The 72,089-nt window shown below is 42.7% G+C and overlaps 3 protein-coding genes across 3 annotated transcripts; all 3 read right to left on the bottom strand.

The window, feature by feature from the left end:
• Positions 1 to 39,261: 39,261 nt before the first annotated feature.
• Positions 39,262 to 54,135, bottom strand: LOC131230487 (MDIS1-interacting receptor like kinase 2-like). The gene is made up of 4 exons (XM_058226407.1): positions 53,964 to 54,135; positions 51,519 to 51,871; positions 39,433 to 39,552; positions 39,262 to 39,360 (listed from the first exon to the last, which is right to left on the bottom strand). The coding sequence occupies exons 1-4, from the start codon at positions 54,133 to 54,135 to the stop codon at positions 39,262 to 39,264; spliced, it is 744 nt and encodes a 247-aa protein (XP_058082390.1).
• Positions 53,922 to 55,897, bottom strand: LOC131231294 (MDIS1-interacting receptor like kinase 2-like). The gene has a single exon (XM_058227437.1). It carries the CDS (start codon positions 55,799 to 55,801, stop codon positions 54,413 to 54,415), a length of 1,389 nt encoding a protein of 462 aa, XP_058083420.1. The 5' UTR covers positions 55,802 to 55,897; the 3' UTR covers positions 53,922 to 54,412.
• A 119-nt stretch (positions 55,898 to 56,016) lies between these two features.
• Positions 56,017 to 57,982, bottom strand: LOC131230486 (probable leucine-rich repeat receptor-like protein kinase At1g35710). Its single transcript, XM_058226406.1, has 4 exons — positions 57,199 to 57,982; positions 56,710 to 57,054; positions 56,090 to 56,622; positions 56,017 to 56,025 (listed from the first exon to the last, which is right to left on the bottom strand). The coding sequence occupies exons 1-4, from the start codon at positions 57,980 to 57,982 to the stop codon at positions 56,017 to 56,019; spliced, it is 1,671 nt and encodes a 556-aa protein (XP_058082389.1).
• Positions 57,983 to 72,089: the final 14,107 nt, after the last annotated feature.

Raw genomic sequence — 72,089 nt, 5'->3', positions numbered from 1 at the left:
GATAAGGGTCACCTGAGATTTGGATCTGCTTCATTTATTCCTCATGCCCTGCAATGATATGAAAAAATGAATGAAAGATATAGAATAAATACATAAAAGTGGGCCCTACGGTAAGGCGGCACTGTCTTGAGTGAGGCTTGCTACTCCTAAATATCCGTTCCCGTTGCTTGCTGTGGTGCGCATCATGTAAGAAAATGGGCAGTTTCTACCTGTTCTGTGGCCCTTCACTATGATGTATTTGTTAGATCCACACAGTCCAAAATTGAGGCAGATCAATAGCTTAAGTGGTCCACTGCACAGAGGAAAGAGTGGAAATTAGATGCTTACCATTGAAAACTGCTTATGGCCACGGAAGGCTTGGATTAATCTAAGATTTGTGTTTTCGCTTGATCCAGGTCTATGTGACCTTGTGAACAGGTTAGATGGCAAAAAAAGTGTCATGGTGCTTCTAAGGAAGATTTCAACAATAAGCATTCAATTCCCACTATTTCCTGTAGTGCGGTCTACAAGAGATTTGAATCTGCCTCTTTTTTGGTATCATTCACTAGAATGATCTGAAAAAAATGGATAGATGGTATTAATTTAACAAATACATTATGGTGGGCCCACAGAAGTTTCACACATAGAAACTACCATTGTTGTGGTGACTATTTCCCCGTAAAAAATGGGAGCTGATTAGGTGTGTCCCTTATGTGGAGCCTTACTTGATGTATGTATTTTGAGTGCGGATAGTCTGTCTTGTGGAAACAGTGAGAAGCTGATTCCATCTTTATGTTGTATTTTAAATTATTTTAAAATAATTTAATGTTTCAAAATATCCCTTGGGACGGACCATGGCTGTGGCCATAAGTCCGCATGTGCCCTACGGATGTGTCTTTTCATTGAAAGGTTATATCCTTTCAATTTTTGTTTTGAAAAGTTGTGTCTTTTAAAGCGTAAGGGTCGCACCACTTGGGTTTAAACCCAATAGTCACAACCCTTTATGGAAGGGTGTCTTCACAAATTTTATAAATAGACTTTCTCTCATCTGTTTTAAAAAAGTAAGAAAAAGTTTATTTTATATTAAAAGTACGGTTTAAGTGCTTTTTAGTTCGGGTTAAGACTATAAGGTGGTTTGAGCCCATGTACAGTGAGTGCACTGCTGGGACCGGGTCATAGTCGTTTTATCCTGGAGGTCAATTGCTCTGGAAACCTGTTGCACTTGGGACGTTGTCCAAGGCAAGCAAATTCGATTTCAAGCCGAGTGACTCATGTCACCCTCAACTTCTATAAATCAATAAGTTTTCTCTTTTTCTTAATTTAAATTTATTTTATTTAAATAGTTTTTTAAACTCTATATCCCAATAATCTTGAAATCGAATTTATTTGAAAAACTATTTAAGAATTATGGTTACATCTGTTTGGTTCGAATAGCCCAAAATGAAATCACACCAACCTGATTTGTGGGCCATGACTCATATAATTTAGAGTTGTCATATCTCACCTAATGGTCAAAATCTTATAGATACTTTTTATATAAGTTCTTTGGACCACATATACAAAAGTAAACGTATGCACCGACTGAGAATGGTTAGAGTACTTTAGATCTTGATTTCTATAAATAAGAATGGTTAAACTATGATCAAACATATAAGAGGCCTGGATTCCTGAACAATTGGTCGGGTTCGTTGTAACCCTCGTTAGCACAAAGTATGATCTTCAAGTTGTCAGATGGGTCAGGCTAAGGTTATCTTTGGTAATAGAGCTATGACATACATATGGTCTTTATGTCCCAAAGACATGTCATTCTATCACACACATGTAAAATCTAAGAAATCTATAGTGCCTACCTCTTGGATAATGGCAGGCCCTGTTCACTCATAAGAAAGCCTGTATTTAGTAAATTTTCTCAAAATCGTGATATGACATTAAGGAGCATTTCCTTTTAGATTTCAAAATTTACAATTTATTTTCTCATAGCTTGAGCCAACATAACCTTCATATGAAAATAAATCAAATTGTTGAACCATACTGAGTAGGATATATACTAATCTCAACATTCATGTACAATAAAGATCATCTCAAAATGCATTTCAAAATGAGATTTTATGTTGGGATTCCCATCATATCAGGAATTCTTCTTTCTAGACCACCATGCATGGTTAAAAAGAAAACCTTAGAAAGAAAAATTTAAAAGAAACATAAAAATATAATCTTCCAAAGTATCTTCTAAAATGGGCCTGATAGGTCGATGGTGTGGTCACTATCTCATAAGTCTGCTACTTGCTCACATGCGGATGAGTAATATTCATTGTACAGTCAACTGCTTGATGGATCTAAATCCGCCACGTACGTGCCATAAATAGAATTTTTGATATTGAGAAATGTAGTTGTTAATTATGTGCATTCTCATCATTTTCAAGTTGGTGTAACCCTTTTCTAACAAGGAATATCTGGTGGTTATAACCATTTTATCTGAACTTGACATGTTGCAAGAGAGTAAAAGCATTCCGATGACCCTTGATCTAGTCCACTGATCTGATGGACCTCACATGGGAACAAAATCGCCAAATATGGAAGGAGTTGAATATACTAATAATGAGATTTCTTGGACAATCTCATTAAATAAATAAATAAATAAATAAAAAGGTGGAGATGACTCAAATCCAAAAGGGTGTAAATGAATAAAAAAGTAATAATGAACCGATAATCTAACCACTTGTTTAGTGGGATTGAAGTGGACAATTAGAATCATCTATCTTAATTGCTCGTGGGTTTATTCTCTTGTGAGTTTGCTCTTTTAGGAAATCTTTAATACTTTAACAGAGCATCGTGGTTCATACACATGCAATCTATAATTTTATATGATACATGTCTTTGGATAATCTACTCCGGGCCCAATTTTGATGATCAACACTATTCAACTAATATGCTGAACCATGTATAATGTGTATCACCAAATTATTCTCCCATTAGACAATCTTACACGTTCAACTTATAGACTGCAAGTGGATGGTTTACTGTATACTTTATGATAGGAGATTTTGGGAAGATATTTGATGGCTACTGATGATGGGTAGCAGAAGAGTGCATGATCTGAATTGTGAAAAAATGGGGCCTACTATATCACTGGTGCTAGAACAAATATAACATATCATTTTGATCAAGTGCATGTTAAAGAGTGGATTTTTGTGTGATTGATGCGCATAGAATAAATATCTATATTAATGTTGATCTTTAGAAATACAGTAGAATGCATGATTTTACACTAAGGCATCACTGCACACATGTTTATAACATAAATAGTTCATTAGTGGGTTATTCTTTATATTTATAGTGATCTAAAAATTAAGTTATAATGTGAACCAACCATTGGTATGAATAACTTTTATAATAATGAGTGCACACAAGGAATAAATGAGTATGTTATATTGAACTTGATCAGATCAATGACCAAGTCTATCAAACCATGGGCTCACTTATCACTGTGTATATATAGACAATGCATATTATTCCTTTTGTATCATTGCATATATCTTGTAGTCTTTGATCCATCCTATGTGGATTTATGATTGATATGTTTGAATCTTGTATCCATGTGTCACATGTACAAAAAATAGTCTTCCTATTATAATATGAAACATTAAATAATGTATGAAACTTGATACATAGACACTCAAAAATTGTACATATTTGAAAAAGATCCCATTTATAAAGATTTTAAATTGCGGGGGTTATGTACTTAGATGCACTATAATGTTTCAAAGTTATAGATCCATACAGATGTTACATTGGCTCATGTGGGATGATTGGGCTAGTGTATTTTTAAAATATTACCTTTTACAGGCCCAATAGATGAAATGTCTAGATCTTGTATGTGTGTTACTTTTATGAATATTAAGTACTTAATAACTCACATTATATGAATGCTTGTATCTCTGGAGTTTTACTTACCATGAAGCAAAAAGGTGACTTGAGTTTCTCAATGGACTAATAGTGAATGTGTCTTAATTCAATGTTAATTCTGACGTACATTTTATTATGTAGAAAGTGATATTATAGAATATTGAGTCCAATAACAGAAGGACCGTTAGCACATATCACTTAACTGTTTGACACACTGACGAGTGCACATGCCTAATTTATTAGACAAGTTACATTCACTTTTGTCATCATTCATAATACTTTCTAAACAATATTACCTACTTAGAAAGGCGGAGGAAATGTTATTTTCGTCCGATTATATGCCAACTTAGAACACCTGTTAGATCCAGTCAATTCATAAGATAGTTCTTACGAAAGATTTTTCTTAACTCTTGGTTAATGGGTTTATCAGGTGGGCCATAGATATATCTATCGAGGCTAAATATCAAATTGTGGGGGTGCATTTGGATGCATTTAGATAAACCACTTAACTCATGGAATATAAGTTTTGTCAATAAGTATTTGATAAATGGGTTGACATATATAAAATTGAAGATTTGTACTAAGGAAACTGTATATTGAATGTTATAGATCAACATACACTGTTTTATGTTGACATATAGATCTTTGAGATAAGGTGTCTGGAATTAAACATATTGCATTTTTAATGATCAAATTGGTAGCCATCAAATAAATGGTAAAAAGGATATTGGTAACGATCTGAATTCATAAGATGATTATTAGATCAATGAGGTTTTTAGGCTATATTCTATTCTCATTGGAGGCTAGATTTGAACATTTGAGATTGATATTCATATGAGACTATAAGTTTATATAATGAACTGTGTTGTTTTACCATCAACAAATGTATCTAATGGGCAAACTTATGCACTTATGGAGCCTATTGTTCAATCCGTCGATCAATATACTTGATAATGAACTTGGACATTTCTCCTCCATATTCAGTTGCCAAATATCCTTTCATGTGATAGGGAACATGTGATAACATGATAATATTACAATATGATTACATGAAGGTTATACTCTATTTCAGTTGTCATATATATATGCATGATAGATTACTCCAGCCTCTTTGTACTACAGATACAATAAGTTTGATTGACTTTACAACCAGTTGGTTGACTGTTGGGCTAGTGAAGTTGGTTGAATGGTAAGAGTACATTCAAGGCTGAAAAAAAAGTTAGTTATATTCAGAGTCGGTGATACGATGACTATCATAATAAAAGTAATGCTTAGTATCTGTTGCTTGATGAAGTCATAATTGTTGACTCTGTGAGGTTAGAAATGAGTCTAGTATGCTTTGGCTTGAGATATGAATAATCAAAGAGGCTGCAACTGACTGCCAAAAACTTGATTGTGGAGCAAAAGGAGGAATCAGCCTAGGCAGAGGCTCATTTATGAGTAGCTAGTTGGTGAGGCAATAGCTTGTCAATACGATGATCCCTGGCTGATCTGAAAGGATGATTAGCCACAATAGGACTAAGACATGGCCAAACTCGTATGAGAAAAAAGCCAGACGGAGCAAAGATGGGTGGAAGTAAAAGGCCTACAAGTCATAAATTCTCTGACCAAGTAACTATTTAAAAGATTAGTCAATGATACATCGAAGGAAATGGGGCTGAGTCTAATATATGAGCTACCAGTGATGGCAACCCAACCTATACGAGTAGAGATCCTATTAGATATGTTTAATGGGTAAACAACAACACACGAGGTAGACGATTGCACTGATATAAATTAGCCCCTTATATGGTGTATAGTGCGAGTAGCAATGAAGAACGATGAGTTTTTGAACTCTTAATGAATCCATAGCCATATATTTGGTGGTGTACCCAATTATTGCGTACACTTGATGAAATTCACATATATGGGTGTGGAGATGGAGGCCGCTTCCTATGAGAATCTAGTCGAATTCTCTAGAGCACTCATGAAATCCAGGTAATGGTGTATGGCCGAAACACACAGAACCGCAGAACACTTGTAGTGGAAAAGTTGTGTGAATGACATGTACTTGCGATCTACATCAGAAGAAATTAGGTTCAAAACTATGGTGCCACCTGATTCCTATAGACCTGTCATGTTTACTCTGATGTCCATTCAAGTTATGGTGACACAGGCACCATTGCACAACTCTTCTATCTTAACTCGAAATGTCAAAAAGTTTAAAACTTGTGGGGGATTGTTGTATTTTAAATTATTTTAAAATAATTTAATATTTCAAAATATCCGTTAGGACGGACCATGGCTGTGGCCATAAGTCCGCATGGACCCTATGGATGTGTCTTTTCATTGAAAGGTTATATCCTTTCAATTTTTACTTTGAAAAGTTGTGTCTTTTAAAGCCTAAGGGTCGCACCACTTGGGTTTAAACCCAATAGTCACAACCCTTTATGAAATGGTGTCTTCACAAAGTCTATAAATAGACTTTCTCTCATTTGTTTTAAAAAAGTAAGAAAAAGTTTGTTTTATATTAAAAGTACGGTTTAAGTGTTTTCTAGTTCGGTTAAGACTACAAAGTGGTTCGAGCCCGTGTACAATGACTGCACCACTGGGACCGGGTCATAGTCATTGTATCCTGGAGGTCGATTGCTCTAAAAACCTGTTGCACTTGGGACGTTGTCCAAGGGGAGCAAATTCGATTTCAAGCCGAGTGACTCATGTCACACCTCGACTTCTATAAACCGATAAGTTTTCTCTTTTTCTCAATTTAAATTTATTTTATTTAAATAGCTTTTCAAACTCCATATCCCAACACTTTATTATTGGTCCACCTTAGTGTATTGACACATCATTAATTTTTTTAATATATTAAAAAATAATACATTTAATCCGAAATCTAACGAAACATTAGCTTTTAGCCTAGATAGAGTCAGTTTCCATTTGGGATAGCGGATTGCATACTGAGTAAATTCTGTCGGGCCACACGTTGATTTATGTATTTTTATCAACTCTGTCCATCACTTTTTAACAAATAATTTTAGTTATTTAGCCTAAAAATGAAACATATTGAAAGCTCAAGTGGAACACACCATAGGAAACAGTGTGAATTGAACATCTACCATTGAAAAATTATCGGGGGCCACAGAAGTTTCGAATCTACGTAATATTTGTGTTTTATATTCATCCATGTCTGTGTAATCTTGCAAAAAGGTTGGATAAAAAATAAACATCACTGTGTGCCCTAGAAAGGTTTCAACGGTGGAAATCATTGCTCCCACTATTTCCTTTGGGATGGTTCATTTGAGCTTTATATATGCTTCAATTTTGAGATCAACTCCTACAATGAGCTAGAAAAACAGATGGATGGCCTAGTTAAGCCACATATATTCATGGTGGGCGCAACATAGTTTACTCAATACTATAAGATCTTACTAAATCTGATTTCTCCATCTGGGGATTCGTATTTAGGACGCGGAATGCGTCCTACTAGCCACGAATGACAGTTCTTGGGTGGGCCCACTGTGATGTATCTATTTATCTAAGCCGTCCATCCCTTTTCTTGGATCATTGTAAGGAATTACCACAAAAATGAGGCAGTTCCAGCATTCAACTGGACCACAACACAGATGACTCTTGCATTTAATGCAACTGACATTTAAGCGTTTATGCATTTAATGCAACCAAGCTTATTATATGGTGTGGTTCACTTTAGCGTTGGATCTGCTTCATTTTTGTGGCATGAGAAAATGGATGGACAGCTTGGATAAATAGATAGATCACAGTTTGGATAAGCAGATAGATCGCAGTGGGCACACCCACGGAATTGCCCATTCGGAGATAGGGGCGAGGGTAGGATGAAATCTGCTTCCCTATTTGAGTGCAGATGGTCTGTTCTGGCACATGTCAATTTCTTTCTCCTGAAATTTAATTAGGCCAGGTCATATCACAGCAATTTTTATAAGATAAAAAAAATATTTACAAAATATGCTTAATTAGCATGGAATATTGAGAAATTGACCACTGTAAATGTCACCTTTTACCGAGTGTCTTTTTTGAACCCTCCAAAAGTCTTTTTTGAACCCTTATAAACTTACTTTGCCGAATCTAAACCAAAGTTGTACGGATAGAAAATTGAAGATGAAAATACCCCTTCGTTTCAAAGATGTACTAATCTATTGAAGCAATGGCTACGCTACATAAAGCTACGGTTATAATCCGTAGCCATAAATCTTTTTTTCTAGTATTGGACGATGCCACCGTGGACAAGACAGAGTTTCACGGTGGCACAGTGGATATCACGGTGCCACCGTGAATGCAAGGGTATTTTTGAGTATATATGACTACGAACTTATTAAAGTAATGGCTACGATTATAAATTGAGTGGAGCAAACTAGAAATTGAACGAGGCAAATTAGAAATTGAGCGGGAAAAATTAAAAATTGAGTGGGGCACACTGGAAATTGAGCGGGGCAAACTAAAAATTGAGTGGGGCAAACTAAAAATTGAGCAGGGAAAATTGGAAATTGAACGGGGAAAACTGAAAATTGAGCGCGGCAAACTAGAAATTGAGCGAGGCAAACTAGAAATTGAGCGGCGAGGCAAATTGAAAATTGAGCGGGGCAAACTGAAAATTGATTGAGCGGGGCAAACTAGAAATTGAGCGGGGCAAATTGAAAATTGAGCGGGACAAATTGAAAATTGAGCGGGGCAAACTGAATATTGAGCGGGACAAACTAGAAATTGAGCGAGGGAAACTGAGAATTGAGTAAGGCAAACTAGAAATTAAGTGGGGTAAACTGAAAATTGAGCGAGGCTATAACGTATTGGAAAAATCCGTACAAAGACCCGAGGACCATCTCAGGCAGAAATCACTAAGGACCAAATCCTTTAGAAATTAAACGAAGATTAATTAAGGGCTAAACAAAATCACCTGTCAAATTAGCTTGGACAACTTTCTATATGATCTATAAGACCCGAAACCAGTAGAATCACTAATGCTACATTACCTAAAAACTTAGGATCCATCTCAAAACCCAGTTGCTCTCGGGAGCATCATGAAACTCCGTATCGGACTTGAACCACGAGTCGAAAGTCTGATTAACGTGAAACTATACAGTTCTGACTGCCTTACTAGGCTTGACAACCATGCCAGAAATCAAGTCCTAATAGTATCCAAAAACGTACAACTTGAGCCCGGAGCGAAGTGTGTGAGAAACGCGAATATCTTTAGAAAATGAACTCAAATTTAAGTGAATTAGGTCGTTCGCTTGCAGGCCAAACTTAACATTTCAGACCGTCAAATTCTGACCTAATTATACCCTCAAATTAGGGAAAATTTTCAACACAGGTCAGCGTACTTGTGGCCCTGATCGAGTGTCGATGGCCGTTGAACTGAAACTGGTCCTCCGCGGTCGATCTGTAAATCTGATTGGACCGAAAACTTAACTGGACCTAGATCCAATGTCAGGGGACTTACTCCTTACCGTACGTAGAAAAGGGGCCTCCAGATGTACTCCGTTAGACCCAAACAGCCAACTTTTGGCTATAACCTAAGTATACCATGGCCCTGGGGCCGTTCTCATCAGTTCTGGGCCTATATAAGTGCCTTAACCCACCCCTCTCATTCTATACGAATTCTAAACCCTAAGAGAAAAAAGAGAACAAAAAGAGAAGGAAAGAGAGAAAAAGTGAGAGAGAGAGAGAGTGTGTGTGTGTGGGATTGTAGTAGGGATTCATCCCTACCACTCTACGTGTTGAATCACCTCATCCGCGTCGTTATACCGACGATTCCGATTCTGATTTTGGGTAAGAAATCCTAACCCTAATTTATTTTAGTGATCCAAATAGAATAGAAGGTGAAATAGCTAACCTATTTCAGTGACCAGGTAGTTGTTGTGCTGTAAATGGAGACGTAGGATTCAAACTGAGTTCGTTACTAGTCTACCAGCGAAAGGTGCGGACTATAAATGTTTAGGTTATGATTTTCAAGGCTTTCAATGTTAGCAATAATTTATGGCTGACTTGATTGTTATCACATATGCTTAGATACGATGTTTTTCGCGTATTACACACATATATATACTATGTTGATTATAATGCAATCCATGTGTTTGTTGAAATGTTTGAATGAATATGGAATTTGGATTTTTTCTTGCCATGATTATTAATTGTAAGTACATGATTGTTGTAGGTGTGACAACTCCTTTGTGAAAGGACTCGCTATAATATATGTTATAACCAATATATTACATGTATATTGATATGTGTAGTCTAAGTGTTTGATAAAATGCTTGAATGAGAACATGCTTGTTGAAATGTATTTGATGAGGGTGCTGAGATGGGATTCTCAATTCCCTTATCTATAGTTACAGTTTCCTTTATGTAACCTATCTTACTACTATGTGATTCATGAATAAAATGCCTATGTATGTTAACATGTACACTATGTGTTTGTTAAAATAATCAAATGAAAATTATATTTGGATTGGTTGTCACATGCCGTCTTTGACTACCACATGTGAATGCTATTGTGTTGGAGTGAGATTGGGGCTACGATGTATTTCAGGTAATCGGTAACGGTTTACGATCAGTGGTCGACTGTTTTAGCCACGTCGGATACGTTCGATGAATCCGAGTCACACGGTGATTATCGATAGTGGTTAAGCTATGAGAAGTGCTTACGTACTCCATGTCGTTTAACTCAATGTGTGTTTGTACCAGTCGAGCTTGTCGAGTGACTTAATTGGCCTAATGTATGTTCACCATGTATGGATGCTACTGCTTGAATCTAAGGTACCAACTTACCAATGTGAGCCCGTTTAACTTTGATACCTCAATCTGCTAAGACGCATGAGCCAGGCATGGTGGTATGGGAAACCGTAGTCGAGCTGTCAGTCTACGCTGGGGCGACGAGCCTCCCTGTAGTGACCAGTGAGCAAACCGAACTCGTGGGCCGAATACGGTGGTATGGGACACTGTATTCGAACTGTCGGCCTACGATCAGGTGACGAGCCTCTTGTAGTGACCTTGAGTATACACTATGACTACGCTAAGGTGATGAGCCTTTCCGTAGTGACCTCGAGTATAAACTAGGCCTATGCTGAGGTGACGAGCCTCTCCTTAGCAACTTGAAACTTGCCTATCGTATGTGACGAACTAGGATTGACGACCCTATATGGATCATCGTTTGGGTAAATGATATAAAGGGAGGTAACTTAACTTTCCAAATCTGCTGCATGAATAAACTTAATTAAATATTGGCTAACATGATCATGCACCGCATTGCATGTGGTTTTGCGAGGAAGCGCACGTTTAGGGAGTTTGCCATGGGCAACTGTGAGATGATATCGCTGAGGGAGTGCAGGCGAGGGCATGCATCATTACAGCATATCACTCCTGCATTAACAAGAGTACTTAGGACATGAATGTTGTACTGCTTTATCATTACTGCTTGACTGAATTGATAACATGTTAACCTTTGCCTTATAGCTCCATTGAGTTGATCACTCACTCCCACTCTGGGATGGTATTTTAAAACACCAACCAAACTTTGTTGTAGTTGCAGGTGATGTCAAGGCTTACGAGATGGAGCCTGACTTTTATGATGATGATGAGGAGTTATCCTATTGTAACTCTCGGGTGGGTCTATGTAGACCTAAAGTTGCACTACCGGGGCTACATGGATATGGACTAGATGGCATTACACTTGATCATTTTGTAAATTTTGGTATAGTACATGTAACTATTTGACCTGATATCATGTTCATACTCTGAGGACTTACAATCACTTATAAGCTTATATGTACTTATCATAGTCTTCCGCTTGCATAAATTAACTATCTCTGGAGCATGATATGTTGATTTGGTATAATCCCACTCATGTTTAATGCACTAATACAGACAATATTTAATCATCATTATCTATGTTGAATAAGTGATGTGTTGGAACTCGGGAGTTGGGCTCCTACTCGACCCCCAATTTTTAAAGCATTACAAGTTGGTATCAGAGTATGATTTGGATTAAACTATACCTGAGTTATGGACACACGATGCACACTGACGTACTTTAACCTAGGAGGGAGCAATAAAATGTAGAAATAGTCGTAAAATTTTTGATTTCACCGATAGGTGAAACTGACCGTTGAAATCGGACTCGTGGGCATCTGCGATCATGCGAGATGGCCTTGATCCTTTTCTAGACCGTCAATCGACAGGTTTTAACCATAATTTAGCCTATTCCACACTTAGACAAACCAAAAAGCGTGAATACACGCAAAAAGGGGTCTCGAAATGACTCAAACGATCAAGGAGGCCCAAACCCCGCAATCTGGGGAGACCCAGGGGGTCCCTCATACATGTTTGGCACCCCGCTGACCAGGGTAGCACCCCGCCTAGTCCAGAGGACCGGGGCACACCCCAGTCTAGCTCGCTCAGGCCTGTCGGGCTAGCATGGGCCAGTCAGGCCGGCTGTTGTGGAAGGCTGTGGGGCCCTTGAAACATGTGTGAGACCCTTATTTCTTTCCCTTTTGCTCCCTTTTCCTTCCTTACACACCTCCAAGCTTTCCTTTCTCTCAAAAAGTTCCATTTTCCCCTCTCAAATCACCCCTCCAATCTCATCTTTTTCCTTTTCCTTACACCACCTACACCACACTCTCAAACTCATCTTCTACAAACACCTATTTCTCTTAATCCCTCTCATTTAAGTGCATAATCCCCCCTTTATGTCTTAAAAACCTTAAACTTCAACAACCCCTTCAATCCTCCCATCTTATTTCGTTCAAATGGCTCTTTTCGAGCTTGTAGCGGCAATCTTCTCCATTTCCACACTTCTTTCTCTCATGGGGAAGAAGAGGGCTCTGACGGATGAAGCCGGGCCTTGCCGCCCTACCCGTCCAAGGAAAAAGGCGGGTGCCGAAGCTAGCATAAGCGCCACCCGAGAGCGAAGGTCGAAGCGGGATCTCGATCCCCAAATCCCAGTCGAGAGAGTTCTACCGATAGGCATCGAACACAGTCGATTTGGTGGGCATAGGGTTGTGCTGGAAGCTCATGTAAACGAAAAGCTATTTGGGCTGTATTCAATGATGGACTACCTGGCGGATGTTGGGTGGGGTCCCATATTCGAGGGCAAGTCTCACACATGTAAGAACACTGTTCAAGCCTTCTACGCCCATATGCGGGACCCATCGCTGGAGCCGCTGCAGTTCAAGATTTACGTGGGAGGGCGGGAAGCAACAGTCACTGTAGATTTTGTGGCCCGAATTATGGGAATTTTGCGTGGAGAGGTACACGTTAGCTTGGAAAATCTCAAGAACGCACGAGAAAGAGATCGCCACACGCGTTACTTATGTAGCCGATTAGCTCCCTAAAAGAGAGGCAGGTGCCTCCCGTCGATGGAGTTGACGAACGATTTTCGCCTGCTTCACCACATCTTCACATATAATGTGTACCCTAGTGGGGCAATCGTATCGAATGCACTCACTTAATGGTGGATTTCCTGTATAGAGCTGGGCAGGGAGACAAGTTGTGTCTACCTACATTCCCCCTGCTACAGATAATCCAGACTGCATGTTCTCTTAGGAATGATATCTCACTTCCATTTGGCCGACTTGTATGCAAGATTGCTCGAGAATTCGCATATAGACTTAACATGGATGACCTTGCGCCAATCCACTTCATTAATGAGACTACACTCAATAATATGAAGATTGGCCCTCGGCAACATCAAGCCCGACTTGACGAGTATAGGGATGAGACAGAAAGTGAAGAGGATGAAAGTAATGAGATAGAAGAAGAAGATGAATCAAAGGAAAGGGGTAAAGAAGGAGAGAGTGAGGAAGAAGAAGAGGAGGCCCAAGGCGCTGATGCGGGCTCTCCTCCCATTGCACAGAGGCGCGATGATTAGGCTGTTATAGAAGCCTGCTTGACGCAACTTGAGGAGGGCCTGGCTGCCCTGCGACAGGAGGTCGCAGCAACCCAAGCCAAGCTTGAAGAGAATCGAGCCTTCATGAAGCAAAAATTCAGTAAAGTATTTCGCACCCTGAGGGTTATCCTGTGTTGTCTACAGGATAAGGGTGCACCTCCACCATCGCCAGATTCGGACGACTAGTCAAACATGTAGTCATCTTTTAGTTTACTTTGCTGCTTGTTTTCTTATTTCTATATATAGCCTTGATAGGCTTAGTAATGTGGTAGTGGTTTGTGGGTTTTAGTGTGTAGAACCTTACTTAGATTAGCTCATATGCATCTTCTGTCATAATCCATGTAATATTGTATCTTATGTATTGTGACAATTTTGGTAGATGAAATGTATGAAGCTTCTTTGGATTTGAAATGCGAATGATGTATGGATCATGTATGATCTTATGCTAAATCTCACGGGTTGCACCCTATGTTGTATATAGAGGATGCCACCTAAGGCCACACGGAGTACGGCACGTCTCACACTTGGCGACTCGATTGACGGGGCTCCTCCCCTAAGTGATAGCCACATGGACCCCAGGCCCCACTAATAGGCCGACACCTGTTGCACCACCGGTTCCTGAGCAGAACCGTGCGTCTACTTCGATGCCACACGTGCCTCAGTCGGCTCCTCTTACTGATAGGTTGGAGCAGATGATGTTCTTGATGCAGCAGCAGTAACAGCAGCAGCAGCAGTTCTTGATCACCATCGCAGAGGCCCTCGCCCAGACCACGAGTGTGGTTCCACCTGCACCACTTGTGTAGCCTACTGGGAATATGAGTGCTAGTGGCTTATATGAACGATTCCAGCGCTTTCGAGCTCCTACTTTTGTGAGTACTCACAAGAGCAGGTGGTGCTGGTCACCTATATGTTCGAGAAGGAGGCCAGTCTCTGGTGGGACAGCATCCTCCAGACTATTGTTGTGGGATATGTATGGACATGGACGGGCTTTGAGACCTGCTTTCATGAGAAGTACTTTCCCCTCACGTATCGTCATGAGAAGGAGAGTGAGTTTCTTTGCCTCCATCAGGGAGGGATGACAGTGGCAGAGTATGAGAACAGGTTCATGGAGCTGGCCAGATATGTTCCCCTGATATTAGCAGACCAGTCGATGTGGATGCATCGATTTTCTGAGTGCCTACGACTCGAGATATGCTCGAAGACATGCTGTGCTAACATATCCACCTATGCTGAGCTAATGGGCATGTCTTTACAAGCTGAGCAGCATGGGGACAGATTATCCCATACTCGTGTGCCTATGGTTTGTAGGCTGCGACCAGAGTTACCGAGCAGGCCATTCCTTGGCAGGAGGCCCCCTGCAAACTCGCCTCTCAGGCTTGCAACTCCACCAGCCCCGATGAGGCGGGTAGACTTATGGTGCACTTACTGCAAGAAGATAGCCCGCACGAATACGTATTGTTTCACCAGGATGAGGGACAATGACTTCTTGCCACCTCAGAGGATCAACCACCAGATTCCTCAAGTTATTGCGGCCCCACCTCTACAGTTAGCACCAGCACTCCCATATTTTCGGCCACCTGCACCTCGATTTAGGCCACCTCAGGCACAGCAGCCGAACCGTTTGTAACAGGCTTGTTTGCACTCACTTGTAGTTGAGGCATCAGAGATAGCAGTTACAGCACCGATGGCTTTTGAAGTCATAACTCACGTTCAAGGTACACCAGTCTTCTTATTGGTGGACACCGGGTCCACTATCTCTATAGTATCATGCGGAGCAGTCAAGCGACTGGGGTTGAAAGCTAGTCCTATGGTTGGATTGAGACTCCTTACCACCACTAGGACATTCTCAGACTCTACTAAGATGTGTAAGGGTTGTTCGATAGATTTAGGGAGCAGAATAGTGCTTGTTGACCTGATGGTCTCTCCATTGTGTCACTATGAAGTCATTTTTGGTATGGATTAGCTCATGGAGATGAGGGCTGAGATCAGTTGTGATACTAGGGTGGTGACAGCCTATGGACCTGAGGGCACTACCTTTACATTCCCAGTGCAAGTCAGTTGGTACTACCGCATCAGTTGCTACGCTACCTTATTAGAGCATGTTGATGGTCTGACCTTGGGGAACATGCTAGCGGTCCAGGATTTCTCGGACGTGTTTAAGACGATACCTAGATTAACTCCCAGTGCGAGATTGATTTTACTATCGACCTTGTGCCTAGTTTGGCACCCATTTCATTATCCACGTATCGCTTGCCTCCGTGTGAGATAGAGAAACTGAGGAAACATCGATAATCTGTTAAATGCAGGCTTCATACGACCTAGCGTGTCCCCGTGGGGAGCACCTGTGTTGTTTGTGAAAAAGAATGATGGATCTCTACGATTGTGTATTGATTATCACAGGTTGAACCAAGTAACGGTGAAGAACAAGTATCATTTACCCTGGATAGATGGCCTGTTTGATCAATTGAAGGGGGCCCGTATTTCACCAAGATCAATTTACAGTCAGGGTATCACCAGTTGCGTGTCAGAGATGAGGATGTACAGAAGACAGCTTTCATGACCAATTTTGGGCACTACGAGTTCCTTGTGATGTCGTTTGGACTCACAAACACACCGGCCGTGTTCATGGACCTGATGAACAGAGTGTTTCGGCTGTATCTATTCCGATTCGTCATCGTATTTATAGATGACATCCTAATATACTCCAAGAGTCGGGAAGATCACGAGGAGCACCTACGAGAAGTCTTTGATACTCTCAGGAAGAACCAGTTGTTTACATAGTATAAGAAGTGTGACTTTTGAAAAGAAGAAGTCAAGTTCCTGGGACATGTGGTGTCCAAGGAAGGGATAGCAGTGGACCTTGCTAAGGTAGCCGCAATTTAGGACTGGGAGCAGCCCGGTTTGGTTACTGAAGTTAGGAGTTTTCTTGGCATGGCAAGCTACTACCGTCAATTCATTAGGGATTTTTTCAAGATAGCCAGACCATTGTCTCAGCTGACTCGAAAGGATCTCAAGTTTTCCTGAAATGAGAAGGCAAAAGCAGCTTTTCAAGAGCTGAAGGACTAACTGACATCCTCCCTTATGTTAGTATGCCAGAGCAAGAGGTCAAGTATACAATATATACCGACCCGTCTCGTATTGGTTTGGGTTGTGTTTTGATGCAGAAGGACAAGGTTATTGCATATGCATCACGATAGCTAAGGAAACATGAGGAAAACTACCCTACGCACGACCTAGAGTTAGCGGTTATTATCTTTGCATTGAAGCTCTGGAGACATTACCTCTATGGAGAGGAGTTCAAGCTCTTTTGTGACCACAAGAGCCTCAAGTACATATTCATGCAGAGGGACCTGAATATGAGGTAGTGACGATGGATGGACACTTTGAAGGACTTCAAGTTCGAGGTCTCCTACCATCCTGGCAAGGCCAACCTTGTGGCAGACGCGTTGAGCCGCAAGAAGACGATAGCATTTGCGGCTCCGCTGATAATAACGGAGTGGGATATGGTAGAGTTTGTGCGAGACTTTGAGCAGAAACTTACAGTAGAGGAGCTATTCGAGAGCATCACACATATTCGGGTTCAGTCACTTATCGATGACTGAATCATTGTGGCTTAGGAGGAAGATGAAGGGTTGGCAGAGTTGAGAAAGCGGGTCAGTGACGATGAAGACTCGGAATGGAGAGTTGGTACGAATGGGGGTTTATGTTATCGCGGCCGCCTATGCGTCACAAATCTTTATGACTCAAGGAAGGAAGTTCTCGAGACTGCTCACAATTCGAGGATGGCAATGCACCCTAGTAGTATGAAGATGTACGGAGATATGAAGCGCTCGTACTAGTGGGACAACATGAAGGGCCACATAGCAGATTATATGTCCTGTTGTCTCACGTGCCAGCATGTCAAGGCAAAGCATCGCCGACCTCTTGGACTATTCAATCTATGCCCATAGCTGAATGGAAATGGAATTTCATTTTCATGGATTTTATCTCAGGGCTACCGAAGACAAGAAAGGGGCATGACTCCATATGGGTGATTGTGGACTGGATGACGAAGTCGACGCATTTTCTCCCTATTAGAGTTTCGAGCTCAACAGATGATTTGGCCAAGCTGTACATTAAGGAGATAGTGCATTTGCATGAAGTTCCTATAGAGATCATGTCGAACCGAGACACGCGATTCACATCTATCTTCTGGATTCATTTCCAGGAAGCTATGAGTGTGAAATTGAAGTTCAGTACTGTGTTCCACTCACAGACTAACGGGCAGACGGAACGGGTAAATTATGTGTTGGAAGATATGTTGCGAGCTTGTGTGCTTGATTTCAAGGACAGTTGGGATGACTGTCTTCCTTATGCAGAGTTCACTTATAACAACAGTTTTCAGGCAAGTATTAGTATGGCTCCCTATGAGGCCTTGTATGGATGTCCTTGTCGAGCACCGCATTACTGGGCAGAGGTTGGCGAGAAGAGTTTGATTGGCCTGGATTTAGTACAGGCGACTTTAGAGAAGATCGACATTATCAGGCGTCAACTTCTAGCAGCACAAGTATACAAAAGAGCTACGCCGATACGAGGTGGCAACAGCTAGAGTTCGAGATTGGGGACCACGTATTCTTGAAAGTTTTCCTGATGAAGGGAGTCCTTCGGTTTGGCAAGAAGGGGAAGCTCACGCTGAAATTTATTGGCCCATTCCAGATACTGGATCGAGTGGGTGTGATAGCATACCGCCTGGCTCTATCCACACCACTCGCAGGCGTGCACAACATATTTCATGTGTCGATGTTGAAGAAATCTGTTTCTAACCCTTCCCACATTATCAGGTGGGAGCAGGTATAGTTAAGTGAGGACGCTACTTATGTACTGTGATCGACGCGTATTCTAGATTGGAAGGAGCAGGTGCTGCGCAGTAAAGTGATTCCACTTGTGAAGGTTCTGTGGACACACCATATTGAGGAAGAGGCTACTTGGGAAACAGAAACTGAGGTCCGCAAGAACTACCCTCAAATTCTTGAGGAGTACGAAAAGGTATTAATTTCGAGGATGAAATTTTTCCTTAAGGGGGGTAGATTGTAACGTCTCAAAAAAATCCGTACAAAGACTCGAGGACCACCTCAGGTGGAAATCACTAAGGACCAAATCCTTTAGAAATTAAATGAAGATTAATTAAGGGCTAAACAAAATCACCTATCGAATTAGCTTGGACAACTTTCTATACGATCTATAAGACTCGAAACCAGTAGAATCACTAACGCTATATTACCTAAAAACATAGGATCCATCTCAAAACCCAGTTGCTCTCGGGAGCATCACGAAACTCCGTATCGGACCTAGACTGCGTGTCAAAAGTTTGATTAACAGGAAACTATACAGTTCTGACCGCCTTACTGGGCTTGACAAGCATCTCAGAATTCAAGTCCTAATAGAATTCAGAAACACACAACTTGACCCCGAAACGAAGTGTGTGAGAAACGCGAATATCTTTAGAAAATAAACTCAAACTTAAGTGAATTGGGCCATTCGCTTGCAGGAAAAACTTAAGATTTCATACTGTTAGATTCTGACCTAATTACACCCTCAGATCAGAGAAATTTTCCAACACAGGTCAGCGTACTTGTGGCCCTGATCGAGTGTCGATGACCGTTGAACTAAAACTAGTCCTCCACGGTCGATCCTTAAATTCGATCAGATCGAAAACTTAACTGGACCTAGATCCAATGTCAGGGGACCTACTCCTTACCGTACGTAGAAAAAGGGCCTCCATATATGCTCCGTTGGATCGAAACAACTAACTTTTGGCTATAACCTAAGTATACCATGGCCCTGGGACCATTCTCATCAGTTCTGGGCCTATATAAGTGCCTTAACCCACCCCTCTCTCATTCCATACGAATTCTAAACCCTAGGAGAGAGAAGAGAGTAAAAAGAGAAGGAAAGAGAGAGAAACTGAGAGAGAGTGAGGGATTGTAGTAGGGATTCATCCCTGCCACTTCACATGTTGAATCACCTCATCCGCGTTGTTATACCAGCGATTCTGGTTCTAATTTTAGGTAAGAAATCCTAACCCTAATTGTTTTAGTGATCTAAATAGAATAAAAGGTGAAATAGCTAACCTATTTTAGTGACTAGGTAGCCATTGTGCCGTAAACGGAGAGATAAGATTTAAACTGAGTTTGTTACAAGTCTACCAGCGAAAGTTGCGGACTATAAATATTTAGGTTATGGTTTTCAAGGCTTTCAATGTCAATAATGATTTATGTCTGACTTGATTGCTATCACATATGCTTAGATACAATGTTTTCCCCGTATTACACACATATATATACTATGTTGATTATAATGCAATCCATGTGTTTGTTGAAATGTTGAAATGAATATGGAATTTGGATTTGTGCTTGCCATGATTATTAATTGTAAGTACATGATTGTTGTAGGTGTGACAACTTCTTTGTGAAAGGACTTGCCATAATATATGTTATAACCAATATATTACATGTATATTGATATGTGTAGTCTAAGTGTTTGATAAAATGCTTGAATGAGAACATGCTTGTTGAAATGTATTTGATGAGGGTGTTGAGATGGGATTCTCAATTCCCTTATCTATAGTTATAGTTTCCTTTATGTAACCTATCTTACTACTATGTGATTCATAAATGAAATGCCTATGTATGTTAACATGTACACTATGTGTTTGTTAAAATGCTCAAATGAGATTTATATTTGGATTGGTTGTCACATGCCGTCTTTAACTACCACATGTGAATGCTATTGTGTTGGAGTGAGATTGGGGCTACGATGTAGTCCAGGCAATCGGTAACGGTTTATGATCGGTGATTGACTGTTTTAGCCACGACGGATACGTTCGATGAATCTGAGTTGCACGGTGATTATCGACAGTGGTTAGGCCACGAGAAGTGCTTACATGCTTCATGTCGTTTAACTCAACATGTGTTCATACCAGTCGAGCTTGTCGAGTGACTCAATTGTCCTAATGTATGTTCACCATGTATGGACGCTACTGCTTGAATCTAAGGTACCAACTTACCAATGTGAGCCCGTTTAACTTTGGTACCTCGATCCACTAAGACTCATGAGCCGGGCATGGTGGTATGGGACACTGTGTCAAGCTGTCGGCCTACGCTGGGGCGACAAGCCTCCCCGTAGTGATCAGTAAGCAAACCGAACTCGTGAGCTGAATACGATGGTATGGGACACTGTATTCGAGCTGTGGGCCTACGATCAGGTGACGAGCCTCTCGTAGTAACTTCGACTATACATTAGGACTACGCTAAGGTGACGAGCCTTTCCATAGTGACCTCGAGTTTAAACTAGGCTTACGCTGAGGTGACGAGTCTCTATAGCGACCTGAAACTTCCCTATTGTATGTGACGAACTAGGATTGACGACCCTAGATGGATTATCGTTTGGGTAAATGATATAAAGAGTGGTACCTTAGCTTCCCAAATCTGCTGCTAGAATAATCCTAATTAAATATTGGCTAACATGATCATGCAACGCATTGCATGTGCTTTGGCGACGAGGCGCACGTTTAAGGAGTTGCTATGCGCGACTGTGAGATGATGTCGCTAAGGGAGTGCAGGCGAGGGCATGCATCATTACCGCATATCACTCCTGCATTAACAAGAGTACTTAGGACATGAATGTTGTACTGCTTTATCATTACTACTTGACTGAATTAATAACATATTAACTTTGCCTTATAGCTCCACTGAGTCAATCACTCACTCCCACTCTGGGACCAACTAGACTCTGTTGTACTTGCAGGTGACGTTAAGGCATACGAGATAGAGCCTGACTTTTATGATAATGAGGAGGAGTTCTCCTATATGCAACTCTCGGGCGGGTCTATGTAGACCTGGAGTTGTGCTACCGGGGCTATAGGGATATGGACTAGATGACATTACACTTGATCATTTTGTAAATTTTGGTATAGTACATGTCACTATTTGACCTAGTATCATGTTCATACTCTGGGGAGTTACAATCACTTATATGCTTATATGTACTTATCACAGTCTTCTGCTTGCATAATTTAACTTTCTCGGGAGTATAATATGTTGATTTGGTATAATCCCACTCATGTTTAATACACTAATATGGACAACATTTAATCATCATTATCTACGTTGCATAAGTGATGTGTTGGAACTCGGGAGTTGGGCTCCTGCTCGACCCCCGATTTTCAGGGCATTACAGGGGCAAGCTTACTCAATTTTCTCTTTGCCTCACTCAATTTCCATTTTGCCTCACTAAATTTTCCATTTGCCTCGCTCAATTTCCAGTTTGGCTCGCTCAATTTCAAGTTAGCCTCACTCAATTTCCAGTTTGCCTCGTTGAATTTTCAGCTCCGTGGATTTGTAGTATAATATTTATCCCCTTAGGCCGTGTTTGGTCTATGTATTTGAATGGTATTGAATTGTATTAGATGGGATTAACATCATTATTGCACAATGATTGCATGTCTAAAAATACTATGGTATTGTAGCCATCCAAACTCATGTTTGGGATAAAAATTTTGCTACTGGAAAACATCGGATTAAGTAAAATCATTTTTGGTGGACGATGAAATTGTAATTAACGAACCAAATTCACAACGAATGTCATTCACTTGTACACATATATAACTAAAATGTCACATGTAAATGGTGTATATGGATGAATGACATAGATAAATGCATGCATCAATGTGAGGTCCACATGTGTAATGGATTTCAAAATCCACAGAAATCCTACATGGACTAAATGCAATTCCATGGGACTAAATGTAATTCCATCCCAACTAATCCCAACCTTTCCCATCCTCTCCAAATAATGGATGGAATTGCACGAGACCAAATACAATTCTATCCCACTTAATCCCATCTAATACCTTGCGCCAAACGCCCCCTTGAGGAAGACGGGTTTAGGGAATGAGGGAATTGGGTTTGAAAGGAAGAATTTTAGTAAATAGAGGGCCTAAAGATGAAGATATTTAGGTAAATGAGATTTGGTGGGGAGGATTGGATGTAGGGAAAGGGCGTAGAGGGTGGTTTTTGGGTTTTGAGGGAGAGGGATTAGAGAAATTTTGAAATGGGGGTGTTTGGGGGCTTAAAAAAGGGCTAAAGGGGGCCTTACACGTGTGTAGAGGGCCCCACAGAACTCAGGCCTCAGTGAGGTCGCGTCGAACTGGCGGTGGCCCCGTCAGGCTCTGTTTGGATCGGCGGGGTCGCGCGGAACTGGCTATGGCCCCATTGCTCACCATGGCTACGCTACCTATGACTACGGTTATAATCTGTAGCCATAGGTCTATGCTAGGGCAATGCGACCAAGCTAAATACAAGGGTATTTTCATCTAAAAATTGTGTGTTCGTACATAATGGTTTGGTTTTAGAAAGTAAAGTTTGGGAGCATTTGGAAAAGATGTTGGGTAGAAGGTGGGATTTACAGTGGTCAATTTCTCAAGAATATTAGCTGTGACCCAGGATGAGTGATGTCCGTGGGATCCTCACTGTGGCCCTATCTTAATCTATGTGGTGTATATCTACCCAATCCATCCATTTTCTTATATTATTTTAGAGAATTGTACAAAAAATCAAGTAGATACAACTCCCAGGTGGACCACACCACAGGAAACAGTGGTCATTGAATGTTGACCATTAAAAACTTCAGTGTCTATTGTAATGTTTATTTACCATTCAATCTGTTGTTGATAAGGTCACACAGATCGGACGATGGAAAAACACAAATATCAGCTTGATCCAAAACCAGTTTTTCCCACAAAAAGGTTTTAGTAATCAATAACTACGGTTTCTTGTAGTGTGGTCAACTTGAAATTTGGATGGGCTTCACTTTTTGGCCTACTCTGTAAAATGAGCTCGCATTGGGTATTAAATGTATACAATTAGATGGGTCCCACTCACATTGGGGGATCGAAAGTTGTCGGGTTCTTTCTTTTACACTCGAATCATGTGGCATAGTACATAGTACTAATGTTGGTATTGTGTGCTAGTAAAAAAAATAAAAAAATCTTTGTGGGCTTCACCATGATTAGGGCTGGGCACGTGATGACTCAGTAAACTTGACTCGTCCAACTCGATACAAATAGAGTGGATGAGTCAATCCTAATGACTTGACTTCATCCAATCCGAACTCAAAACGAGTCAAGTTCGAGTCACCTAGTAACTCGACTTGACTCGACCCGAAATCCAACTCGGTACTCACTCGACTTGATCCGAAACTCAAATGCATATATATTAAAAAAAACTTAGATATGACGTTTTAGATTTGAGATGCCGTTTAGCTATGGAGAGATTGCAATTCTAGTAAGTGAATTTGATTTTGAGTTGTGATTTCAGCAAGTGGATACCCACTACACTCGACCCAACTCGGTCCGACTTGACCCAACTCGGTACTTGTGATCGGGTCAAACTCAATTCGAATTAGTCCAGGCTAGACTCAGACTCGAATCGGGTTAGGCATGCTGGACTCGGCACCGAGTCAGGTCGAGTTCGGATCAGGCCTATTTCAAAACTGAATCAAGTCAGGTCAGCCCAAACTCGGTGCGACTCAACTCGATGCCCACCTCGAACCATGATGGTTGTTTTTTATCCACACTGTTTATCCATTTTTCATGCTTACGTTAGGGCATGAGTCTAAAAATAGATAGATCGATATCTCAAGTGGACCACACCACATGAAAAGTGGTGATTGAAGACATACCATTATAAATTTTGTAGAGCCCAATGTAATGTTTAGTTTCCATCCAACCAACTGATAACGTCATAAAGACATAGATGAAGAGAAAATACAAATATTAGCTTGATCCAAAACTTTTGTAGCCAATCTTCTAATCACCCATGTTTCTTCTGGTGTGGTCCACATGATATATGGATCTTCCTCAATTTTGTGCTCATCGATTATATTGATTTATAAAAATGGATGGACGGTGTGGATAAAACAAATACATCATGGTGGAGCAAATAGAGCTTTTCCAATAACACAAAGTACTATAGTTGGTAGTGTATGCTACCAGTGTCCCCTCTGTCAAAGCCACTTTTGTCACGCCCTAAATTCGGAAACCAGGCTCACAAAATTCCCGATCGCCGAATCCAGCACCGACAGACTCCATAGTACCCCGCTTTCGGCTCTCAGCACCCATACACTAAGCTCTGATCCTGAGATCCTACAAGGAGAATTTTCAACATGAATTTGATTCGTAATGAGCATAGCCAAGCATAACCCACGATCAATAACCACAAGAATACCATGACAAAATTCACTATGATCAAAACTTTAAGGTATAGTCCGTAAGAAGGGAAATACAAGATAATAACAACGAAAACGCCTGAAGCTCGACTGCACGCTCTTGCTGCGACTAAGCTACGGCTGTGTCTTGGTGTCACCTACATGTATCAATTGGCATAAGCTTATAGAAAGCTTAGAGGGTGGTGTAAGTGTACACGCAATATGAACGTGCTCAGAATGCAATATAAGAGTAATGCAGAATATGCTGGTGAATCCATGAAAACTATCAGCCGTACCAAGGCTATGCGATATAAGGCATGAATGCTATCAGCCGTATCAAGGCCATGTGATATAAGACATGAATGATGTCGGCCATACCAAGGCTATGCGATGCAAAATGCAACTCAAGCATACCAATCCGCATATCAATGCAACTCATCAAATATCAGTATAGTTCTCACATTGGACAAATCACCGGGGTCTAATACACTCTGCGCCAGCTTGCTGTCCCTATTCGAGTGCACAACTAGGTAAGTGAAAGAGACCTCACTATCCGCCTGCCAATATCGAACTTGGCTCATCGATAGCGGACCCATTCCTCAAGCTAGTCAAACTCAACCTAGTTATTGCCCCCTCACTCAGGCGGGTAAGGTCACACCCCTTTTCAACCAACCACGACACAGTGGGAGACGCGACCTACTGGCATACGGCCCTCGCGCACTCATGTATCCACTCGGTCTCGACGTTGGAGTCATCCTCTGGTAGCATCGGGTTTAGAAATTTTCACCTAGGGACATTTATGGCGCCCCAATGCTAGTAATAGTATTTCTGGTATCCAATCCGACTCTCCATGATCTGCCTGTGGAGGCCACGACCCTAATGCCGCTAGGGCGTATAGTAATTACATCACACAATGCAAGATGCATGAGTCATACAATCTAGTTATACATCAATCCTACACGTACCGTGCACTCATAAGGGACAACACCGCCTATCAGGGAGTCCCATAAACAACCTGCCCTATGGCACATGCAATGGTCAACCACATCTCATAATAAACATTTAGATGATGTGTATGGGCATGTATCATGATGCTATGCTGTCAAATACTCGTAATCGATGTCGATAATTGGCATCGATAATCGATGTCGATAATTGGCTTATAGACAGAGCAGGGTCCATGAAAGGACATCGGATCTGGTCTATAATGTTATATTCTCCCATATCAAGGTTGGGCCTAAGTGGACTACCTATAATCTAAGGATCCAGAAAGGGTTCCTTCACCATACTATTTCATAGCCCTGCTAGATGCCCTAGGGGGGCCTAAAATAAGTCCTAGGTAGACTTTCAAAATAAAAGAAATAACCCTACTAACAACCAATGGGGACCCAACATTTTGGCTTATCCCAACGAATGGATGGATCTTGCAATATCGATGGGGCTCAATAATTTGGGTTAACCCACTAGGAGAATGATGAGAATGGGCCTATCAAGGGCTAAGGGAAGGTCACAATGTGGACAATTAACCACTATTGCCCATCAATGTGGACATTTAACCAACATCGCTCCCAAGGAGTGGCCCACATAGAGCCACACGTAGAGTGGGCCCATGGCCTCACACAAGAGCCATAACGATGGGCCTCACTCAAAGATCGCAAATACATCTCAATGGGCCTCGCCAAATGGGCCATATATACATCATTCTGGGCCTCACACATGGGTCAAATACACATCACATCGGGCCTCAAATGTGGGCCACAATTACATCACAATGGGCCTCCTCACATGGGCCTCAAAACACATCATAGTGGGCCTCAAACACAGGCCTCAAAACATGCCACAATGGACCTCATAGATGGGCCTCAAATACATCATAAAGGGCCCCTCATATGGGCCCAACATACATCACATCAAGGTGGGGCCCACACATCAATGAGAGGTCATTTTAGAGCATTACCAAAAATGAATCATATCAAAATATCATATGGACCATACCACAAATAACAGTGGAGACAATGATTTCCACTGTTTAAACCTCACAAGGCCCACCATAAAGTTTATTCTCCATCCAATCTGATCATAAGGTCATAAAGACCCGGATTAAGAGGGAAAACAAATTCCATAATGATGCAGAACTTTAGTCACCCAAACGAGTTTCAATGATAAATGTTCAATTCCCCACTGTTTTCTGTAGTGTGGTCCACCTGATACAGGATCTACCTCATTTTTAGTCTCAAGCCTTAAAACGAGCTTCCCAAATGGATGGATGGTTGGGCTGGAACACATCTATCATGGTGGGGCTGCTAGCCGTCCAGCAGACGAACGACCCCACAAGTGGCTGGACGGTATGAATATACCTCTCACACATCATGGTGGGGTCCCAACAGCCCGTCCAAATGGATGGCATGGAATACAAAACATACATCACAGTGGTTTTTCATAGATGGATGGATGGTGTAGTAAACACACACATCAAGGTGGGCCACTGCACGGACGGTGCAGATACAACACCGTATCATGGTGGGGCCATACATGGCACCGTCCAGATGGACGGTGCAGATGAAACACATACATTTATGGTGGGTCCCACTAGATAGACGGACGATGTGGATTTACTCCACATCACAGCAGGCGTATAGCTGCTATGCAGTGGGCCAGCCAATCAACTGCCAAGGTGGGTGGTGTCACGCCTCAAACTCGGAAACCGGGCTCACAAAATTTTCGATCGCCGAATCCAGTGCTGACAGCCTCCGCAGTACCCCATTCTCGGCTCCTTGCGTTCATACGCCAGATTCCGATCCTGGGAAGTTACAAGGAGGATTTTTTTTTTGTACATTTAACTCGTAATAAGCATAACCGCAAGCATACCCAAATCACAAAGGCAACATCAACATCACATATCCACTAATATAAACATTTAAATACAATGCTAAAAGGGAAATACATAAATAAAAAAAATCAAGCTCCAGAAGACCGCTGCACACTCCAAGCTCAACACTGCTGTAACCTAGCATCACCTGCACGCATCTATCGTGCATAAGCTTATAGAAAGCTTAGAGGGTGGTGTAAGTATGTGCACAAGGTAAGTGTCAAGTATTCAACGCAATGCCATAGTCATACAATACCAAAAATACTAGTAATCCATAAATCGTACCATATCGGAATAAGAAGAATTATTGACAAGATCATGAATTATCAGGGTAAACAAAAATACTGACAAGATCATGACAAGATCATAAATCATACGATAACAAAGTAAGCGTAAATACGGACAATTTCATGAGTCAATCAATATCAGAATACGTAATATAGAACAACTATGCAAATGAGGAGTCGTAAAGAGCCAGGTATCAGATATTGAGGATGCGATGCAATATGCAATTCCTGATGAGTCAATGAATAGCATCAGTCGTATCTAGACCATATAATGCAGAAACACAATAACCCAAAATGTCATATGCTATGAATGTAATGCAATATACGGTGTAAATGGAACGACCATGCTGGAGTGTAAAATCGGGATGATAGTACGTAGTATCGCAGGCTATGGGGTCCATTACAAGGGACTTTTATCCAAACCAGTCTCATACCTAAATTTGGATAGTCAGACCCAATGTGGTAAACTCCTGATCTCAGGTTAGTCGTGCGCCCAACCGAAATCCTGGCCATGCAAAGGTACACAACAATTAGTTGTGCACCACCAGCCCGAGTGGATGGTGAATGAAATGAATGCATAAGTATGCAACTCTTACTCAATAAGTCCACATATCAGTACGGTTCCTCTCTGGGATCATCACCGGGGTCTATTACACTACGCCAGCTTGCAGCCCCTATCCGAGCGCACAACTGGGTAAACGGAAGAGACCTCACTATCGGCCTGCCAATATTGGGCCCGGCTCGTCGATAGCGGACCCATTCCTCAAGCTGATCAAACTCAACCTAGATATTGCCCCCTCACTCAGGCGGGTAAGGTCACACCCCCTCCCAACCGACCACGACACAGTGGGAGACGCGGCCTACTGGTATACGACCCTCATGTGCTCATATACATCCACTCGGTCTCGACGTTGGGGCATCTCCTAGCCACGGAGGTTTAGGGATTTTCACCCAGGGACATCTATGGCGCCCGTATGCTAGAACCAAACATTTTCGGTGTCCCATTTGGCCATCCACGATACGCCTGTGGAGGCTATGGCCCTGGTGTCGCTAGGGCATACAGTAATCATAATGCGAGATGCATGAGTCATATAATCCAGTCATGCATCAATCCTGTGCATACTGTGTGCTCGAGTGAGATAATCTCCGCCTATCAGGGAGTCTCATAACAATATGCTCAATGGCATATGCAGTGATTAACCACATCTCATAACAAACATGCAGATGATGCGTATGGGCATGTATCATGATGCTATGCTGTCATATACTCATAACCGGTATCAACAACCGGCATCGACAATCGACCACGATAATATGAACATTTAACCAACATTGCCCCCAAGGAATGGCCCACAAAGAGCAAAACATATAATGGGCCCACGGCCTCACACAAAGGCCTGATATACAACGCAGTGGGCCTTACTCAAGGGCCACATATACACAACAGGTGAGCCCTGCTCATGGGCCTCAAATACCTGACATGTGGGCCCTACACATGGGTCTCGAATACATCAAATGGGTCGTGCATCATAGGCCTAATACATATCACAATGGGCCTCGCCCATAGGCCACGAATACATCACAATGGGCCTTGCCCATGGGCCTCAAATACATCACAATGGGCCTCAACTACGGGTCTCATTTACATCATATAAGCCTCAACAATCGGCCTCGATAATCAGGATCGGCCTATACAATCGGCCTCAGCAATCAGGATCGGCCTATACAATCGGCCTCGATAAATCAAAATCGGCCAATCGGTTAGGTCGATCAGAATTGGCAATCGGGATCAATCGACAATCAGAATCAGTAAATCGGTCACGTTAATCAAAATCGCCAATTGGTCATGACAATCGAAATCGATTGATGATCAGAATCGGTAATTCAGTCACATCAATCGAAATCGGCAATTGGTCACGACAATCGAATCAATCGATAATTAGAATCAGCCAATAGGTCACGGCAATTGGAATCAGTAAGAATGGGCCTAACAAGGCCTAAGGGAAGGTTAGTATGAGGACATCTAACCATCATTGCCCATCAATGTGAATATTCAACCAACATTGCTACTAAGTAGTGGCCCATGTAGAGTCAAACATAAGGTGGGCCCAAATATCCAACAGGTGGCCTCAAATAGTCATCACAGGTGGGCCTTACACATGCAGCACGTGGGCCTACACATCACGGTGGGTTGATACATTGGGCCGCACCATTAGCCTAATATGCACATCACGGTGGGTCGCACCATTGGGCCGCATCAATGGGTGTCAATCCAACAAGTGGGCCTTATACACATCAAGTCGGGCCTCGATAACTGGGCTGGAAATATGTCATAATGGGACACGACATACGGGTTGAAAATACGTCGCAATGGGCCTCGACCCATGGGCCAAAAATACATCTTTGTGGGCCTTACCAAATGGGCCATAAACACATTCTAATGGGCCTCAACCATGGGCCTCTAACATACCATAACGGGCCTTGCATTAATGAGCCGCACTAATGGGGCTCGTGCACATCAAGTGGGTTGCATCAATGAGCCGCACAAATGCACAATAGGTAGGCCCTGCACATGCAGCAGATGGGCCCCACCAGATGGTTAGTGTGGATATAGAATGCATACATCTAGTGGGTCACACATCCCACGGATGGTGTGAGTAAAACATACATCGAGGCTGGCCCTATATGACCTGGACGGTTAGGGTGGAACATATGAGGTGGGCTCTGCTCACGGGTTCCAAATACATTACAATGAGCCTTATACATAGCACAATGGGCCTTGCCCATAGGCCTAATACGTATCATAATGGGCCTTATGTATATACCAAAGTGGGCCTCATACATTCCAAAAAAAAAAGATTATATTGAAGGATCTGGACCATTCCACAAATAGCAGTGGAGATAATGATTTTCACCGTTTACAATTCCAAGGCCCACCATCAAATTTATTTCCATCTAGCCTGTTAGTAAGGTTACAAAGACTTGGTTGGGAGGAAAAATAAATATCAATTTAATCCAAGACTACTATGGTCCAAAAAGGACTTCAATGGTAAGTGTTCGTCTCTCCACTGCTTTCTGTGGTGTGGTCCACCTGATAAATCAACCTCATTCTTAGTCTTAAGCCTAAGATGGCTTGCCAATTAGATGGTTGGTTTAGATGCAACACATGCTTCAAAGAGGGTCCCACACATGGGTTGCACACGTCACCAAGGTGGGCTCCACATAACCTACTGTTTCAACAGCAGCTATAGGCTAGTGTGTGGTACACCTGCCAATCTAATCCCATCACAGGTGGGTCGTAAGTGGGGTCCACTATATAACATCATATAATATTATATACCATTGTTATTTATATTAGGAATTATTATATATAATCAAACACCAGCCTCTAGACACTGATTCTACGGATGGTGTGATTATAGAATACATACAGTAAGGTATAGAATACATACAGTAAGGTGGGGTCCACTTGAACCTTAGATCTGACTTATTTTTAGTCTCAAGCCTGTAAGACGAGCTTGCCAAAGGATTGGACGGTTTGGATGCAACACATGTACCATGGTAGGTCCCATAGGAATGGACGACATACCTCATGGTGGGGTCCACATGTGTGGCCCACTAGATAGAAGTACGGTTGGATATAACACAAACATGGTGGGGCCTACTAGCCGTCTAGCGAATGCCTGGATGGCATTGATAAAACACATACACGTGATGTCCACCATCCACGGCAGTGGACATGTGAATAAAACATGTACATCACTGTGGGTCTCATGTGGGGCCCACTATAATGTTTACTTTCCATCCAATCCATTGAAAAGGTCACACGGACCCATATGAATAGGAAAAACAAACTTCACAATGATCCAAAACTTCTGTGACCCAAAGAAAAGGTTATAATGGCAGCCGTTCAATTACCACTGTTTCCTATGATGTGGGCCACCTGAGCTTTGTATATGGATGATTCTTGGGGTGGCCCACTGCCCGGAGGGAGCCTACAAAATGGACGGTGTAGGTATACAATACACATCACGGTGGGGCCCACGGCTGGGACCGTGGTCCCTGGACCGTTCGCCTCTGCAATAGGACGCCCGCTGGTGTCCTCTGACGGTAAGCAGCAGCTGCTGCTGCTGCTACCATATATATATATATATATTTAAAATTTAGTTTTTGTGTGGTTTTGTGCAGGTAGGGCCCACATCAGTCAGATCCATACCACCTATTGTATTCCATGGCCGGAGACGGACCAAACAAGTCCAATATTCACTATATTTTTGGTACATCAAAACAACAGGGTAGATTTCAGTGGTAGACACACTGTTTGCTATGATAAGGCCCGTTTGAGAGTCAGATTAGCCTCATTTTTTGGCTCAACGCTTAAAATAATCAAGGGAATAGGATGCACGGCTTGGATTAAATTAATGTATCAAGGTGGGGCTTGTATGAATGACCCACCCAAAAGTCTAAAATCCCACTGACGTTTTGTATACATATTATATTTTTATTTTATTTTATTTTTGGTTAGCTTGTTAGTACACACCCATGTCAGCACACGCACTCCATTAGCCAGCTTCACGTCCAGCGTCCATGACGCTGGACAGCATGGATAAACATGGTATTATGGTGGGTCCCACATGTATGTGGCCCACGCTTTATCAAGGTGGGTCCCACATGAACGTGGCCCACCCAATGGGTCTGCTAGCATTTCTCATCATTCATAAGGTAAGGTTCACATGACTTGGATGGTTTGGATAAGACATATATCAAGGTGGGGTCCATCCAAGTGGGCCACACATCACACAAAAATGAGAGAGAGAGAGAGAGAATCACCCAATTTAGATCTTGGACTTCTTCTTCCACCAATGTGATCTAGGGCTCCAAGGGAACAAGATTCAATGGTTGGGATTGATTTTGGAGGGTTGGATTTAGGGGTGGAGAGCTTGAAAAGGGTTGGAAATGAAGAGCTCTCATGGACGTGGGGAGCTTCTTCTTGTTAGGAAATAAGAAAGAAAGGGGGAGGGAGAGAGAGAGATAGGAGAGAGAGAGAGAGATAGCAATTAATGAGTTTGACTTATGGGGAAAAGGGGAGGGGTGGTTGCTTATAAGGGGTTAAGGCTAGGGGTAGGGTAGGGTGATGTCACCCCTAGGGTGACATCATAGCAATTATGGTTCTAGGGAAGTACAACAACAGGGATAGGTGGATCCCACAATCAAGTGATCAACGGCCTAGATAATGCACGGGCCAGATTTCATAATCTGAGTGTCGCATTGACGCACAAGACGCGTCGTCGGAACCGTGGCGACAGCGCGGTCGCAAAGACATAGGTCTCATTTTGAGTCGGCTTAGGTTTACAAGATGTGACTTAAGAGCGTGCGCCAATGCTATCTACGCATCGTGGGTCGTCGAAATTTGACTGGGAGGACCGCGAAAGTTTATGGAATGGTACGGGCTAGGATACGGGTCTTACAGTGGAGCCCGCTCGTGGTGCCCACCCCAATATATATATATATATATATATATATATATATATATATATATATATATATATATATATATATATATGCAAATGTAGATGTTAAGACGATTTATTCTTATTAAGCTCACAACGTGGACCCCACACGCTGCCATGGTGGGGTCCACGTCCAATGAATGGACGGTTAGGATATAACATATACTTTATGGTGGGATCCACCGTCCATGTGGTTAAACGGTATGGATCTCACACGCCACATGGTGGGCCACAAAACTTACTGACGTATGTTAGCAGTTATATAACTGCATGGCACACCAGCCAATCTACATCCAGCATCCATGGATTGGATGGACGGATGTATGTACACTTACATCATAATGGGCCACACATCAAAGAGAGAGAGAGAGAGGGAGAGAGATAGAGAGAGAAAGAGAGAGATCGACGGTGATGGAGGGGCCTTGCCACTATGGGCCCCTCATTGATACAAAGCATACATCAAGGTAGGTCTCACCATCCGTGGGCCCTTAAATCATAAAAAAATCGAAATATAGATTCGTGCTCACCCACTGTTGATCTTCTTGGTCTGATGGAACGCTAAACTCCTTGGCTTCGATCTTGATGGAAGATGATGAAGTATGTAGGGTTAAGATGGGAGATGAGAGGGTTAGGAAGTGGGCCATACTTGGTTCTTTTAGAGCTTAGAAATGCTTGGACGTTGGGGTTTTTTTTTGGATTGCTTCGAAGAGAAGGAAGAAATAAGAGAGAGAAGATGGGATGAAGTGATGGATGGAGAGAGAGAGAGAGAGAGAGAGAGGGGAGATGGGATGGAAATGTTGACTTTTGGGATTGTTGTGTAAGAGAGGTATGGGTTGTGATGGGGTGAGTGATTGTTGGGTGATGTGTGTACTTGACTTGTACTTGACCCCTGATGGGATTGATGTGATATTTTGTAGAGATTCCTCTCTTGGACTTCGTAAATGCACGACATTTTCTCGAGATATGTGTGGGCCCACAGCTCCTAGCCTGAGTATCGCTTTGGTGCGTGAGACACGGCGTTGGAACCATGGCAATGACGTGGTCGCTAGGGTACAAGTCTTTGGTTGAGTCGACTTAGGTGGATAGGGTACGACTCAGGGTCACGCGCAAACTCTAATTACAGGTCGTGGGTCGTTGAAATTCGACAGGGAGGATCGCGGGATCTAGCTCTCCCCTCTTAATAGAAATTTTGTCCTCGAAATTTACACTATCGCACAAATAGACATAACTCATAAGGAAAGAGGGAAACACAGTATCATAAAATAAAATCGAAGACAGCATACAAAATACAACACATAATCCATCATTAAAGAGATGGGGATAACACTCTCGAATCTCAGCCTCGTGCTCCCAAGAAGCCTCCTCAACAGAATGGTGACCCCACTGAATCTTCACCAACGGAATGACCTTGGTCCCAAGGACCTGCTCCTTCCGATCAAGGATACGATCTGGCTGCTTAATGTAAAAAGCATCCTCACGAACCTCTAACGACTGCCAATCAATAACAGGAATGATGTCTAACCTACACTTCCTCAACATAGAGACATGAAAAACGTTGTGGACACCAAACAACTGAGATGGCAAGGCAAGCCGATAGGCTACGACTCCAACGCGCCCAGTGATCTCAAAATGAACCACACTCTTCATGGGTGAGACCTTGAGAACACATGGTCCCTTACAGCAAACTCCAAGGGACGACGCCGGCAATCAGCAAAACTCTTCTGCCGGCTCTGAGTTGTGTGCATCCTCTGCCTGATGGTATTGATAGCCTCTGATGTCTGCCGCACAAGCTTGGGACCTAGGAGACGACGCTCTCCAACCTCGGTTCAACAACTCGGTGATCTGCACGGTCTAACATATAGTGCCTCAAAAGGAGCCATGCTAATGGTCACTAATATCTATTATTATATGCGAACTCAGCCAATTACAGATGCTCATCCCAGCTACCCCCAAAATCAATCACGCAGGCCCGAAGCATATCCTCAATGATCTGGTTGACCCTCTCTGTCTGGCCATTGGTCTGCGAATGATACATGGTGCTAAGCTGCAAAACAGACCCCATCGCTCTCTGAAAGCTCCCCCAAAACTGAGACGTGAACCTCGGGTCTCGGTCAGAAATGATCGAGACTGGAATGTCATGCAGTCTCACAATCTCCTCAATGAATAACCTCGCAAGCCGGTCCATAGAACAAATCGTAGGAATTGCAAGAAAATATGCCGACTTCGTCAAATGATCCACAACAACCCAGATGGCGTCATGACCACGCTAAGTCCTCGGCAAGCTCATAATGAAATCTGTCGATATGTGCTCCTACTTCCACATCTGAACACTCAACGACTATAATGGACCAGGGGGTCTCTGATGATCGGCCTTGACATGCTGACATGTGTCACACTTGGCCACAAAACTAGCAATCTGGCGCTTTATCTCCGTCCAAAAATACTGTCACCTCATGTCACGGTATATATTCGTCGAGCCAGGGTGGATAGAAAACCACGATCGATGTGTCTTGGTCATAAGATCTCTGCGCAACTCAGGACCATCCGGGACACATAATCGGCCTCTGAAGCGAAGTCCACCATCAGATCTAATCTGCCAATCTGACTGACCCTCAGATGTCACCTCAGCCCTATAACTCTGCAACGAATCATCAGCCTGCTGAGCCTCGATCACCCTTGTGACAAGAGAGGGTTGAATTGACAGGCTCAATAACTGCACAATAGAAGACTATAGATTGAACTCAAAATCATATTTTGTCACATCCTCAAACATCCTCCACTCCTTAATCATCATATGTGCCACCAGGTCCCATGGTTGACGGCTGAGGGCATCCTCCACCACGTTTGCCTTACCTAGGTGGTACTGGAGATCAAAATCATAGTACTTCAGGAGCTCCATCCAATGCCTTTGCCTCATATTCAGCTCGGATTGAGAGAATAGGTACTTCAAGCTCTTCTGATCAGAGAAAAGCTCAAACCTAACCCCATAGAGATAGTGCCTCCACCCCTTCAGTGCAAAGATGACTGCTGGCAGCTCCAAATCATGCATAGGATAGTTCAGCTCATGGACCTTGAGCTGCCGAGACGCATAAGCTACTGGTCTCCCGTGTTACATCAGGACAGCACCAAAGCCAATACGCGAAGCATCGGTAAATACAATGAATCTATCACTCCTAGAGGGAAGAGTGAGGACAGAAGTGGACGTGAGGGGGTCCTTTAGCTCCATAAATGTTTGCTCATAGGCGTCGCTCCAAATAAACTCTACGCCCTTCGTTAACAGGGCTGCGATATGGGAGAAGCCCTTAATGAAATGCCAGTAGTAGCCTGCCAAACTAAGAAAACTACAGATCTTGAATGCACTCATGGGTTAGTCCCATTGGCGCACTGACTTAACCTTCAAGGGGTCCACTGTGCCACCCTCTCTTGTCACCACGTGACCGAGGAACTTCACCTCTTCCTACCAAAACTCGCACTTCTCCAGCTTCGCGTAGAACTGGTGTGCGCAGAGGGTCTACAAGGTAACCTCTAGATGTTGTACATGCTCCTCATAGGTCCTCGAATAAATCAAAATGTTATCGATGAACACCACAATAAACTGATTGAGATATGAATGGAAGACCTCGTTCATTAACTGCATGAATACTGTAGGCGTATTGGTCAATCCAAAGGACATGACTTGGAACTCAAAATGACAATAGTGCGTCCTGAATGTCGTCTTTGAAATGTCCACCTCTCGGACCCGAATCTGATGATATCCAGAATGCAAGTCAATCTTCGAAAAGAACTGTGCACCCTATAGTTGATCAAATAAATCATCAATCCTCAGGATCAGATACTTGTTCTTGATCGTGACTTTGTTGAGCTCGCAGTAATCCATGCATAGCCTCAACGAGCCATCCTTCTTCTTCACAAAAAGTACCATCGCTCCCCACGGTGAACTGCTTGGTCGGATAAAGTCTAACTCGCGCAACTCATCCAACTGCTTCTGCAATTCCCGCAACTCCAGCAGTGTCATACGATACGAGGCCTTCGAAATAGGTGTGGTACCGGGCATGAGATCAATCTAAAACTCGGTGTGCCGGAAATGCGGTAATCCTAAAATCTCCTGGAACATATCAGAAAAATCGTAAACCACAGGCAACTGGTTGAAGCTTACTGTTATGGGCTCCTCTATGACACACGACATCAAACAAGACAATGGCTCTCCTCTAAGCTCAGCAATGAACTGGAACTGCGGCAAGCCAGGTATACAGAACATGACTGTCCTCGCAGAGTAGTCCAATATGGCGTGGTACTCGGTAAGCCAATCCATGCCCAAGATGACATCGAATTTGGACATCGGCAATGCAAATAGATACAGAAGTAAAAAGATATCCCCAACTAGAATGGGGTAAGACAAGCAAAATCGGCCCAAGACTGCAGTCTTCCCCAAAGGAGTCAATACTGACAAGCCCTCATGAACAGACTCCAATGGCAAACCAGACGTTCAACAAAAATCCTCCGACATGAATGAGTGCGAAGCACCGAAATCAAATAAAACTCAAGCAATGCATGCAGAGACGGGAAGAATACCCTCCACGACTCCTCCAGATGACCGCGGATCCTGCTGAGCAGCGTAGAACCTAGCCTGAGCTGGCTAGGGAGGTGCTTGTGCCCTCTGAGGGTGCTGCTGCTACTACTGTTGCTGAGGCGGTCGAAACTGTTACTTTTACTGTTGATGTCTCGGTGGTTGGTGCTGATGTTGTTGCTAAGGAAGCCTCGGTGGTGGGACCTACTATCGCTGCTGCTGCGGAGGCTGCTATAGTGCTCTCAACTGCTGTTGTGGAGACTACTGCGGTGCTCTCGGCTGCTGCTGCTGTGGTCGGGGACACTCCCACCTATGGTGTCCTATCCCACTGCATCCATAACAGGTACCGGGAAGCTACCTCTGAGGTGGTGCCGGAGGTGCCACTGGTGCTCTGGTGGCTGGGTGGCCTGTGCGCCTCTACTGCTGACGACGTTGCTACTGATGGGAGCTACTAGAGGGGGCCTTCCTCTTCCAGTCTCTCCTCTGATCACGGTCACTCTGTGTGCTGGCCCACTCAGTCTCATAAATCTGAGCCCTCCGTACTACAGCCTGAAAAGTCGAGAGCTCATGCCTAATAACACGGCCTTGAAGACCGTAACACAAGCCGTTCTCAAACGGCTGGCCTTCCACCCCTTATAGTCAACCAAATACGGTGCGAACCTCAATAGCGCCACGAAACGAGTTGCATACTATGCCACAGACATGTCTCCCTGCACCAATGTCTCGAACTCTAACGCTTGTTGTTGACGAATGTGGTCGGGGAAGTACTGGTGGTTGAATTAGTCTATGAAATCCTCCCATGTCCAGATGAAATCATCCCCTTCAATATGGGTAACAGAGGTCCACCAGTGCTCGGCCTCACCTTGGAGAAGAAATACAGCTAACCAAACCCGCTACTGGTTCGGACATACCATCATATCAAAAATCTTCTCCACATCGGAGTGCCAACTCTCGGCTGCTATCGGGTCTAGCTTGCCTTGCAAATGCAAGGGATCGAGCTTTCAGAACTCTCTACGAAGGGTGCTCGTGCGCTCCTGCTCTGCCTGAACTGGCGAAAGAACGGGGTGCTTGCCTTGCCCGTGAAGGGCGGCCATCACAACCTGCAACATCTGTTGTAACTGGGAGGCACTCACGGGTATGGTCGGATCTGCACCGGTCTCAGGTGGAGGAACGACATCCTCAGGCTGGGGAGGAGTGATCTCTTGTGGTAGAGTGGGAGTTGTAGGTGGTAGAGTGGGAGTCTCAGGTGGTGGAGCGGGAGTTGCCTGGGTCGCTCTCCTAGGAGGCATGTCCTATATGAAAGAACAAATGCGTCTATCAACATTGAGAACTCTCGAAGACATGCACATTAGGGAACTAAACCAAAAAGTTACACACTCAGGACCTAATTGTCCTATGCTCATAGTAAATATGTAATGTTGTTCTTTGTTATTCCCAAGTTATGCTCTAACGCCAACTTATGTCACTCCCCAAACTCAGAAACCGAGCTCATAAAATTCCCGATCGCCAAATTCGGCGCCGATAGCCTTCGTAGTACCCTGCTTTCGGCTCACAGCGCCTATACGCCAGGTTCCGATCTTGGGATCCTACGAGGAGGATTTTCAACATGAATTTAATTCGTAATGAGCATAACCAAGCATAACCCATGAACGATAACCACAAGAACACCATGACAAAATCCGTTATGATCAAAACTTTAAGATACAATGTGTAAGAAGGGAAATACAAGATAATAATAACAGAAACGCCTGAAGCTAGACTGCACGCTCCTGTTGCAACTAAGTTACGGCTGCGTCCTGGCGTCACCAGCATGTATCAATCATGCATAAGCTTATACAAAGCTTAGAGGGTGGTGTAAGTGTGTGCGCAATATGAACGTGCTCAGAATGTAACATTAGAGTAATGCGAAATATGTTGGTGAATCTATGAAAACTATCAGTCGTAAGGCTATGCGATACAAGGCATGAATGCTATCGGCCGTATCAAGGTCATGCAATGCAAGGCGTGAATGATGTCGGCCATACCAAGGCTATGCGATGCAAAATGTAACTAAAGCATAGCAATCCGTGTATCAATGCAACTCATCAAATATTAGTATAGTTCTCACGTTGGACAAATCACTGGGGTCTAGTACACTCTGCGCCAGCTTGCCATCCCTATCCGAGCGCACAACTAGGTAAGTGAAAGAGAACTCACTATCCGCCTGCCAATATTGAACTCAGCTCATCGATAGCGAACCCATTCTTCAAGCTGGTCAAACTCAACCTAGTTATTGCCCCCTCACTCAGGCAGGTAAGGTCACACCCCTTTCTAACCAACCACGACATAGTGGGAGACGCAGCCTAACGGTATACGGCCCTCGCGCGCTCATGTCTCCGCTCGGTCTCAACGTTGGAGTCATCCTCTGGTACCATCGGGTTTAGAGATTTTTAACTAGGGACATCTATGGCATCCCAATGCTAGTAATAGTATTTTTGGCATCCAATCTGACTCTCCATGATTTTTCTATGGAGGCCACGGCCCTGATGTTGCTAGGGCGTATAGTAACTATATCACACAATGCAAGATACATGAGTCATACAATCTAGTTATACATTAATCCTACACGTACCATGCGCTCATGAGGGATGACACCACCTATCAGGGAATCCCATAAATAATCTACCCTATGGCACATGCAATGGTCAACCACATCTCATAACAAACATTCAGATGATGTGTATGAGGATGTATCATGATGCTATACTGTCAAATACTCATAATCGGTATCGATAATCGGCATCAATAATTGGCCTATAGACAGAGCGGGGTCCACGAAAGGATCGCGGATCTAGTCTATGATGATATATTCTCCCATATCAAGGTTGGGCCTAAGTGGCCTACTTATAACCTAAGGATCCAGAAAGGGTTCCTTCACCATACTATTTCATAGCCCTGCTAGATGCCCTAAGGGGCCCAAAACAAGTCCTATGTAGACTTTCAAAATAAAAGAAATAACCCTACTAACAACCAATGGGGACCCAACATCTTAGGTTATCCCAACGAATGGATGGATCATGCAATATCAATGGGGCTCAATAATTTGGGTTAACCCACTAAGAGAATGATGAGAATGGGCCTATCAAGGGCTAAGGGAAGGTCACAATGTGGACATTTAACCACTATTGCCCATCAATGTGGACATTTAACCAACATCGCTCCTAAGGAGTGGCCCACATAGAGCCACACGTATAGTGGACGCATGGCCTCACACAAGGGCCATAACGATAGGCCTCATTTAAAAGTCATAAATACATCGCAATGGGCCTCGCCAAATGGGCCATATATACATCATTCTGGGCCTCACACATGGGTCACATACACATCACATCGGGCCTCAGACGTGGGCCACAATTACATCACACCTCCTCACATGGGCCTCAAAACACATCATAGTGGACCTCAAAACATGCCACAATGGACCTCATATCTGGGCCTCAAATACATCATAAAGGGCCCCTCATATGGGCCCAACATGCATCACATCAAGGTGGGGCTTGCACATCAATGAGAGGTCATTTTAGAGCATTACCAAAAATGAATCATATCAAAATATCATCTGGACCATACCACAAATAACAGTGGAGACAATGATTTCCACTGTTTAAACCTCACAGGGCCCACCATAAAGTTTATTCTCCATCCAATCTGATCATAAGGTCATAAAGACCTGGATTAAAAGGGAACAAATTCCATAATGATCAAGAACTTCAGTCACCCAAACGGGTTTCAATGATAGACGTTCAATCCCCCACTGCTTTCTACAATGTGGTCCACCTGATACTAGGATCTGCCTCATTTTTAGTCTCAAGCCTTAAAACGAGCTTGCCAAATGGATGGACAGTTAGGCTGGAACACATCCATCATGGTGGGGCTGCTGGCCGTCCAGCAGATGGACGACCTTGCAAGTGGCTGGACGGTATGGATATACCTCTCATACATCATGGTGGGGTCCCCACAGCCTGTCCAAATGGACAGCGTGGAATACAAAACATACATCATGGTGGTTTTCCACAGATGGATGGATGGTGTAGTAAACACACACATCAAGGTGGGCCACTGCACGGATGGTGCAGATACAACACCGTATCATGGTGGGGCTGTACATGGCACCGTCCAGATGGACGGTGTAGATGAAACACATACATTTATGGTGGGTCCCACTAGATAGACAGATGGTGTGGATTTACTCCAGATCACAGCAGCCGTATGGCTATTGTGAAGTGGGATGCGATGTCTTCCGCGTATTACATATATATATATATATATATATATATATATATATATATATATATATATATATATATATATATATATATATATATATATATATATATGTAAATCCAGCATCCAGCATCCAGGCCTGGACGAACGGCTAGATGTACACATACATCATAGTGGGCCCCACAAGCTGCTATAGTGGGGTCCACGTCCAATGAATGGACGGTTAGGATATAACATATACTTTATGGTGGGATCCACCGTCCACGTGGCTGAACGGTATGGATCTCACACGCCACATGGTGGGCCACAAAACTTGTTGACGTATGTTAGCAGCTATATAGCTACGCGGCACACCAGCCAATCTGCATCCAGCGTCCATGGACTGGACGGATGGCTGGATGTACACTTACATCATGCTAGGCCACACGTCAAAGAGAGAGAGAGAGAGAGAGAGAGAGGGAGAGAGATAGAGAGAAAGAGAGAAAGAGAGAGATCGACGATGATGGAGGGGCCCTGCCACTATAGGCCCCTCATTGATACAAAGCATACATTAAGGTGGGTCTCACCATCTGTGGGCCTTTAAATATAAAAAAAATTGAATTATAGATCCAAGCTCACCCACCATTGATCTTCTTGGTCCGATGGAACCCCAAACTCCTTGTCTTCAATCTTGATGGAAGATGATGAAGTATGTAGGGTTGAGATGGGAGATGAGAGGGTTAGGAAGTGGGCCACACTTGGTTCTTTTAGAGCTTAGAAATGCTTGGATGTTGGGGTTTTTTTATTGCTTGCAAGAGAAGGGAGAAATAAGAGAGAGAGAGAGAGAAGATGGGATGGAGTGATGGATGGGAGGGAGAGAGAGAGAGAGAGAGAGAGAGAGAGAGAGAGAGAGAGAAAGGAGATGGGATGGAAATGTTAACTTTTGGGGTTGTTGTGTAAGAGAGTATGGGTTGTGTTGAGGTGAGTGATGTGTTAGGTGACGTATGTACTTGTTCTTGACCCTTGATGGGATTGATGAGATATTTTGTAGAGATTCCTCTCTTAGACTTCCCAAATGCATGGGGTTTCCTCGAGATATACGCGGGCCCACAGCTCCTAGCCTGGGTATTGCCTTGGTGCGTGAGATGCAGCGTTGGAACCGCGGTGACGACGCGGTCGCTAGGGTACAAGTCTCGGGTTGATTCGACTCAGGTTGACAGGGTGCGACTCAGGGTCACGCGCAAACGCCGATTACAGGTCGCGGGTCACCAGAATTCGACAGAGAGGATCATGAGAAGGAATGGTACGGACTAAGATACAAGCCTTACAACTTGTATGAGTAAATAGTTAGTGGCTCAGGTGGGCCATACTGTGATGTTTTTTTAGAAAATCAACCTGGACCATCAGGTGTGTCACCCCATTTTAGGCCACAGGCTGAAAAAATCAGTTTTATCTATAATTCAGGTTGACCACATGATTGGAAATAGTGTATAGGCAATCCTCACCTTCCAAATTGTTTTCATTAGTCTAGCCCAAGTGATTCATATATCGGTATGATTTTTGGCAAAATGGTTGTTTTTTTCTTTTAAAAAATAAATAAATAACTAGTTGTTGAAGTGGTTTTTAATGTAAGTATAATGTTTGACCCTTTATAATTAAGGGTGGACATCTCTCTCCTAACTATGTCCTTTAGTGTGTATCTCTATGCCCAATGTGGGACTTAATAGCCAATAGTTATAGTGGATATTACATAAACATCGCAGTGGGCCTAGAAAAAATCAAGAGTCATGCCCCATGTGTGTGTGTGTGTGTGTGTGTGTGTGTGTGTGTGTGTGTGTGTGTGTATATATATATAGAGAGAGAGAGAGAGAGTCATGCCCCATGTATATACACTCTCTCTCTCTCTCTCTCTCTCTCTCTCTCTCTCTCTCTTTACAATTGGAGAAGTTTAGGGGATTGAATTTTTGGCAGGGGCCAACTATGATGTGTATGCAAAATCCACTCCAACAATTAGATGCATAATCATTTAGGCCCGAATAAAAAAATAAAAAAATAGGTTAATACGAGATTCATGTGAGCCATACCAAAGAAAATATTTGTAAGAAAGACATTCACCTTTGAAACTTATACGACCTATCATAATGATTATATAAAATAGACACGTTAGTTTGTCTAATGGAACCCCATCATTTTGTCTAATAGAATCCTATCACTTTGTTAGATGAACCCTGTAAGACCCGTGTCCTAATCCGTACCATTTCATTAGCTTTCGCGGTCCTTCCGGTCAAATTCCGGCAACCTTCGCACCGTATTCGGTGTTTGCGCACGATCCTAGGCCAGGTCCCGCGCACCGACGTCGGCTTGATCCGAAAGTTGTATCATAGCGACCGCGTCGTCGCCGCGGTTCCAACGCCGTGACTTGCGCACCGAACCGATACTCAGGTAAGAAGATGCCGATCAGCGTTTATTCCGAAGAAACACCGCGCGTTGCGGATTTCGAGGGAATCTCTACACAATAAGTCCCATCAATCATCATTAAATGCAACCTTATCTCAAGTACAACAACCCATACCTCTTTCTTCACAAAGTCAATTCTCTCTCTCTTCACCCATCCCTCCTTTACTCACTTTTCAAACAAACCCATGCCCCATTAATTACACCCATCACTCCATCACCTCATATCACTCCCATCCTCTCATTTTCTCTCTCATTTTCTCATATCTCTCCAAGCAACCCCAAGCCCCAAACGTCCAAGCCTCCTCTCCCTCTCAAGTGTGGTCCACCTTCCATCATCCATCTACACCCTCCCATCTCTCATCCTCACCATCAAGAGTCCATCATCCTCCATCAAAGTTGAAGCTGAGGGGCATTGGAGTCTAAGAGACCAAGAAGAAGAAAGATAAGGTGGGTGAATTGCCATTATTTTAAATTTTAGGGCCCACTTGTTGGTGGGACCCATTTGGATGTATGTGATTTATTCAAGAGGGCCCATAGTGGCGGGGTTCCTCTATCTCACCGTATATCTCTCTTTCTATCTCTCTCTCTCTTCCTTTGTGATGGTGTGGATCCCACCAATATGTGTTACATCTACCCGTCCATCTACATTAGACGGTGCGGCCCATCTTATTGTAGGTGATGATCCACACCATCCACCGTTTAGGTGGGCCAAATGCTTTATATATGTAAATATATGTTATATTTTATATAATATATATAATATAGTATGTATTATAGATATAATATAATATACTATATAGCTATATATTTTCTGTATAAGTGTTGGTGGGCCACATCTACGTGGGACCCACCACATTAATGTCTTCATGCATGCCGTCCAGCGTCCGCTGGCGAGCGGTGAAGTGTAAACTGACGTGGGCTGTGCTAACGGGCTAGCCAAGAGGAGTGGTGGCCACTCATACAGGCCCCACCTTGATGTATGTATGTGATCCACACCGTCCAATCTATTCTCCAGTCTTCTTTAGGCGTTGAGCCAAAATTTTAAGGCGATCTGATCATCAGGTGGGCCATACCATCTAAAACCATAAAGACATGCCAGATCATAAAAGTACTCGGTGGGACTCACCTGAAGTTTGGATGCAGGTGAAACTGGTTCTGGACGGGTATAACAGTGGGATACACATAATGGGCGGGCTGGATTGTGAATCACATCTCTGTGGGCCCCAAAACAAAAAAAAAAAAAAAAAAATAAAAAAAAAAATTTAAAGCAGCAGCGCTGCTGCTGCTGAGTGACGGGCGGACGGACGCTGGGGCCTCACGGCTCCAGCTGTGGGCCCCCATGGTGATGAACTTCGATCATCAACACCGAGCATTTGATGGGTCCCCACGGTTCATCCGTCCACGCCAAAAGTCAGCTGTATATGGAACTCTGGTGGGCCACATCATTTGAAATCATGTGAAGACATGTCTAAAACATATAAAATCGTTGGTGGGGCCTACCTGAGTTTTGGATGTAAATGAAACTTGATTTGGACCCTTAAAATTGTGAGACCCGCATAATGGACGGGCTGGATTCGTGAACCACACTTCGGTGGGCCCCACATCCACCGTCCACATGACCTAAAAAAAAAGGATATATATTTATATATATTACAGTGGGCTCCCTGCCCACGTAACCTGTCAACAGGTTAGATGAAAATAAATATTACGGTGGGCCCCTTCACCACGTGGCCCTGTGGATAGATTGCATGAAAAATAAACATTTCAGTGGGCCCTTGGTCCACACGACCCCATCAACAGGTTGTATGAAAAATAAATATTACGGTGGGCCCCTTCACCACGTGACCTTATGAATAGATTGGATGACAAAAAAAAATAAAAAATAAAAAATAAAATAAAATAACGGTGGGCCCTACCCACGGTCCGTGTGACCTTATGAATAGTTTGGGTGGGAAATAAACATTCCAGTGGGCCCAGTCCAGTGGGCCCTACCTTGGTTTAAGTGGCTTTATGAACAATTGGGTGGAAAATAAACATTATGTTGGGCCTTAAGTTGGGTGGAAAATAAACATTATATTGTGCCTTAGGCTGGGTGAAAAATAAGCATCATGGTGGGCCCCACTTATGTAAGTATTGTAAACCACACCCTCCATTGGTATGGGCTCCATCAGGATGCATGTGTTTCATTCGACTATCCAATCATTTTTGGGATATTTTAAGGCCCATTGTGGAGGCCCATCTTCATGTACTGGTGATCCTCGTTGAGGCCCACCTTGATATGTATATATGAGACCTATGTATGGGGCCCATTTGATGTGCTGGAGGCCCATAGGTCAAGGCCCAATAGGACATACATAAGGCCCACTGATAGGCCCATGCTTGCAGTGTAATTCCGCCATGGTATATGTGTTGATTTTGTAACGGGCCACGCCTTGGGAGTAATGCTGGTTTGACGTCCACATTGATAATGTTGGTTAAATGTCCGCATTATAGTTCTCCCTAAGGCCCACTGATAGGCCCAAACTTGTGGTAAGTAGGCCGTCTAGGCCCATCTCCATTATACCTAGAACCCATCTCTTATTACATGTTTAGTATAGATGCATGATTCGTGATCATTCGCACCATATGTATGCCTGATGTGAGGAGTGACCGATCATAGCATATACCTTTGGATAGACTATTTATGGGCTCCCTGATAGGTGGAGTTGCCTCATATAAGTGCATGATATATACAGGACTGTTGCATGACTGATAGTGTGACTCATGCACTTGCATTTGAGTGATTGTAGTTACTGTATGCCCTAGCGACATCAGGGCCATAGCCTCCATAGACACATCGTGGATGGCTGAGTTGGATACCGGAAATATTTGATTCTAGCATACGGGCGCCATAGACGTCCCTGGGTGAAAATCCCTAAACCCGATGGTACCAGAGGATGACTCCAATGTTGAGACCGAGTGGATATATGAGCGCACGAGGGCTGAATACCAGGAGGCCGCGTCTCCCACTGTGTCGTGGTCGGTTGGAAAGGAGTGTGGCCTTACTCGCCCGAGGGTAGGGGGCAATACTAGGCTGAGTTTGACCAGCTCGTGAATGGGTCCGCTATCGACGTGCCGGATAGGTATTGGCAGACTATTGATCAGGCGGATAGTGAGGTTTCTTACGCTTACTTGGACTGTGCGGCTAGGAGAGCGACAGTGCCATTTGGAGTGTATTGGACCCTGGTGATTATCCTGAATGAGAACTGTACTGATACATGTTGAGGATTGGCATGCTTGAGTTGCATTTCACATCGCATGGCCGTGTTTTGGCCGATGGCATTCATATCTTGCACCGCATAGCCTTGGTACGGCTGATTGCATTCATGTGCTCATTACCATGTTTCCACATCACTCTGACCTTGCATTTTGAGTACGTTTATATTGCGCACACACTTACACCACCCTCTAAGCTTTCCATAAGCTTATGCACGATTGATGCGTGCAGGTGACGCCAGGACGCAGTCGCAGCCATAGTCTCGCTGTAGTTGGAGCGTGCAGCGGAGCTTCTGGAGTTTGCTTCTTTTGTTACATTGTATTTTCCCTTTTTTGTCGCATTGTACTAAAAAGTTTTTGATCATAGTGGATTTTGTGGTGGTGTTCTTGTGGTTATTAGTTGTGGGTTATGCTTTTGTTATGCTCATTATGAATCAGACTGATGATTTGAAATCCTCCTTGTAGTATCCCTTATATGACCTGCCATAATGATTATATAAAATGGACACATTAGTTTGTCTAATGGAACCCCATCATTTTGTCTAATAGAATCCTATCACTTTGTTAAATGAACCCCGTCACTTTGTCTATTGAAACCTTGTCATTTTATCTGATAAGCTGGTACTTAATCTAGTGAAATCCTGTCACTTTGCGCAGTAACACCGTCACTTTGTCTAGTGAAACTAAGTCACTTTATATGAAAACTCGTCATTTTATCAAGTGAAACCCTATTAATTTGTCTGACAACCCCATCACTTTATCTAGTGGAACATCGTCACTTTGTCTAATGGAATCCCGTTACTTTGCCTAGTAATCATGACAAAGATTGTCTATTAGAACTTTATCACTTTGTCTAGTACCCTTTCACTTTATCTGGTGAAATCTCGTTACTCTGTCTAGTAGAACCCCGTCACTTGATATAATAGAACTTTGTCACTTTGTCCTATTACATAGTATCTTTGTCTAGTAAAACCCTATCACTTTGTCTAGCAACATAGTCGCTTTGTCTAGTGAACATCATCACTTCATTCAACAGCCTCGTCACTTTGTCCAGCAGATCTCATCACTTTGTTTAGTGGAACCTAATCACTTTGTTTTCCAACTTTGTCACTTCGTTTAGTGGAACCAAGTCACTTTTTTCGACAATATGTAACTTTGTCTAATGGAACCCTATTGCTTTGTCTTGTTTAACTTTATTACTTTGTTTAGTGGAACCATGTTGCTTTGTCCAGCAACCTTGTCACTTTATTTAGTATAACTCTGTCACTTCGTCTAATAACCCCGTCACTTTGTCCAATGAACCCCGTCACTTTGTCTAATAACTAAAAAAAAATATTATTAGCAATGGATGGACTATAATGTTGGTGGCCCCATGATTTAAGGCCCATGTTGAATTGTGCCCTATATAATGTAGGGTCCACATCATAGGTTACCCTCATGTAACTAGAGGTTGGGGCTCCAAATCAAGTATGTTGTATTGCTAACTAGGTATAATGCGAGTAAACTCTGCGGAGAAGTAGATTACATCTTGCCCCCACATACACCATATTCCCTTTAGGCAGGGGCTATGTTGGGCCCACCGTAATGTATGGGTTTTATCCATGCCACCCATCCAAGTTTTTCAAATCATTTTAGAGTTTTAGCCTAGAAATAAGTAGATCCGAAGCTTAAGCGGGCCACATTAGAAGTAGCGGTGATAATGATTTGAAACCCTAAGATGGGTGTCATATACGGATGGATGGGGTAGATATACAATGCATGGATCAAGGTGGGCCCACGGTGAGGATCCTTCAGACATCACTCATCCTAGGTCATAGCTAATATTCCTTGCTAATCAAGCAAATTTTGTGTGTGTGTCTTATAAAATTGTCGTGAGATGACATGGCCTAATTAAATTTTAGAAGAAAGAAATTGGAGGCAGATTAGCTACCAACAGGAGGTTGAGTAGGTAGACTCGCCACTAAAGTGACATCACCAAGTTATGTGGGGCCCACCATGATGTATGTGTTGTATCCACACTGGCCATCCACTTGGAGAGATCATTTAGGGCACGATCAAAAGAATGAGGTAGATCCAAAGCTGGAGTGGAACCCACCACAGAAAATAGTGAGGATAGTGACGTCACTCTCTCCACTGTTTTCTGTGGTGGGGTCCATTCATGTTTTGGATCTGATTCATTCTTTGGCTCATGCCCTAAAATGATCTCTCCAAATGGATGGACAATATGGATACAAAACATACATCATGGTGGGACCCACATAACTAGGTAGTGTCACTTTAGCAGCGAGTCTCCCGCTACGCAACCTGTGCGCTAAATCCCTAAATGGAAGTAATGCGTAGTGAGTTACTCACTACGCTTAGCGTACTGAGTAAACTCTGTGGGGTCCTCCATGATTTATGTATTTTATCCGTTCCGTCCATCAATTTTACCAGATAATTTTAGTGCTTCAGACTAAAAATGAAGCATATACGATGTTCAAATGGACCACACCATAGAAAACAGTCGAATTGAACGTTTACCATTGAAAATTTCTTGGGGGCTACGAAAGTTTTAGATCAAGCTTATATTTGTGTTTTCCCTTCATCCATGTCTGTATGATCTTATGAACGGGTTGGATGACAAATAAACATCACTGTGGGGCCTATCAAGGTTTCAACGGTGGAAATCATCATCTCCACTGTTTACTGAGGTATGATCCACTTGATATTTGAATATACTTCAATTTTGGGCTCAACCCCTTAAATTAGATGGAATAATGGATGGACGGCATGGATAGACCACAAACATACAAGGTGGGCCCAACTGAGTTTGCTCAGTATGATAAGAGCATACCGAGTCCATCCGATTTCGAAATGCAATCTTCCATCTGACTTTTGGGATGTCCAAATGCAGCCTAAAACGAAACGATTCCTCCACATTCCATTGTGTTCTGCATATTGGAGGGTCTAGCAATCTGATCTTTGCCTTTTTCTCTAACAACATTAGTATACAATTGATATCACAAAAAATAATTCCGATTCTAGAAAGGTAAATTCATCGGCATAAAAACCTTCAGTTACAAGATAACCATCACACAAGAAAACATCTTTATTCTTTCAATCTACTTTTATTACATTTGGATTTTAATCACATATCCTAGAAATATACATTCTAGACAAACATTGATTCCACTTGCTAAACTATGTACATATCATAACAAGAAAAACACCTATGTGATTGATTATTTTCATACAATATACACCGTAATAATTTTCATGCCACTACAAGCCCACAACTCAATGATTTTTATACAGCCAATTATACCTTGAGATTCATCAGTTGACGTAATGTAACTACGTGGAATGGCTCTAGAGAGAAAGAAGGCCCACCAACTGATAGTTCCTGAGCCACGTGATGCATGGTTGGCCGAGAGTCTGGATCCAGCCGAATGCATGCAAATGACATGGACACCGCAAAAACGACTTCCTGTGCAACCTCCACCGTTGGATCGAAGAGACGTTGGTCCAGCATATCCTTTAGTAGTGTATCTTCTTTATTTGGTGATGATAAGGAGGAGATGAGCTCCCCAGGATGCCTTCCCATCATCACTTCAAGTGCCACAACACCAAAGCTATATACGTCGCATTTTTCAGTAACCCTCATTATATATGCAAGCTCTACAAGAACGAAGATAGTTCAGTCATGTTCTTTACTCTTTGCTAATCATCAATAGCTAAACTCTTATTCATATATCAAACTAACTTGGGTTTCTTAGTCTAGGATTCATATCTTCTAGAATTTTGTGCTTGTACATCTGGGAGCTAGGTGCATAAGATGGGCCAAACTTTCGGATGATCTTGCAATAAAGTCAGGACGGTCCATTCATCAGGCATGCTACACATGTACACTGAGTGCATACTAATGATTTTTTATCCCCTCAATCATTGTGTTATGTCATCTACATGGTTGGGCCTACTTTTTTGCACGCCTCAGATGTTCCAGATGCTTGAGAAGTTAGCATGTATGAACTAGAGTGTAATGGCGTATATGGGGATTGTTGTAGCTATACATTTCATTGACATGGATTGGGTGATACGGGCAGTGTTCCTAATATTAAAAAGCCAAAATATTCTAGTCGACAAACCAAATCTCTCTCTCTCTCTCTCTCTCTCTCTCTCTCTCTCTCTCTCTCTCTCTCTCTCTCTCTCTCTCTCTCTCTCTCTCTATATATATATATATATATATAAAGGAAACAACCAAAATACATGCTCCACCCAAGAGTATCAATGAGATTCTACTAAGGTTTTAAGTCTGTATTGATCGGGTCCATAGTACGAAGATCCAAACCATTGACATAGTGGGCCCCAATTGGATGGGTCATGCATTAGTAATTCTCTAATTTGGAATCCTAACCATTTTAGTGACCATCAAATAGACAATCAAGGAAAAAAACGCAGTTGTGCATATTCCACAGAGAATGACAATCTTTGATTCAATGGCTAGGATTTTCCATTCTAAGAGCTTCTTTTGTTGTGTGGGGTATTCTTTGTGTGGGACATCCATGGACAGCTTGGATCTTAGAGCTATAGAACCCTTCTACAATGAAGAAAAGCCAACCATGCTCTGGGATATATTGGTAAAGCATTGCATGATGCCATATTTCCCGATCCATCATTTTCAGAATTACTCGTATGTGCTAGAAGCCACGAGCTTTTTAATCATTTTTTAAATAGCTAAAATTCTTCATCCATCTAGACTTGGTTTGCACGTAAATCAATCCAGAGCATCTGAAAACATGACCCATATTGTAGGTGGAGAAAATCCTAGAAATGAGAATATTTATGGAAGGATTTATCCAACCAATTGTTGGCCAACAAATATATAGTTAAAAAAATAGTCAGTGCCACAAATTTAATAGCTGATTATAGTTTGCTCTGTAAATGTGAATCACGGTTTAGCCTTAACATGCAATCATATTATCTTTACAAGGCCTCTTATAGTCATTAGATTAAGGAATCTTAGAGAGAAATTAAAAGGAATCTTTGCTTAAACAAGGGGCTGACCAATATAATCATTGAATCGGACTCCCTCTTGGTGGTGAATATGTTCTCTGGGGTGTCCACGCCAAGTTGGAAATGGAAATATCGGTGTTCTAGAATCCAGGGCTTAGCCTCTAAGGGCCAAGTTATTTTTCAGCATATCCTTAGGGAAGGGAACAAGCCTGCTGATGCCTTGGCTAGGCTAGGTAGCTCCTCCCAGTCCACTGCAATCTTCACAGTCAGCTCGGAGCTTCCTTGGGAGGTTAGGGGCCATATGTTTCTTGACAAGTTGGGTTTAGGCTCTGTGAAGGCCTATACTTTTCTGCTCGTCTTGGATCTCCCATTAGGGATCTCCTCTCTTTCATCTTTTGTGTAGATTCTTGTTATGATAGGTTGCCCCTGTAATTTTTCTCAGGGGATCCTGAATTTGTAAAGCTGGGGTGTAGCTTCCTTTCGTCTTGCCCACCAGTAGTTGGAATATATATATAGTCTTTTGAAAAAAAAAAAAAAAGAGGCATACACAGCAACAAAAAAAAAAAAAAAGAAATTTTCAAATATGGATTTTCTCATATTCCAGTCGCCATTGATTGCCATATTCAACAATAGTGTGGTCACTCATGCACAAACTTTATAGTACATAATTGCCAACAAATGATATGAAAGCTTAAGAAAAATAAAGGCCATTTTATATTAAAACTATTAAAGTGTTGAGAATGTATTAGTGACTAACCTGGAGCAATGTATCCATACGTGCCTGCGAGTGTGGTCCAATTAGACGAATCTGGTATCAGCAATCGTGCAGTGCCAAAATCAGAGACACTAGCCTCAAGTTCCGAATTCAATAGAACGTTGTTGCTTGATAGGTCTCGATGGACAATCGGCAGGGTGCAATCATGGTGCATGTAAGATAAAGCATGGGCCACACCTTTAATAATCTTCACCCTTAGAGTCCAGTCCAGTTGTGCAGCTAATTCATCGTTTCTTTAGGATGCTTGCCAAGCTTCCCCTTTCCATGTATTCATAGATTAGAAACGAGCATCGAGCATGAGAACAAAAGCCATAAAGCTTCACAATGTTGCGATGGCGGATTTCTGTTAATGCTTGTATCTCATTTCTAAAACTTCTTTGATCAGATTGATCCCTACCTTCGAGTGGGTGAATCTTCTTAACCGCTACTACCTAGCCCGTTGGTAGATTTGCTTTGTAAACTTTCCCATACCCTCCAATTCCGATGCAGTATTTGTCATCAAAACCTTCTGTCGCCTCCACAATGTCTTCAAAATTGGCAATCCCATCATAATTCCAAGTTGAAAATGTATTTTCGCTGCTCCTTTCAAGACCCCCTTTCTCTATTCTTCTTCTTCTTTGGTAACAAATGGAAGAAATGCCAACGATGACAAATAAAAGAAATAATACTGAGAAGAGAAGAATAATCATGATCACAACTTTCTGGCCTTTCCATGCATCACCATGACTTATTGAAGAGGTGTTGCAAAGTCGCAAACCTTGCGCTTCACCACACAGGCCTTTATTTTTTATGAATGCTTCTGATGGAGCCTTCTTAAAGGCTTTGCTGTTGGGAAGAGGACCTTCCAAAGCATTGTATGAAAAATCAATGGAGTGCAAGCTGAACATCCCCTCAAAAGAGGGTGGAATGGAGCCTGACGGCATGTTGTGGGAGAGGTTTAACTTTTCCAGCCGAATCAATTTTGCCAGTTGTGGTGATATCTTTCCATTGAGGGAGTTATGACTTAGATCTAGTAAGCCCTGTAGGTATACTAGGTTACCGATCTGAAAAGGAATGCTTCCATTCAAAACATTTTCGCTCAATTTCAGATATTGGAGTTTGGAGCAATCCCCTAATTGAGGTGGTATTGGACCAGTTAGGAAATTCTTTGACAGGTCCAGAATCTCCAAATTGGATAGTTTTCCAATCTCTTGCGGTAACTGACCAGAAAGCTGGTTATCATTTAAAGTCAAGTTGAACAAAGAAGTCAGCCCCCCAAATTCCTTTGGAATCTCTCCTACTAGATGGTTCGAAGAAAGATCTAGCACTCTTAGCTGCCTCAACTGCCCAATCTCGGGAGGAATTCCACCACTGATATTGTTCCTGGAGAATTGTAGCTTTGTCAAGTTTTGGCATTCTCCCCAGTTTGGTGAGAGTTCACCAAACAACATGTTGTCGCTGATGTCCATGTATGTGAGATGCGGGTATACACCAAAGGCTTTCGATACATTTGCAGTGAGTCGGTTTCCGTAAAGTAGAACTCTTGTTAAGCTGGTGCAATTTCTGAAGCTCCTTGGGATCTCACCGGTGAAGTGGTTGTTTGGCACAGTGAATTTTTCAAGAGACCCACTTTGGCATAACTGAGGTAAGTAGCCAGAGAAGTTGTTGTCACCCAAGTAGAGTTTAGAAAGATTTGTCATGTTTGTCATTTCTTGAGGCAACGAACCAGATAATTGACAGTAAATAAGGGACAAAAAAGTAAGCTTGGTCAACTTTCCAAAAGTAGGAGGTATAGAACCTGTTAGAGGGTTACTGGACATGTCAATCTCCTTGAGATTCATTAAATACCCTATTTCTAGTGGAATTGAACCAGAAACTTGGTTGGTATGGAGATACAAAAGTGCAAGGTTGCTCAAATTACCTAAAACAGGAGGGATCGGACCAGTCAAATTATTTTTGTACAATGATAGTTCAAACAAATTTTTGAGATTCCCTAATTCTGCTCGAATTGTCCCTGAAATCTGATTTTCTTCTAAATTTAAATTTGTGACCATGGTCAAGTTCCCTAAAGTAGAAGGGAATGAACCATTTAGAAGGTTATTGGACACGTCCAGCTCCATGAGATTAACCAGATTCCCTATTTCTGTTGGAATTGAACCAGAAATTTGGTTGGTGTAAAGATACAAATTTGTAAGGTAGCTCAAATTACCTAAAGCAGGAGAGATTGGACCAGTCAGAATGTTAGTGTGCAATGACATCCCAACCAAATTCTTGAGATTCCCCAACTCCATAGGAATTGTGCCTGAAAACTGATTTTTGGATAAATACAAAATTGTGAGCATGGACAAATTACCCAAAGCAGGAGGGATCTGACCATTCAGATTGTTTTGGTACAATGTCAGCTCAACCAAATTCTCGAGATTCCCTAATGCTGCAGGAATTGTGCCTGAAATCTGATTTTTGTCTAAAGACAAAATTGTGAGCATGGACAAATTACCCAAAGCAGGAGGGATCAGACCAGTCAGATTGTTTTGGTCCAATGTTAGCTTATTGAGACTCATTAAATTCCCAAGTTCTGGAGGAATAGTACCAGAAATTTGATTTTGAAAGAGGTAGAGGACTGTCAACTTTGTCAAGTTCCCTAAACTGGAAGGGATAGAACCTGTTAGAATGTTATTGGACAGATCAAGATGGTCGAGATTCATTAAATTCCCAAATTGTGGAGGAATTGAACCAGAAATTTGATTACTGTAGAGGAACAACAGTGTGAGGTTTCTCAAATTACCCAAAGCAAGAGGGATTGGACCAGTCAGATTGTTTTGGTCCAATTCTAGGTCAACCAAATTCTTGAGATTCCCTAATTCTGCAGGAATTGTACCTGAAATCTGATTTTTGTATAAAGACAAAATTGTGAGCATGGACAAATTACCCAAAGCAGGAGGGATCAGACCAGTGATATTGTTTTGGTCCAATGTTAGCTTATTGAGACTCATTAAATTCCCAAGTTCTGGAGGAATAGTACCAGAAATTTGATTTTGAAACAGGTAGAGGACTGTCAGCTTTGTCAAGTTCCCTAAACTGGAAGGGACAGAACCTGTTAGAATGTTATTGGACAGATCAAGATTGTCGAGATTCATTAAATTCCCAAATTGTGGAGGAATTGAACCAGAAATTTGATTGCTGTAGAGGAACAACAGTGTGAGGTTTCTCAAATTACCCAAAGCAGGAGGGATCTGACCAGTCAGATTGTTTTGGTACAACCTCAGCTCAACCAAATTCTTGAGATATCCTAATTCTGCAGGAATTGTGCCCGAAATCTGATTCATAGACAGATACAAAATTGTGAGCATGGTCAAATTACCTAGAGCAGGAGGAATTGGACCAGTCAGATTGTTCTGGAACAACGACAACTGAACCAGATCTTGTAGATTCCCTATATGTGGAGGAATGGAGCCAGAGATTCGATTTTGGTACAGGAACAAGATGGAAAGCTTTGACAAGTTCCCTAAAGTGGAAGGGATGGAACCATCTATGTAGTTAATGGACAAGTCTAGCTCATTCAAATTCACAAGATTCCCTATTTCCACAGGTATTGATCCACTTATTTTATTTGCAGACAGATCGAGGGACATGAGTTTGTGAAGAGTGCCAATATGTGTTGGGATGGTTCCAGTGAGAGTGTTGCCACTGAGATTGAGACGAACCAGGTTTGGAAATGATGGGAAACTCAAGTTATCGAGCTTACCTTGCAAGCCCGCACTCGGTAAGTTTATATCTGTTACACTTCCAAGGCTGTTGCATGAGATCCCAGTCCATTTGCATGGAGAGATTGCGTTGGTGCTGGCATTAGCAGCAGGAAGCGACCATGAATGGAGAGCTTGTGCTGGCGAGAGGCTGGCTTTCCATTTCAAGAGAGACTCTACTTCTGGGGGTGGGGGTGATGGTGCTGCTGTTGCATGGGAAGAAAGAAAGGCTGGCAATATGAGCAGAAAAGCAAGGGAGAGAGATTTATGTATGGCCATGGCTGCTGTTGCTTGTGATGTGTTACGATCTAACGATGGATGCGTATTTATAATAGAAGGTACTTGATGCTACTCCAATCAAGCACAGCTCGTGTTACTCTGTCGTGGTTGGGAAAAAGAAAAAGTTGGTTTGTGGACTCTCCCAGTTTGTGGACTCTTAACTTAGACGGTGAATAATAGCAGAAATCAGATAATTTCAGCTATGATTGATGGGCATTTTTTTTGCTAATTGCAAGTCCTAGGCTCTTTAGAATTTTTACCTTCAATATTTTAGAAATTGATATGATAGTTAAGAGTAATTTATTCAATGCCATTTCTTAGGTTTATGGACCATTCACAATTTCTAACATTATTTTCACGATTTGGAAGCCTACATGCATGCTACATATGATGACTATGAAGGTTAGTAGGGAGGATTAGGGCCTGTTTGGATTAGCAATTACTGCAGTAATGGGCTATAATATATGATAAATGAGTAATGACAGGGGTCATACGAAATACTCCTATAGCTACACTTTCCATCTGTACGTATTGCATTCTCGGTGGTATGCTTGTATGCAATTTCGTTAATATGTATTATATCCACACTGTCAATACATTTTGCAACATCGTTTTAAGGCATGTAGTCAAAAATGAGGAAGATCCAACACTTCTTTGGCCCTGAGAAGCTTGGGATGGCAGGCTTTCAATTCTATTGCTTTCTATACTGTGGTCCATTTTTGGTTTGGATCCACATCGTTTTTTGTCTCATTCCATACAATAATCACCCAAGAAGGATGGATGGTGTGGATATAACACATACATTATGGTGGGTCTCACGAAACTATGCCACATGAACACACTTTCACCCATTCGGTTTTTTACGTGATTCTGAAAGATTACCATAATTTGACAGTTGGCAATATCCGGTTGAAGATACGATGGAATGTTGTGAGTTTTACATCACATTGACGCAATAATTCATTAACATCTAACAAAGTATCCTCATTTTTTTATTCTCTATCTTCACATTAATGTTGATGTCATGTATTCCTACACCTAATATCGCTTGTCTATCAATAAAGAAGAGTGGGAAATGCCAATGTCACACAATGAATGGATGTGAATTGGTACTGCCCCACTTAGACTGCGCTCCCTTTGTCTTTTTTATTTTATTTTTACACACCCCCACACACTCACGCGGTAGTGGGATTTCACCACCTAGGGATGCTCAAACCTTTGACCGGGTGTTGAAACTCCTAGTAGTCTACCACCAGAGCAAGAGTAAGGATCTGAGCAAGAGTAATGATCCGCTCCCTTTGTCTTTAATGTGGTAGGATTTGCTTGGATGGTAGGGATGGGCCCAGTCAAATACATAATTAAACAACTTTCAAACCAGCTTTGTGTGACCTCATTTATGGCTTGCTGTTTAATTAAATTCCACCAGAAATCGAGATTGGAGCAGTACCTAGTCTGCGTCCTTAATAAATAGGAGTGGAGAATGCCTACACTGGAAAAGCAGCTTGTCTTAACCCGATATGGTTGGTGGGGAATCAATGAATTGTTTAAATAAAAAAAATCTGTTTCAACAAACACTTGTCCTTGAATTAAATGGTAGTAGTTTTGGTGTTCTCAGATTTTATTTTTATTTTATTTATTTATTTATTTATTTTTATTTTTTTTGAGGTAATGAGTTATTTGATACTCTGACTAGGCATGACGCTTGATATTCAAGCCTTCATAAATAAAATCCGATAGGTTGAACAATGTAGACACTTGTTAAACTAGAATGAAAGAGATAATTTTCATTTTGACCATCCAGTAGACATCCTCCATTCTGATAGTGGGTTAATCATTAAGTGATTTTTTATTTTTTTTTATTTTTAATTGTTTATGATACATCCAAGCTGTAACCCATAATTTGGAAAGTTTAATTTGAAATTGCCTCATGCCTTTGTTACTAAGTAACTCATTAGGCTATTGCATGGGCGCAGATTGGGTACTACTTGCATACCTAACCAGAGATAGATAGTCGCGTTAGTTGCTCTGTTAGCCCACTTTGATTTATATGTTTCATCCATGCCATTGTTGATGGTCAAATATTACATATTAGACCCCAGTTATTATCTGAATTTACGAACATGATACTATTTAACGGCCTATTTTAATCGTGTTTATGACGCAAGGTGTATTTAAGAGCTTACACTGAGAATTGTGAAGGTTAGGAAGGATTCCGTCACCCTACCATGCCCATGAGACAATGGTGAACAAAAGGTCTTACTAATTGCACAATCTCAATAATGGAAAGAATATACTTAAAGCTATCGCAGATGCATTGTAATTTAAGTCACAACAAACCATTAAAAACTAAAAGCATACCTTTATAGTCAAACTAGAATCTAAAAGAGTTCAATCAATATGAATCAAAGCAAAGCAACCATCCTAATCATGCTACAAGCTTCACCACTTAGCCCCAGCTAAGAGGTTTAGCCTAGCAACATGATTAGGCTGAATCCCTTAAACAAAAATAAACTAAACTAAAAGAAAAATAAAATATAAAAAAGAACTCCTTCTGTCCTTCATGTCCAAGCCTCCCGCTTGAATCCCCGGATTCTCTCTCCTTTTATAGTAGATATGGTCGGTGGAGTGCTGGAGTCGGCGTGTGTGGAGAGATTTCGCAGCAACAGCCGGTTTGCGTAGGCCCTGTTTACGCAGCCATGAAAACAACACCGAAACTCTCACTTCCCTTGCTTTCTTTCCAAAGAAACATCGTCCGCTGGGACGTTTTGGGATGGCTTACATGATGGACGGTCCAGATCGGCCATCCGATCATTACCATGGTCGTACAATGACCGCAGAAATGGGCAGCGCAAAAACAGGGTTGATCTGCTGCGTTGCTTGGTGGGCCCCTGATCAGCATCGGTTGAGGAATCCATACCGTACAATGAGTTCTCCTCGAAAAACCATCCAGAAATGGGTATTTTTCTCAGATTTAGTGTGGCCCACCTGTACTTTTACTCCACCGTCCGTCTTGCATTTGAACGGTCGAAAACAGATTCCCATTGTCTTCCGAGATTCCGTCACCTAGGAGTGGGTTATAGCTGCCCCACAGGACGAATGGACGGTCCAGATCGTTAATCTGGACGATGAGTGGGCCTCACAACTGAAAAAATGGACGGACAGCGAAGGACGCTATCCGTTCTTGCGCAGAGGAGAGATAGGAGTCGGGTCAGCCTTGTGTTGACCGAACTCTTGGTCCGGTGCGGCGCGCGTGAAGGTGTGCTATGTACACACACATCCCCATGTGGGGTCCCTCGTGATTTTCTTGAGAAATCTGCTCCATCCATCCTCTCTGGAACTTCATTCAACACGTTGAGACAAAAATTGAAACATATCCAGATATCAAGCGGGCCCCAATTCACAGATCTATAGGATGATCTGTCCGTTGGGCCACTTCTAGAGAGATCCAATGGATGAAATTTGTCTTGTATGGTTAACTTATGGTCCTCAGTCCGTATATGAATTCTCGAGCTGAAAGGATGGTGGGAACCTTGTGATCTTGCATTCTAAACGACTTTCAGGCCTATTTAACGTGAACGGCTTGATTTCCTCGGATATATGACATGTAAATCCTTCAATTTAGGTCCCCTGGGGTCCGTCCCTTGCCTTGGTGACTCATGAGCATCAAATCCATACTTTTAGCATCCTATTTTAATCCAAGCTCGTAAATATACCCTTCATCACAAACACGATTAAATCGGGTCATTAAACAGTATCATGTTCGTAAATCCAGGTAATAACTGGGGTCTGATATGCAATATTTGATCCTCAACATAATCCCCAACCAACATCTTGCTAGTCCCGAGCAATGTATGCGAAAAATACCTTTGAGAATTATAGGACGATTTCTCTGAACCCGAGTGATTTTTGAAAATTTATTTAGATCCTAGAATTCTAAGATTCATGAATGTCAGGCATTACTTTCTCATGGACTCAAGCGCACCGTAAATCCCATGGTCAAGTTCAAACTATTAATCCATCAATCAGAAAAAATTATAAACATTAAGTTCGATGGGGTGTATAATGTAATCCTGGCTTATCATCATTAAGAGATCCAATCGTCAATTTCTATGACAACATTGACGGAAAAAAAAAACATTTAGGAGAATCAAAACCTAAACCAGAACTTGCCTTACAGTTCTTCTATTTCATTCTTCCAACTTTTGATTTTTCCATCGAGGGGGAGGGGAATCGAATCCGCACCTATAGGGAGCAAACCTATGGTGAAGAATGTACACTCAACCCTTTCCTAATGACAACTGTTTTTTATCTGGGTATTCTTTTTCTTCTTTTTTCATTCTTCTTCTTCTTCTTCTCTCTCTCTCTCTCTCTCTCTCTCTCTCTCTCATTCAAAAACTTTTTTTTTCTATATTCTTTTTATTGAACATAATGGGTAAATTCCCTAGGTTGGTTCCTTTCATGCTTAATGATCACCAAGTTACAATTCAATATCGAACTGAAACTTTAATGTACAAGTAAGACGTGTCTTATGAAATCATGACTCAATCAATATTTAAAACTTCTAATCATGGATTAACAATTCAAACTTAACTGTGAAATCTAACAAATAACTGAATCCAAGAGTCATAAATTACCAACATCACTTATCTTATAATTCTAAATCAAAGATGGCCGTCAAAATCACTTCAAATTCACAAGAAATTCCAGAAAAAAATTTGAAAAATTTTCACAAATTTCTGCTCAAAACCAAGAAAACACTGATTAGAAAACCTAATCTCCCACCCCCAACCTAAAATCTACATTGTCCTCAATGTAAAAGATATATGAGTCATGCAATGCACATGGGACAACGAAAGTAAATGAGAAGTGATGAGAAGATAGTACCTGGACGAAGGAATTGGGAAAGACGTTTCCACAATGATCACAGCATGAAAGTCGGTCAGCACGAGAGTGAAGACAAGAAAGCAAATTATTCTAAAATAATGTAGGAAGCAAACTAACCTAATAGCATAAAACTGTCTATCATAGAGCAGCATAAAGCAAACTATCCTAGTTATATGAAAGCAGGGAAAAACTACTCAATCATGCTGCAAGATTCCTCTTCTGGCCAGTATCTTGATAAGTTTCTCAGTAAGTTCCTCAACAGAATTATCCAAAAGCCATTTTTGCAATAGATTTAGATGTCCTGGAACATGACTTTCCAGAGAAACTTATGTACCTCATAAAAAAATTTTCATTAAATCGCTTGAGGTATCTAGAATACATATGATTCACCAGTTACAGAAGAAGTTTTAGTGTTATTATCCCATGGTGAATCAGAGACTACAAGTAAATAAAGTTCAGAAAACTTCGCAAGAAGTGATGTAGTCTCAACACATTCCGAAGTATCAGACTTTGGTTCCATTGTTAGCTCCTCCTCCTTTAATGGTAGACATTTAGGATCAGGGGAAGAAGGGGCTTCAGAATAAGGGTTCTCTAAGTCAGTGATGACTACCGAGATGTTGTCTTGCAAGGCATCAATTTGTCTTTTGACATGGGATCGTTTGAACCTGCAAAGTGTACCAAGCAATCATCCAAAGATTTAGGAAGTTCAGCTGAGAGTGACTTATTTTCCATATTAGAGCTCATGATGATCTACCCAAGGAATCCATCATCCTTGAAAGTGGATAGAGGTATGCTCTCTTGCTCTAGTCCTGCACAGACAGATTGAAAATTAATAGTGGAAGCATTAATGTGATCACTCTGCTCATTGAAACTACTCAATTGAGGCGTTGAATTGTCAAACGTGTACACCTCAGATGGTGGCCTCAACTAAGTGGTTTCAAATTCCACGGTCATAGCAAGTAACTCGTTCTTCTCCCGAATCACATCATCATTCGATTCAGCGGAGTGGTCTAAACATGTTTTACAAGAGTTAGAGGGGTCGGTTGTAAGAGGCTCATCTTCCACTTTTAAATTAGACATGTCAGGTGAGAGGAGTGGCTCATTATGACCGTTCACTTCGTGTCACGCCCCGAACTTGGAAACCGGGCTCACAAAATTCCCGATCGCCGAATCCGGCGCTGACAGCCTCCGTAGAACCCCATTCTCGGCTCCCGGCCCCATTTACCAGGTTTCGATCCTGGGATCCTACAAGGAGGATTTCTAATATCAATTTAATTCGTAATGAGCATAACCATAAGCATAACCCACGAACAATAACCACAAGAACACCATCACAATGAAAGGAGAGAGAAGGAGAGAGAGACAGAGAGAAAAAATAGAGAGAAATAGAGAGAGATCGGTGGAGTGGAGGGACCTTGCCACTATAGGCCCCTCTTTAATCACAAACACATACATCAAGTGGGTCCCATCATAAATGGGCCCCTTAAAGAGATAATTAACGGTGGATCACCCACCTCTAGGCCTCCTCCTTGCTCCCTTAGCCTTTTATACTCCTTGCCTTCAATTTTGATGAGGTTGATGGGGTTTTGATGGTGGGGATGAGAGATGAGAGGGTGGGCCACACTTGGAGTTGAGAGAGAGTGTTGGACGTGTGGAATTTCTCATGGGATTTGGATATTTGCTAGAGAATGAGAGAGGGAGATAGAAATAATGGGTGTAAGAATGGATAGAGTGGTGTTGTAAGGATGGGAGATAGATGGGTATGGGTGAGTTTTGAAAATTTGTAAAAGGAGTATGGTTATGTTTGAAAATTATAAAAAGGAGGAATGGTGAGGGGAGAGAGAGGTTTGACTTGTGGGAAAAGGGAGAGAGGACACTTGTACTTGTTGTTAGGTGAGGTGGCATGGAGGTAAGGTGGTGTACTTGTCTTGATTTGATGTGACATTTGGTAGAGATTCCTTCGAAGTCCGCAATGCGCGGCGTTTCCTCGAAATGAACATGGGCTGACATCTTTTATCCTAGGTATCGGTTTAGTGCGTGAGTCACGGCGTTGGAACCGCAGCGACGGCACGGTTGCTATGATACAAGTTCTGGTTCAAGCCGACTTTGGTATGCGGGACCCAGCTTAGGAACGTGTGCAAATGTCAGATACGGATCGAGAATTGCCAGAATTCGATCGAAAGGACCGTGGAAGCCTACAGAATGGTACGGACCAGGATACGGGTCTTACAACTCTCCCCTCCAAATAAAAATTTCATCCTCGAAATTTACACAATCATTGCAAGGAAACATAACTCATAATAAAAGAGGAATCAAGGCATCGTCATATAAAATTGAAGACAACATACAGGATACAATACACAATCAATCATCAAAGAGATGGGGATAGCGCTCTCGAATTCGGCCTCGCACTCCCAAGATGCCTCACCAATAGAATGGTGACCCCATTAAACCTTCACCAAGGGGATGACCTTAGTTCGAAGGACTTGCTCCTTCTGATCAAGGATATGAACTGTCTGCTCAATGTAAGAAGCATCTTCATGAACCTTCAACGGCTGCCAATCAATAATAAGAACTATGTCTGACCCACACTTCCTCAACATAGAGACGTGGAAAACGTTGTGGATGCCAAACAACTGAGATTGTAAGGCAAGCCGATAGGCCATGGCGCCAATGCGCTCAGTGATCTCAAAAGGTCCTATGAATCTCGGGGCAAACTTGCCCTTCGCTCCAAATCGAACTACGCCCTTCATGGGTGAGACCTTGAGATACACGTGGTCCCCTACATCAAACTCCAAGGGATGACGCCAGCGATCAGCAAAACTCTTCTGCCGGCTCTGAGTTGTGCGCATCTTCTTCCTGATGATATCGATAACCTCTGAAGTCTCCTACACAAGCTTGGGACCTAGGAGATGGCGCTCTCCAACCTCGGTCCAACAAATCAGAGATCTACACGGTCTACCATACAATGCCTCAAAAGGAGTCATGCCAATGGTCGCCTGATAACTGTTGTTGTATGCGAACTCAACCAATCGTAGATGCTCATCCCAGCTACCCTCGAAGTCAATCACGCAAGCCCGAAACATATCCTCAAGGATCTGGTTGACCCTCTCAGTTTGGCCATCAGTCTGCGGATGGTACGCGGTGCTGAGCTGCAAATCAGTGCCCATAGCTATCTAAAAACTCCTCCAGAACTGAAACGTGAACCTCGGGTCTTGGTCAGAAATGATCAAGACTGGAACTCCGTGCAGTCTCACAATCTCCTCAATGAATAACCTCGCAAGCCGGTCCAAAGGCCAAGTCGCACGAATCGAAAGAAAATGTGCCGACTTCGTTAGATGGTCCATGACAACTCAGATGGCGTCATGATCGCACTCAGTCCTCGGCAAACCTATGATAAAATCGGTAGATACGTGCTCCCACTTCCACGTCGGGACACTCAACGGCTGCAATAGACCAGGGGGTCTCTGATGATCGGCCTTGACACGCTGGCATATGTCACACTCGGCCACAAAACTAGCGATTTGGCGCTTCATCCCTGCTCAAAAATACTGTCGTCTCATATCATAGTACATCTTCGTCGAGCCAGGGTGGATAGAAAACTGCAATCGATGTACCTCGGTCATAAGATCTCTTCGCAACTCAGGAATATCCGGAACACATAATCGGCCTCTGAAGCGAAGTCCACCATCAGAACCAATCTGCCAATCTGTCTGACTCTCAGATGCTGCCTCTGCTCGATAATCCTGTAATGACTCGCTTGTTTGCTGAGCCTCGATCACCCTTATGACAAGAGAGGGTTGAATCGACAGGCTTGATAACTGAACGATAGAAGACTACAGACCAAAATCAAAGTCGTACTCTACTATATCCTCGAGCATCCTCCACTCCTGAATCATCATATGTGCCACCAGGCCTCGTGGCTGATGGCTGAGGGCATCCGCCGCCACATTTGCCTTGCCTAGGTGGTACTAGAGGTCAAAATCATAGTCCTTCAGAAGCTCTATCCAGCGTCTCTGTCTCATGTTCAGCTCGGACTGAGAGAATAGATATTTCAAGCTCTTGTGGTCAGAGAAGAGCTCGAACCTAACCCCATAGAGATAGTGTCTCCATACCTTCAGTGATAAGATGACTGTTGCCAGCTTTAAGTCATGCTGTAACGCCCTGAAATTCGGGGGTCGAGTATAACTCAGCTCCCGAGTTCCAAAACATCACTTATGCAACATATTTAATGATGGATGTATATTGTCTGTATTAGTGCATAAAACATGGAATAGATTAAGCCAAATAGCATATATAATTCAGGGATAAGTGAAGAAAGCAAGCAGAAGACTTATAGAAATATGTGTATACAAGTGTGAATCCCTGAAGTACAAATACATACCAGGTCATAATGAAAGTGCTACTATCAAAATTACAAGTATTAGATTACATCATTTAATTTCCCAAAAGAAATCCCAGCATCCCGCGCATCAGAACAAGGCTCACTAGAACCCGTCTGAAAACTGCATAAAAGAGAAAGCAGCCTCATCATCATCCATCTCCCGCTCTGCCTTAGAAGTCGCATCCACATCTGCAACATCAGAACCTAAGACAGAGTCTGGTGGGTGTTTAACACCGTCCCAGAATGTGGGAGTGAGTGATCAACTTAGTAGAATAATAAAGCACAGGTTAACATGTTATCAGTTCAATCAAGCAGTAATGATAAAGCAGAACAATTAAACAAGTCCTAAGTACTCTTGTTAATGCAAGGATGCATGCAGAATGATGCGTGCCCTCACGCGTACACCCTCAGCGTCTTCATCTTACGTTACGCATGACACCACCTCAAAGTGCGCCACGTCTACAAAGCACATGCAAATGCGGTGCATGAATATGATTACCAAGTTGTTATTAGTCTTTTTCAAACAGCAGGATTGGGAAGCTAAGATACCTTCCTCATATCACCATCCAAACAGTGATCCATTCTAGGGTCGTGAGTCCTAGACATCTCATACGATCATATGGTTTGAGGTCGTTGCAAAGGGCTCGTCACCAATCAATGCACGCCTATCATACCTTCGTTACTACAATAAGGCTTATCACCTCAATGCGGTATCCAGGCATGCTCGAGGTCACTACAAAGGGCTCGTCACCAATCAATGTAGGCCGACAGCACGAATATAGTGTCCCATACCACCATAATCGGCTCACGAGTTTAGTTGCTCACTAGTCACTACGGGGAGGCTCGTCACCCCAGCGTAGGCCGACAGCTCGACCACGGTGTCCCATACCACCATGTCCGGCTCATGAGTCTTAGCGGATCAAGGTACCATGGTTAATAGGATTTCATCGGTAAGTTTGGTACCCTAGATTCAAACAGTAACGTCCATACATGGTGAACATACATCGGACAATCGGGTTACTTGACGAACTCGACTAGCACGAGCGCACGTTGGGTTGAACGACATAGAGTGCGCAAACACTCCGCGTGGCCAAACCACTGCCGACAACTCTAATACGACTCGGGTTCGTCTAATACGTCCTACGTGGCGAAAGCAACCTCAGCCATGATCTTAAGGCCGATTACCGATTTCCTGGACTAATGCATAGTCCCACATACATTACACTACAACAGATATTCATAACTACAATTTAGAATAGTAATGGAACGACAACTCAAATCATATGGTACACCAGCATTTGAAGAATATCAACTTAGCATGAATGAAAGCATAAGTAATACTTGAATTTAAACAACAAGGAATGTAACTTACATGAAGGAAATCATACGCACTAGTGGGAGAGTTGAGAATCGCTTCTCAACGCCCATACTAGGTTGAAATATCACACTTTAGATCATTCAGACATTTCTACAAACACTTAGAATACATAGTACAACATACATGACGTATGTTGAAAAACACACATTTAGACAATTCCTTTTACCAAGGAGTTGTCGCACATACATCTAGCATACATACATGACAAATAATCATGGCAAACATAAGTGCATATTTTATACGTATACGGTACTTTATACATACACATAGAATACACAAATCTCAATATAACACATGCATATCAGGAACGCAAAGCAAACATAACATTTGGCATGTGAAATCTCATCCATAGGAAGAATAAATCATTAACTGGCATTGAAAGCCTTGAAAACCATAACCTATACACTTAAAGTCCGCACCTTAAGCCAGAAAAGAACACCGAACTGATTTCAGACGATATGTCTTCGTCAACGGCGACAAGATAACCTAAAGCAAGGATAGAAATGAGATACAACATCACAAAGACTATTCTAAGCTCTAACACAGATTAAGGTTAGGTTAACTTACCCAAAGATGAACTCAGAATCGTCAGAATAACGATTCAAAGTGAAGGTTCAAGGATGTAGAAGAACAGGAAAGAATCCAAGATGATTCACCAACTTCTCTCTCACTTTCTCTCTCTTTTCCTTTCTTTCTTAGGTAGGGTTAGGAAATTCGTATGGAAAAGAGAGCTAGGGTTTTAAGGTCTATAAATAGGCCTAATATTGATGAAAATAACCCCAGGACCAAGGTATACTTAGGGTATAACCAAAACCAGCCTCTCACGATCCAACGAAGCACTTCCGGTGGGCCTATTACCACGAAAGGTCGGACTTAAGCTCACTGACCATGGATCTAGGTCAAGCTGAGTTTTCGTACCAACCGGATCTTCAGATCAATCGTGGCGGACCACACTCAATTCAACGGTCACAGAATCTCGATCAGGTCCACAAGCACAAGGACATGCCTGGGCCACCTTCCCTGATCAGAGGGAGAAATTGGGTCAGAATCCAACGGTCAGATAGCTTAAAATCGTCGCGCAAGTGACACGACTCAGATTTCATAAACTCTTATTAAATTTCCAACCGTTCTCACACTCTTCACTCCAAACTCAATCAAATCGACCCAGAACATTATCTGGACTTGATTTTTGAGGTGACGGTCAAGTCCAACATGGTGACCGCAACGGCCTAAGATCATCGCCATCGGACTTTCGACGCGCGGTCCAGGTCCGATCCAGAACTTCCAAAAATTCCCAAGAACAACTAGATTTAGCGATGGATCCCAGATTTCAGAGTAACATAGCGCTAACTAATCTACAAGTTTTGAGTCATGCAGATACAATTTAAAGTGATTGATGCAGATTTCACAAGCAATCGAGTATAACGCTAATTACCCCAAAAACAACTACTAAGGAAAGATAAGCACAAAATTTTTTGGGGCATTACACATGCATGGGGTAATTCAGCTCATGGACCTTGAACTGACGAGACGCGAAGGCTACAGGCCTGCCGTGCTGTATCAAGACAACACTTAAACCAATACGTGAGGCATCGGTAAATACAACAAATCCATCACTCCCAGAGGGAAGAGTAAAGACAGGAGCAGACGTCAGACGGTCCTTCAGCTCCACAAATGCTCGCTTATAGGCATCACTCCAAATAAACTATGCGCCCTTCTGAGTTAACCTGGTCAACGGGGTTGCGATACGGGAGAAGCCCTCAATGAAACGTCGATAGTATCCCGCTAAATCAAGGAAACTGCGGATCTCGGAAGCAGTTGTGGGCTGACCCCACTGACACACTACCTCAACCTTCGAGGGGTCCACTGCGACACCCTCCCTCGTCACCACGTGACCAAGGAATCTCACCTCCTCCTGCCAAAACTCGCACTTCTCCAGCTTCGCATATAGCTGGTGGGCACGGAGGGTCTGCAAAGCGATCTCCAGATGCTGCTCATGCTCCTCATGGTTCCTCGAATAAATCAAAATGTCGTCGATGAATACCACAACAAACTGATCGAGATATGGACGGAAGACCTCGTTCATCAACTACATGAAGACTGTGGGTGCATTGGTCAGTCCAAAGGACATGACCTGAAACTCAAAATGACCGTAACGCGTCCTGAAATCCGTCTTCAGGATGTCCTCCTCTCGGACATGAATCTGATGATAACCGAAATGTAGGTCAATCTTCGAAAAGAACTGTGCACCCTGCAGCTGATCAAATAAATTGTCTATCCTCGGGAGTGGGTACTTGTTCTTGATTATGACCCGATTGAGCTTGCGACAATCTACACAGAACCTCAACGAACCATCTTTCTTCCTGACGAAGAGTACCGGTGCTCCCCAAGGCAAACTGCTTGGACGAATGAATCCCAACTCACGCAACTCGTCCAACTGCCGCTGCAGCTCACGCAACTTCATCGGTGTCATACGATACGGGGCCTTCGAGATAAGCGCAGTACCAGGCACAAGATCTATCTAGAACTCAATATGACGGCGCGATGGTAATCCCGAAATCTCCTAGATCACGTCAGGAAAATCGTAAACAACCGGCCACTGATCAATACAAATGGTAATAGGCTCCTCGACGGCGTAGGACATCAAGCATGACAACGGCTCTCCTCTAGGCTCGGCGATGAACTGAAATTATGATAAGCTGGGTATAAAGAATATGACGGTCCTCGCGGAACAGTCCAACATGGCGTGATACTCGGTAAGTCAATCCATGCCTAGGATGACGTCGAAATCTAACATCAGCAGCACAAATAAATCGGCGAGCAAAAAGATATCACCCACCAGAACCGGGCAGGATGAACAGAAATGGCCCAATACTGTGGTCTTCCCCAAGGGCGTCGATACGGTCAACCCCTTACGAGCAGACTCTGTCGGCAATCTAGTCGAATGACAAAATTTCTCAGACATGAATGAATGCGATGTACTAGAATCAAACAATACACGTACGATATATGCGGAGACGGAAAGAATACCCTCAATGACTCCTCCAAATGACTGCGAATTCTGCTGAGCCGCATAGAACCTAACATGAGTTGGATGGGAAGGTGTCTGTCCCCTTTGAGGTCTCTAGTGCTGCTGCTGCCTCTGCAGCGGCCTGTACTACTGTCTCTGCTGCTGTTGGGGTCTCGGCGGTTGAGGTGGCTGCGGTCACTGCTGATAAGGTCGCTGCTGTGGTGGAGGCTGCTGCGGTGCTCTCGGCTGCTGCTGTGAAGGCTGTTGTGGTGCTCTCGGTCTCGTAAATCTGAGCCCTCCGCACTACTGCCTGGAAAGTCGGGAGCTCGTGCCCAATCACACGGCCTCAAAGACTGTAACGTAAGCCGTTCTCAAAACGGCGGGCCTTCCGCCCCTCATCATCAACCATATATGGCGCGAACCTCAATAGCGCCACAAAACGGGCAGCGTA

Source organism: Magnolia sinica, chromosome 17 (assembly GCF_029962835.1).
Source record: "Magnolia sinica isolate HGM2019 chromosome 17, MsV1, whole genome shotgun sequence".
Classification (NCBI taxonomy): Eukaryota; Viridiplantae; Streptophyta; class Magnoliopsida; order Magnoliales; family Magnoliaceae; genus Magnolia; species Magnolia sinica.
Note: the sequence above shows the minus strand (reverse complement) of the source record. Positions and strands in the feature narration are given on the sequence as shown.

Bases quoted from the DNA above. Each gene is read 5' to 3' on its own strand.
- LOC131230487 (XM_058226407.1), bottom strand. From the start codon at position 54,135: ATGCACCATGATTGCACCCTGCCGATTGTCCATCGAGACCTATCAAGC. The intron at 51,872-53,963 runs GTTAGTCACTAA...TCGTTCTTGTAG, and splicing joins GTATGGATACATTGCTCCAG to AGCTTGCATATATAATGAGG. The intron at 39,361-39,432 runs GTTCCTCCACCT...CAGATGTTGCAG, and splicing joins CTCCCCAGCCTGAGGATGTC to GTTGTGATGGCCGCCCTTCA.
- LOC131231294 (XM_058227437.1), bottom strand. From the start codon at position 55,801: ATGAATCTCAAGGAGATTGACATGTCCAGTAACCCTCTAACAGGTTCT.
- LOC131230486 (XM_058226406.1), bottom strand. From the start codon at position 57,982: ATGGCCATACATAAATCTCTCTCCCTTGCTTTTCTGCTCATATTGCCA. The intron at 57,055-57,198 runs GTCAGATCCCTC...ACATTCTAACAG, and splicing joins GTACCAAAACAATCTGACTG to GTTCTGTCCCTTCCAGTTTA. The intron at 56,623-56,709 runs GTAATCAAATTT...ACATTCTAACAG, and splicing joins CACACTGTTGTTCCTCTACA to GTTCTATCCCTTCCAGTTTA.